General features: G+C 33.7%; 7 protein-coding genes across 8 annotated transcripts in view; 5 read left to right on the forward strand and 2 right to left on the reverse strand.

Annotated features, from left to right (window-relative positions):
• The window catches only part of LOC114727156 (dCTP pyrophosphatase 1-like), a 1741-nt gene extending 410 nt beyond the window's left edge, over positions 1-1331 (forward strand). The window contains exon 2 of the mRNA XM_028913876.1: positions 668-1331. Coding sequence (XP_028769709.1) covers positions 668-982 — 315 coding nt within the window. The 3' untranslated portion in view covers positions 983-1331. The remainder of the gene's footprint in view (positions 1-667) is intronic.
• An 11587-nt stretch (positions 1332-12918) lies between these two features.
• On the forward strand, positions 12919-13200 carry LOC114727134 (uncharacterized). The gene has a single exon (XM_028913858.1). The coding sequence runs from the start codon at positions 12940-12942 to the stop codon at positions 13198-13200; it is 261 nt and encodes an 86-aa protein (XP_028769691.1). The 5' UTR covers positions 12919-12939.
• A 1055-nt stretch (positions 13201-14255) lies between these two features.
• Positions 14256-24846, reverse strand: LOC114727133 (putative SOS response-associated peptidase YoqW). The gene is made up of 8 exons (XM_028913857.1): positions 24643-24846; positions 24214-24370; positions 23616-23701; positions 17872-17984; positions 17698-17763; positions 16811-16914; positions 16532-16597; positions 14256-14763 (listed from the first exon to the last, which is right to left on the reverse strand). Exons 1-8 carry the CDS (start codon positions 24732-24734, stop codon positions 14392-14394), a joined length of 1056 nt encoding a protein of 351 aa, XP_028769690.1. The 5' UTR covers positions 24735-24846; the 3' UTR covers positions 14256-14391.
• Positions 24847-27841: 2995 nt separating this feature from the next.
• Positions 27842-31472, forward strand: LOC114727132 (uncharacterized). Of its 2 annotated transcripts, none has more exons than XM_028913855.1 (5): positions 27842-28323; positions 29053-29213; positions 29550-29580; positions 30270-30375; positions 30910-31472. In XM_028913855.1, the coding sequence occupies exons 1-5, from the start codon at positions 28027-28029 to the stop codon at positions 31014-31016; spliced, it is 702 nt and encodes a 233-aa protein (XP_028769688.1). In that variant the 5' UTR covers positions 27842-28026; the 3' UTR covers positions 31017-31472. The 2 variants fall into 2 exon arrangements, with proteins under 2 accessions (XP_028769688.1, XP_028769689.1); XM_028913856.1 differs by having other exon boundaries at positions 27846-28323; positions 30273-30375.
• Positions 31473-34408: 2936 nt separating this feature from the next.
• On the forward strand, positions 34409-45348 carry LOC114727143 (AUGMIN subunit 3). The gene is made up of 18 exons (XM_028913866.1): positions 34409-34714; positions 35264-35300; positions 35555-35658; positions 37044-37239; positions 37419-37485; positions 38036-38139; positions 38875-38959; positions 39277-39331; positions 39966-40097; positions 40654-40723; positions 41331-41388; positions 41474-41529; positions 42139-42291; positions 42739-42847; positions 42958-43099; positions 43550-43625; positions 44250-44345; positions 44950-45348. Exons 1-18 carry the CDS (start codon positions 34539-34541, stop codon positions 45079-45081), a joined length of 1848 nt encoding a protein of 615 aa, XP_028769699.1. The 5' UTR covers positions 34409-34538; the 3' UTR covers positions 45082-45348.
• A 3712-nt stretch (positions 45349-49060) lies between these two features.
• On the forward strand, positions 49061-51700 carry LOC114727157 (laccase-4-like). Its single transcript, XM_028913877.1, has 6 exons — positions 49061-49198; positions 49307-49458; positions 49545-49789; positions 49885-50013; positions 50144-51118; positions 51570-51700. Exons 1-6 carry the CDS (start codon positions 49061-49063, stop codon positions 51698-51700), a joined length of 1770 nt encoding a protein of 589 aa, XP_028769710.1.
• A 1616-nt stretch (positions 51701-53316) lies between these two features.
• On the reverse strand, positions 53317-53855 carry LOC114727146 (putative lipid-transfer protein DIR1). Its single transcript, XM_028913869.1, has one exon. It carries the CDS (start codon positions 53781-53783, stop codon positions 53460-53462), a length of 324 nt encoding a protein of 107 aa, XP_028769702.1. The 5' UTR covers positions 53784-53855; the 3' UTR covers positions 53317-53459.
• Between the last annotated feature and the right edge of the window lie 7708 nt (positions 53856-61563).

The following is a 61563-nucleotide window of genomic DNA, read 5'->3' on the forward strand; positions in this document are numbered from 1 at the left end:
TTGCACGTTGATTTTATGCGCTTTATTTGTTTGTTTTACTTCTATTGAGAGTTCCCCATTTTAGTTTCTTGTGTTTCTGGCCGATTTCTGGTGAAACAAAGGGAGGAGACCTTCTTCTTGTTACTGATATATTGTTTTTTTTTACCACTTTTTCCACCTGGTGGTGTTTTACCATTGACCTGACCTAACTGATTCTTATCTGATATGAGTGAGATGGTAAGTGATTTTGAAGTTTTCTTGTGTATGGCTCATTGTAATATTTATTTTATTTAGGCCAGTGGACTTTTCCTCGCAAGTTGTTTCATTTTTAATATATATTTGAGAAACAGTGCTTAGTACTTTCTTAATTCCCAAGGTTTTTCTTATTCCCCTTGTTCTGAAAATCGAAAGTTGCCAAACCCATAGTCAAAATCAACTTTGCGAACAGATTCCTTTTTGTTTGTTATCACTTATCACAAGTCACCCAGAACCTCTGTTCCCTAGCTTTTCCTATTTCACTTTTGCTCCTCCATCATTTATTATGTTCTTCTTGCCTTGTGCTTTCTTCTTTTCCTGGCCCCAGGAAAATTCTACAAGGTGGGTCTCTCTCTCTGTCTCTCGTTCTCTCTCTCCCTCAATGCATCAAAGATTTGGGTACTATGAAAAGATTCTGGATTTGATTGTGCAGGTGGGTGAAGTGGGCGAACTTTCTGAGATATTCCAGTGGAAAGGCGAGGTTCCAAAGGGTCTGCCAGACTGGAAAGAAGAAGAGAAAGTTCATCTTGGTGAAGAGCTATCCGATGTGTTGCTTTATCTTGTGAGGCTCTCTGACATCTGTGGGGTTGATCTTGGCCAAGCTGCTCTGAGAAAAGTTGAACTTAATGCTGTCAAATACCCAGCCACAGGATGCAAAGAAACCTCAAGCAAGCAGAACCAGAAAACCAGCAATTTCACTGATGATACTGATACTAATAATAATAATAATAATACCGCCGATATATAATGATCTTCCATGTGTTCATCTCCAAAGTCTTTCAGTAAAAAGACTGACATGTGAAGATTTCTTTTTTCTTCTCTGTCATCTGATATTGGAGGGTTTTGGGGTGGTTGAGGATAATCCTAAGGTTAATGTTACTGTAGGGGCATAGATAATAGATTAGGGGGTTGTGTCGACAAGATGGTAGGGTTTTGTGACATTGCATGGAGACTTAGTTTGGTTTGGTTGGCTGGTGAAATGCTACTTTTTCCTGAGGTACAATTATTCTCACAAATTTTGATCTTGTCACTGTTTTAGCAGACTGAATAGAATCCTCTCTTTGACAGATATATATGTTGAAATCATTGCTTGTTTTTGGGTTTCTTAGCATGTGGCCTTTTGACATTTTACTTCGTCTAGTCAATATCCAAGGCATGGTTTTGGTTTTATCCATTTTAAAAGGGTGTCTGGGAATTAAGAAAAGTAATTTTTAGAAATATTTTTTTATATATTAAGATAAATTTTTTTTATATATTTATATATTGTAAAATTATCTTTAAAATCATAGTTTTGATTTTATTCTAACACTTTTTTAGGATATGTATGATTTTACATTGGTGCTGGGAAGAAAAGAAAAATTTTTACATTGGAAAATACTTCCTCCGCTTCTTATCATTAGCAACCATTACGTAAATAAAAGGGTTAGTTAAAAACAACAAATAGATAAAAATTAAAAGTTTTCTAAAAATATTCTTATTTATTTATGAGGGAGAGAGATTATAAAAAAGAAATAAAAAAATTATTATAATAAAAAGGATCATGAAAGAGGGAGAATGTGTCATGATAAGAGAAGATGATTTGAAAAATGAGATATTAAAATATATTGAATATTAAAATAAGTAATTAATGGGGATAAAATAAAAAGTTTGTTATAAAAATTTAAGATATCTTATAAATATTGTTTATATTTAAGAAAATAGATAGAGGAAGTATTAAAATCATATCTTTTAATTATTTACTTTTGTCACCATCAAATGGGCCGGGCTTGGCCCCTATATCAGATCGGGGCTGTTAATTCCTTGTTTCGTCTAATGAGGAAATGCAAGCATGGGCTGAGAAGTTGAACTTCGAAAATGGAGGACTTACCTTTTTTTTTTTTTTTATTGACCAGCAAAATAGGGGACTTAATTGTTTTATTACTTTTAGTCACTTGTAAATGTTAATTGCCATATCCATATTGTAATTATTTTTTAGATGCTTATATTAATTTAGGTAATAAATTCGCAGAAGTTTTTGATAAAAATGTGCCGAGGTCGAGGGAAAGCGATGTAAAATACTCTTCTAATCTTATTTATAAGGTATTTCAAACATATTTCACACAAACTAAAAAAAAATTTAAAATGCATTAACTCTCTATTAAAATAAAATATTTTTTTAATTTTGCCCATATCTAATATATACATCTTTCAAAAAAGATAACTACCTATACTATAATAAATGAAGGATAAAATAGTATATTCACGCTGAAAATTTAATAAAATAACTTATAAATAGGACAAAAAACCTTATCTCTCTACCTTATAAATAGGATTAGAGAGTACTCCTCTGATCCTATTTATATGGTAGAGATAAAAGACATTTTTTTGTCTTATTTATAAGACATTGAGAAATTTTTTTTATATAGATGTACAATTTTACTTTTATTTATTATTATGTTGATTTTGTTTACATGATGTATAATGTATATTAAAAGGATAAATTTGAAAATTTATTAAATTTTAAATAAAAATAAATAAAATTTAAAATTTTTCTTAACTGGTTTGAAATATATTAAAAGTGATTTATGAATAGTATGAGAAAAGTATATTGAAATGGAATTAAATTTCTTGAATGTAATATTGGTGTCGGAGAAAATAGGAACGGAAGATTGGGGGGCCCACACCACACGTGCCTTGAATGAAGTGGGGGTGGGGGGGAGGGGGAAAATGGCGCGAGTGAAGAAAAGAATCATAATGATCCCAAGTTTCAGTAGCTTGTTACCCACGCCTGTATTTCTCCCCCCTCCGGTATATTCCTTCGCCACTTTCACAAGATTATACTCGCCTGATCTTATTTATAAGATAGAGTGAAAATTTTTTTTGCTTTTTATTTATTTATTATTTATAGGATACTGAGAAATTTTTTTTTATATAGATATACAATTTTATTTTTATTTATTATTATGTTGATTTTATTTATATGGGATATAAATATAATGCATATAAAATAAGGATAAAGTTGAAAAATTGTTAAATTTTAAATGAGAGTTAATGAAGTTTAAGGCTTTCTTTGGTATATGTAAAACATGTTGGAAATGACTTATAAATAGGATCAGAGGAATATTTAGGAGTGACTGAATATTAAATAAGAAAAGCTGGAGATAAATTCCTATTTGAAAAGTTAATTGAAGAATGGGACTTGACCTTAAATGACAATAGGCTTGAGGAGTAAAAAGACCAAATAGTTTGAGTTGCATATCCTTGATCTCGAGTTATATATACTTGATTCTAATTACATATGGAGGATGTCTAGTTACATATAGAACCTAATTACATATCCTTAATCCCAAATCCCATGTGCTTGATCCTAATTATATATTTAAGATGCTTAATTGTATATATGACCTAATGACATATCACTGATTCTAATTATATGCATTTGATTTCCAGTTATATATGTTTGATCCTAATTGCATATTGCAAATGTTTAGTTGCATATAGAACCTAATTGTATATTGCTAATCCTAATTACATACCTTTAATCTCTACTTGCATATACCTGATTCAAATTACATTTTATTAAGGGTATTATAGTAATTTTCTTTACTTTTTAGTTCTTTAAAAGGACCTCAAAAATTCAGATCTCATTTTACAATTAACTTTTGAATGGGGATTTGTCCCCGGTTTTTCCTATTAAATATGTTTTAACTAAATTATATAGATAACAAAGTTGACTAAAATAAATTAAAACAATAAATGTGTGAAGAAGGCAATTTTTATTTTCTAAATGTATCCTTACTTGTGAAGATAGTTGTAGGGGGTGTTTGGATAGAAACCAAACCATGGTTTCAGAAGTGCTTTTACGGATTACGAAGTAAATATGTGGAGGAGGTTACCTCGTTTTGCGGAAAAGTGATTTTGAAACCTAGGTTTTGGTTTTGCCAAACACCCCTGTAGCATACTATCTTTAAAAAATTATAATTAAAAAAATAACTATATAATAATATTTATTATTATTTTTACAAAAGAAAAAAAAGAGGTCATCTTTTCCACCGAATTCGGTGGAAATGATGGGGAGGGGGAAGTTGTATTGAATGAAAGAAGGGGAGACACAATAAATGAAGAATGAAGAAAATGGAAGGAGAGAGAATTGAAAGATGGAAGAATAAGTTTAAAAGAGACAACAAGAGGTGGAAGAAAACGAGAGTGAGAGAACAGGAAGAGATAGTGAGAGGCAGAAACCAAGAGAGAGTGAAAATATATACGGTCTAAAGGCTAAAATTTGAAATTCATTTAGGCACCCAAAAATATTTTTTTAATCATATTTTTTATAAATATTTTTTTTATATATTTAGAGTTTTATGTTATTAGTATCATTATAATATTTAGAGAAAATTTTACCATTTGGGTATGGAGTAAATATAGAGTTTTGACAATATATGACAATCAAAATTTAAAGATACATTGTTAAGGAATTTTAATTAGTTTATATTTTTTTAATGATCGTTTTGATAATTTTAAATTAATATTTTAGTTGAAAAATTTATCATTCAAAACATATAAAATGTTTTTACCAATTAAATTTAAATTAAATAATTTATTTGGGTTATTTAATATATTAATGAGATTTTAATCTGTTTGAATATTAAATAAGTTAAAGATATATTTTTAAAATAATTTCTGAAGGCTTGAAAAATTGTAAATTAAGAATTTATGAAATTAGATAAAGTTATAGTTTATTTATAATCCAAAAGAGCTGTTTGATTTGAGAAAAATTTACAATGAGACTATAATAAATAATCGAGATTTTAATATGAAATATTTAGATTTTGGATAATAAAAAATATTGACTTTAGTTATTAAATTTAAATAGTCTTATGTAAATTATATTTTCAAAATAATATTATATCAATTATCAGAGTTAATATACTTTTGTAATTTTAGTGTAGAGGGTAGTTTTAAAATTTTAGAGTAGTTTTAAAATAGTTTTGGGTTTTGTATTAATAAATATTTATATGCAATTTTTATAGACTTTTGAGAATTTTGGAGTAATCATTATGTGATTATTTGTAAGGTAAAGAGTAATAAGTAACTATGAAAATTCTTTTATGTAAATGTCAATTGTGTATGATTATATTATGGATTTATTAATTTTTGTATCATACTGAAATATAATATTATGATTTTTCAAATAAATGTTTTGATATGGTACTTGATTTTGTTAATATTTATTGCTATTAATTATGATTAATATTTAAATATATTGATAGCTATGGAATTATCATGGTTTGCTGTTAAATAGTACAGAAATTTTATTACTCGCTTATTTTTAATGATATATTTGAGGATGTATTTTTAATATAACATTATCTGTATATGACATATGCACTGTTAGGCTAAAGATAGAAGGATATTTGTATGGATATAAAATTACCACGTGGTACGTCATCACTTGGTACACAGTGGATGAAATTTGTCAAGGCCCCTTTTTTCATGTTTTCCTTTGGTCAGAAATTTATTGGAGTTATGGGACATGTGACACTTCCTTATTTTATTTGCAAAGGAGGGGAGTTATAGTCCGAAATTGAGCTCTATATTTTTGACCGGATATACTTCTAGTGTCGTTGAGCTTGGAATACTTTAGTAAAATGGATTAGTTCCTATTGAACTATGTATTAGCCTATGGCTCTAATCAGAGGTATAAGGATGAACGGTGATACAAGGGAGGTCGCATATTATATTATTTTGGATATATTAGAAAGATGGTGTTGGTATATTGTTAAATTTAAAAAAAAAATTGAGTTGAATGTATAAATCCATGATTTTCATACATAAATATAAATATACACATATAAACGGATTTTTGTTTGTCATATATAGTTTGCGTGTGTAGGTTAGAATTTCTATAGTTATTGAAAAGTTAAGTCTCATCCCTTATATTAACATTTTCAAGCGAAGAATCTAATAGAAATTAAGGAAAGGCACCAATAGAGTAAGTCATGAAGACTTCTGTACTTCTCAAACACATGTTATGTTATATTTTTATTTGTCATAACTATAAGATTTTGATCGTTTATCATGTTATGTTAGAAAAATACTTTGAAATTATGACCTGTTTAAAGTATTAGAAATACATATGAACTTTTAAATAAAATATTTTGTCACATATGTGGATATCAAGGTGTTACAATAATAAGTAAGAAAAGGAGTAAGTGAGAATGGAGCCGAAATATATGAAAAAAGTAATTAATTATGATAAAAATAAAAAATGCATTAAGGGGGTGTTTGGCTTTTTTGCCAAACACCCCCCATTTTTTTTAAAACCAAGGTTTTGGGCAAAACCTTGGTTCCAGATAAACAGGCGGGGCGTAGCTTCTGAGGAGGGACAATTATTGGCTTCAACGGTCAGCTCACAGAGGGAACAAGCACGCGGGGGGAGGGGGGTACTCATTCAGCACGCGGGGGGGTACTCATTCAGCTCAAGGGGTACAATTATTTGACAAAATAAATCATTTTTCTAAAAACATATTTATTTATTTTATTAATATATACACACACTAATTTCTTATTATTTATATTATTTATGCCATATTTATTATGTTGCCAAAATATATATTATTAATAAATTTATTACTTCAAATAAACATATATTATGAAATATATATTATATGTAATTATCATTTAAACTTATGTCCTTTTTAATAATTTCTACATATCAAAAAACACTTCTGACAATAATTATTCAAACACTCTCACTTTATCAGAATCACTTTTCCAGAAAATCTATTCTTTCAAAATCTATTCTCTCCAGAATCTATTCTCTAGAAGCTATTTTGCAAACCATGGTTTTGCCTCATCCAAACACCCCCTAAATTGTTAGACAAATGCAAAATGTTACCATCCTATTTAAGAGAACGAACCTATATTTGTCATTACAATGTACAACTAATCAGGTCGTGTCTAGCGAAATGAGTTAATCTTTTATAATGTAACAAATTAAGATTTAAATTTTTATTAGGAGAGTTACTCATATTTAATATCCGATAATATTGTCTCTAATAGGAAAATAATTTATCCTCTCATGCCAACAAAGAAAGAAAAGGTCAAAGTTGTTTAGAGGCGTCAGACATTCACATCCTTCGCACTGAATCAAATTCTCTATTGCATAAACTGTTAGTACTGAATTACAATCAATCGTTCGTCATTATTTTTAGTCTGTTACCGTTAACAAATTCACAAAAATAGAATTACATTAAATTCTCATGGAAGTAGGTTTAGAATAAAAATTCATTTATTTTTTTTAAAGTAAAACCGCGTAACTTGAGGTTAGAAATTCTTCGAAGTTGCCTTGGGGTAATTTCAGTCGTTGAGCAATTTGGGCTATTAATGATTTTCAATTAAATATTTCAAAATATTATATTCATAATAAACTTGTAAGCATGCTTGATCGTGCCAAATTTTACTTCTTAAAAACTGTTAACTTGGATTTATTAATTTAAATTTTTTTTACTCATCTAGCTTTATTTGTAAGTCTAACATATTTGAAAAATCTTAAATTTTATTAATTCTGCCTTAAAATTTGACAAATTTTCACTTTTACAGTCATTCCAATAGGTTTTACTTGTCAATTTGAAAATGTCATTTGTTAACATGTTTGAATGTGCAGATGTTGGACTTGTTATTATTAAACCATAAACTGGTCAATTTAATAATTTTTTTCACTTAACATGTCAAGTTAGTTGTAAAATGAGAGGTTTAAAAATATGTGAAACCATTCGTAACAAGGTCAAGGTGTAAATTTGTCCAAAATTTTTTTGTTAGTGATTGGTACCCGAGTTTTTTTTTTGGGTACAAATTTATCTCAAAGTTTTAAAATTGCAAAGATTTTGTTCTATACTATTAAAAATATTAGCGGTCAGTGTCACTATTTTAATGGTTATCGTTAGTTTTTTAACGATAAGAGGCAAAATTATTGTAATTTTAAACTTTTAAGGAAAAATTTGCTCTCAAATTTTTTTTAGATATCTAATGCTTTCAAGTAAAAACTTTTAGAACAAATTTGTATTTTAACTTTTTTTTTAGTAGAAAATGGGCTTTCACTGAAAGTTAATAATTCTCACAAAAAATGTTAAAAAATGTTTCATATGTGGGTCTTATATATAAAATAAGATTTGTTAAAATTTTTGTTTTCCCCTCTGCATTTGGACCTTCTTATATCTGGAGACCGGAGAGAATGCTTTCCGCAAGCTGCGTAAATAAAAGAAGAGCCGAATGGCTTGGCCCGGCCCGCCCCCCACAGCCTTCTTTCCAATGAACGCAAAAGTGCTTTTGGACTTTTGGTTTGAGGCTTGTATACAAATTAGGAGGTGTTTGGATATCCTAAAAAGTACTTTTCAGAAATATTTTTTCACAAATCGAGATAAATTTCTCTACATATTTATCTCGTAAATCGTAAAATCACTTTTGAAACCATAGTTTGGTTTCTATCCAAACACCCCTTTAGAGTCCCTTTGAGATATCAATTAAAGCAGAACAATTATGCTCTCTCTGATGTCTGTGTCTGTATCTCTGTCTATTGTCTGAACGAAGCAAATCCATTAGAAATTGCATAAATAAACCTCACCTTCACAGTCACACTTATTTTTATACTCCTCTAATTCTTAATATAAAATCTAATTATTAAATTAATTTTAGTCGTAAATATAAGACCTATTTCTCATATTTATAAGTTTTTTTTTCTAAATTACTCTTATTAAAACTCCCTCAAGTATAATCAAGTAAAAAAGGAAGAGATGGATGAGAATATTAAGAAAGATAATTATAGTATTTTAGGAAAAACATTTCATATTTTTTATAATTAACTAACTTTTCTAACTTCCTCAATCTAATTAAATTAGTTAAATAGGTCTTATATTAAGGATCGGAGGAGTATTATCTTCACTCCAACTAAGCTTCTATCAATTATTAGCCATTCAAGTGCTTCCCTAATTAGAGGGGTTTAATTTGGTATGGTTTTCTAGGAACCAGCATTCATTTCCTACTTCTGTTTGGATATTACAGAAGCAACAAGCTTTATGCTTGAAGCAGCTAAAGCAAAGTGGAACCTGCAATTTGGCACCATGATATGGCCTTGTCCTGGTTGAAACTGATAGTGGCAACACTGTTATAGTCAATATGTATATCATGAAGGCCCTCTCATGAGGTACTTATTCACTTATTATTCTATGAGGTACTTAATATACATACATATTTACACACAAACATACATGTACTGTAATTTGTAAGACAAACCACTTCATTGGGCGATTGAAAAAAGGACAAAGGACCTTTTTGCAGAGCTTGTTTTTTGGGCCACTGACTCACTAACTAATTCTGCCCATTGGCGTGAGAATCAGGCTGGCCCATCCTCGCTGCTCTGGATAGCCAGCTAACACGTCTTCACACTGCGACCCCGCGGGGCTGATATTAGATCATTATGGGCCGTTTGGAATAGATTTTAAATAGTTTTTTTTAATTATAATTTACAACCCATCGTCCGTGGGTTCAGTGGCGAGGGGGTTGAACTTAGTGCCTGGTTGTCCGCTTTGGCACGGGTTCGATTCTTGGGAGTGGCACTTTGTTGTGCCTCCATCGCGGCGCTTGGGGAGGCATCTTTGCAGCCTTGTGAAGCATGTGTACTCTCCTACCTGGTCCGTGGGCCCGTGGAGCGGGGTTAGTTGCCCTGCCCTTGGATTGGGTTGAGCCCAAACCCCTTCCTAAAATTTTCTTACAAAAAAAAAAAAATAATTTACAGAATATAAAGTAAATATAAAAAAAATTTTATAATCGTGATAATAAACAGGACCTGTATATAGTGTATTTGTTTTCATAATACACATGCGGGATTCTTAGTTTGAGTCTCCACTTTTATTTTGTCCTCGTGTATATCTATATATCTCCACAGCCACCATTCAATGTATATTGCTCACTCTTTTCTTTCCTGGTCCCCATGTTCAAGTCCTTCTCTTTTCTTTTACTCTTTTTTTTTTTGGTTCCCACGGGCATTTTTTTTCTCTTTTTTAGAGACAATTTTATTTAAAATACTGTTCATTATTAAATGTGATATCTCTTTTGGAAAATAAGTTTCAGTACTAAGGGGACTGAAGAGTACCAAGAAGTCATCTGTACCACATGCGGTCTTTTTTTTTTTTTTGGCCAGCACCCGCAATCTATATTTAATTTGGATAATTTAGGTTTAATTTTATATTTTTTTACTTCTATTTTTTAAAAAAGTTATTTTAATGTGTACAAAATTTAAAATAAAAATACTCTCTTAACTATCTATTTTTCAATTTTTTTAAATTTGAAAATTATTAATTGAAAATTCTGTGTTTGGACTGTTGAAATTATATTTGAACAAGTACAAATCTCATCATTACGATAAGCATTGAAACTAATTCCCCACTCAAAAGATATTTGAATATTGGTTTCTCATGTTATTTTTTCCCCTCAGTTTCCCTCTTGTTTTGCACTTTCGCTTCTGGGTTTCGGCTTTTCTTTCTCTTTATCGCCAAAAATTTGCAATATTTTTGGTGCTCCCGACGGAGGGTCGGAATCAGTACCCCTTGATCCGCTTAGGCGGAAAATTGATCGATAGAACTTTTCACCAAAAACAAAAGGCCTTCAGAGGAGAGGGGGAAAAAAAAAAAAACAATGTTTAAACATGCCTGAAATCGGGCTCCACCTAAGTTGGGCTCCAGTTCACCCGAAATGGAACATCTCAAGATAGAAATCTGGCTCAGTTCTACCAAAAAAAAAACAAGATTGAAATATGGCCCAACCATGATAAACTAATAAGTATACACCTTTTAATTGAATTAATTCCCTCAATGACTCCTCGTCTGTTGGTTCAGCTGGTGAAAGGGTCAGACTCTCTTACTAAAAAGAAGGGGTTCGATTTTAAGAAGTGTCATTTTGTTATGACTCTAATCGTAGCTCTGGGAAATGCATCACCACAGTATAGTGAAGTTGGGAAATTCCCACCTCTTGAACTAGAAAAAAAAAGGTTTGCTTGTCATGTTTTTGTACCTGTAGGGACAAATCTCAGTGGATCAAGTGTTAGATGCCTTATCCTGTCCTGTTCTTGGATCATGGATGAGCCCAACCCTTTTCCTAAAATTTATGTACCAAAAAAAAAATCTCAATATGTACAAAAAAAAAAAAAAAAACTTCTCTCAGTATAAGATTTTTAGACAACGAACCATTAAATACATATCATATCGTCTAGGCCAATCCATAATTATAGTCTATAAGTCATGTCATATGATTAGTATCTGTATTTTAATTATTATAACTCAAAAGCACTATCATATATCACATGAACTTACACCTATATATTTTTTAAACCGTCACTGGCATCATCACTTTTTAAAAGAAAGTAAAGATCCTCAAGTGGCTTCTTCTAGAATGCAAGCAACGTTAATTTATTTATTCATTGATTAAAAAATAATCTGCATTTAAAATTTGGAATGACAATTATTAGTTGTAGCTACCTAGGCTCAACCTACTTGGCTGAAGAATCTATACAAAAATTTTAACAGCACCTAAGTCAACAAAATCTACAGTGATGTAATAGTAGTCAATGATGTTTTGCTTTAAGATACTGGCATATACGAGTTGATTAAAAAATTAATTTTGATTCTTTATATAAAATTTTAATTTATTTTATTTTTTATATTTATTATTTTTTAAATTAATTTATTTACATTATAAATTAATATATAATTTAATGTTACATATGAGCATTTTATAAAGGTTATGTCATATTTAATAAAATTAAGTAATTTATTTACATTTCTTAATTTATCCAAATTATTTTTATAACTCTTATAAGGTTAACGTAAATCGCTTGTTTAAAAATTTATCAAAGATTTGGTCATTAACAGTATATAGTATTATTGTGCGATTCATGTAACCAGCTTGATTTAGGAGAATAAAGTTTGTTGCATGTATAAAGCTAGCCAAAACCGATGTTCATAAAGAACCATCAACCAGCTTCTGAAATAAGACTAATATACTACTTCCGATACTAATTACTACCTCTGATCCTAATTATAAGAACCAGTTGATTAATTTGAGGAGATTAAAGAAGTAAGTTGAGTTAGTTATTTGTCCTAAATAGGTATTGCCTTTCCTAAAATATCTTTACTAATCAAGTGTATTGACTAGAACTATAATTAGTAGAAAGACTATTTTGGAAAAAAATTGAGTAAATATGAGATACAAAGTGGATTGGGGTTTTATATTTAAAATATAAGATCTTGTTTGTATATAAATGAGATCTTATAATTATAACTGAAAGTAATATTATTGATATGATATCGATGATAACAATGCACAGTAAGTGTTAAAATAATAGAGACTGAGGCATATACAATCTGCGATCGAACCTCTTTTTAGCTCGAAAACGATTTAAAAAGACCTTGAGCCTACTCTTCACAATGATGACTACCATAGCCCTATACCAGTAGAGAAAAATAAGAGTTTCTTTGAGGGCCTTACTTTAATATTTTGCACACCAGGATTATTCCTAAAGCATTACGATTGTTATAATTGCTTCCATTATGATCTTCATCATCATTATCAACAGAACTATCCTTTTCACGTTATATATACATTACTTACCCACGATTCTGTATCGGCTAAATCATATCAAATATGCTTAAGAGAGGCAGTAGAGCCATATCAATGATTTCAAGCTCTGCGTTGTTGGCTGGGTGGTGTCTTCCTCGGAGGCGGCTCCGGCGACGGCGAGGCTGCACTATACGGCTGGGGAATCGACGGCGGGGGTTCTGCCTTGGATCACGGCCGGTGGTTCAGTGGGGGGTCATGGGGCCTCTGAGGATGTTGAAGAAGATGATAATGGAGATTGCTCCAAAGGGACAGTTCATTGAGGTATATTGTAGGTATCTGCCATTACTGCGTCCCCAGCTCTTTCCCCTTTGTTGATCACAAGAAAGGGTTCATTATGGAGGAAGAAAAAAGAGGAGAAACCCAGAAATTTCATTTTAACTGCTGTCGCTCATGTAAAATGTTATAATATCTATATATTGATCATCTTCTTTTTCTTTTAATTTTTACCCTCCGTGCGTTTTCCAGGGCCATTAAAACTTATGGAGAAAAAAAAAAAGGGTGAGGTACAAATTTATCGCAAAAATTTTCACTTAAGAATACTAGCCACCTAAAAGTTTTTTTAGGTGTAAATTTATTCTAAAAATTTAATATTACAACAATGTTACTTTTGCTGTTAAAAATTTTAACAGTTAACATTATTATTTTAATGATCCGTATTAGTTTTTTTTTTAATAATAAGAGGTAATATTATTATAATTTTAAATCTTTGAAACAAATTTGTATCTTAAAAAAATTTCCAGGTACTGATCATTCTCGAGTGAAAAAAATTTACATTTTAACCCAAAAAAATGCATATAAATATAATACACAAGTTAATTTGACTAGGTTAGACTTTCAAAAAGTGTTTTAATGAACCCAAATATCAATTTACATATGCAAATAATAATCTATACGCGTGTTTTTCAGAAACACTTTTTTGTAAAACGAAACAAACTCTTCTATATATTTATTTCGTACACCGTAAAAGTATTTTTAAAACTATACTTTGATTTCTATTCAAATACCCTCTTATTAGATATGAATAAAGCACTTCAAATTAACTTCAAATTACATATAAATTGTTGCGTTGTCATATAATTGCATTTGTGCTCTGGTACGCATGCCTTAGCGCGCGCGCTAGCATCTTAACGAATCTTTACACACTTCCGGGTAATTAGTTAAAGAAGTTGACGGAAAGTTACTCGCAAGCAAGGGCGGTTTGCGACAGATAATAATCTACCTGTCGTTGGGAGTAATACTTTCAGGGATGCATCATTTACAGACTTCAAAATTATGAGAAAGAACTTGGAAAATTCATTGAACCCACGAGGGGGGGGGGGGGAGCTGTTCTGTCAGATCTCGAATGTTAACCACAGATTAGAGGCCCCACATTAAGATTAGAGGAATATTATAGTAAGAAGCGTTCCTGAATGTGCCTACACCAACCAAAATAAAGCGACATTTCATGATTCACATCATTGATAAAACAAAACAAACATAGAAATCTTAACACAACAGCAAGCTAGATTAGCATTTTCCGAAGTATGAAAATAAGGATGATTGTTTATCATCCGCAGCATTCTTCACTTCCTTTTTCTTCACAGGACTTGTGCTCTCCTGAGCAGTTTCATGAGAAGCTGGCTCTGAATCTGCCTTAAAAGCCTCATAATCACGCTTGATGTGGTGCTTTGCTGCATCATCTTTATCATAGTTACATTCTCCGGTTTTTTTGTCATCATCTCCCTCCCCAGTTTCAGGCTCCTCCTTCTGGGTTTTTGGCAGCTTTTCAGTTTTGACAGGTTCATCACTTGGTACTCTCTGCTCTGGCTTTGAGTCTTCAGCTCCTTTTTTTGTGAAGAACTTAGAAATCGAAGCATTCCTTTCTGTCTTTAGCTGAATCTGAGAAACAAGGGACTATGAGAAGTTTGAACATCCTACATATCATTATGATCAATCAACTACGTTTTCTTGTTTTTTGGGGGGGGGGGGGACTACACATAAATCCCCCAACAATAATTGCCCAAGCATTACCGAAGAAAAAAATGATGGTCTTAGATATAACTTAAGATTAGCTTCTGAAGTCATGCCATTTTACATGATAATACTTCTATTCTATGTCTCCATCATCTTCCTTTTTTTTTTTGTACCTTGCATGACAAGTGACATGCTAATTACGTGGCTTTTAGATGTTAATTTTGACTTGTATGTAACAATTAACATTTTTACTTCCCGTGATTGCTTTGGAAGATAGTGCTAAATTTTTTCATATTAATACTATATACACCCTGGTGGTACCTCCAGTTTTTAATATAATTTGATAACTAATTTGGAGATATTAAGAAAATTAGTTAAGTTGGTTATTTGCAATAAATATGTGTTGGTTTTCCTAAATTACCTTTTTTAATTATATGCATCGGAAGTACTCTTTGATGGAAACTCTTTACAATTAATAGATACTTTAAGAAAGAAATTATAAATTTAGGAAACAAATGGATTGATATATTATATTTATAAATAAATCCAACTCTTAATTAGCTCTTATATTAAGAACAGGAATGTAATAAAATAATAGTCAAGTTGATTTTGATATTTAAATATGGATAATTGATTGTAATTAAATTATGCAGAATTGTATGTCGCCCCTTCAACAATGCATGGGATGTTTTTTAGTTTAACACAAGAAGAAAGAAAATAGTCAAACTTGTAACACTATCCAAATCCCTACTTAACTTACCTAACTACTTAAGCTTAACTCCGAACTATAACATGGGTCCCATACACATCATTGACAATAAATAATTCCACAAAGAAAAAGGGGAGCATATTTTATTTTAGTTAAACAACAAGAACATTGTTATCAAGGCTTTCTGGATGACCTGTATGCATCCAACTACTGGCCAAAACTTTGCCTCTCAGCAAATTTCTACTTTACGGAACAAAAGAGCGCAATATTTGGCAATTCTATGCATTTTATTTTCCAGTCTACAAAGGAGAAATTAAAAGCACTACAAATAAAAAAAATACGCAAACTAATGCAATAGCAGGCTTGGATTCAATTCTAGGTGCCTTGTTTACCAAACTAAAGGTTTGAATCCAATGCTATCAACCATATTTGAGATATCCAATTCTAGGAGTTTTCTCTAACTAGTAATGATAGGAACTAGCACCCTTCACTATTATTATGTTTTATGTTTTATGTCTATTATGTGATTTTGTATTAACCATCATAAGTGTCTTATGTCAGTTATTTTAAGTTAGTGTCAGTTTTACAAATGTCCTATGTCAGTTATTTTAAGATAATGTCAGTTAATGTCAGTTTTACATGTTTAGAAAAGAGCAGTTATTTGCAGTTACTGTATTAGGCTGTAAATATTAGACATGTATTCTATCAATGACGTGGATAAATGAATGATTATACAGTTTCCTAACTTTCTCCTCTGTTTCCCTAGAATTAGATTCTGGTTCTAGTCTCTCCCTCTTCCTTTCTTCTTTTCTCTCTATTTCTTTCATTCTTGTTCTCTCTTTTCTAGAATTACAGATTCTGGCTCTAGAGTTCTTCTTCTCTCCTCTTTCTCTTCTCTCTCTTCCCCCTTTTCCCTATTTCTACTTCTATTTTCCATATTCTAACAAGTAATCTCCATATCAAACGAAATTTAACAGGACGCACCTCTTTTATGCACTCAGGTCCATCAAAAGATGGCTTGCCCATTGCAGGTGTGACTGGATACCAAGCCTGCAGATTAAAGAATTTGGAATACCAACAATAGCAGCAGCAGCAGTTGTAATAATTAAATAACTATATTTTATAGCTTTCATGTCAAGAAAGGAAAAAAATTTCCTTTCACAAAGACAACAACTACAACTCTCATCCCGAGAAAAGAGAGAAAAAGAGAGAAACATGGAAAAGTCATTTATTGCCTCAAATTCTCATTGCAAAAGTTCATACCAAATCAGATTCCTCATATGGCTTGAGCAATGCCTTGTAATTGGAAGAATTGTTTAGCCAGGAATCAGCAGAACACTTGTCACCTAAAATAACAGGCATTCTATCTACAAAGGCACATAAAAATATAGTCAACGTATGTAAGACATAGTCATTAAGGTAATGATTCTCTAGCAAAAGATGAAATTTCCCTACGACAGTGGTATGAGTAAATCAATATATCTAAAGATATGCCAACTGCCAAGCAATTCGAACTCATGAGAACCAAAGGATTAAGTGACATCCGTTGGTTCAATGTACATTGGACTTCGTATTACTGTGTTCTTTAGATAAGCAAAGTGTTTCATTTTACAAAACATAAAAAGAGCACACAAAGTACACGGAATTTTTCCAAGACCAAGAAAGCAAAATAAGCTAATAAGCTGCAAAAGAGATGTATCAATAGAATCCTCCAAAGATCTTGTATAACTTATGAAAGTTATAGTTCCTTCTCTAAGAACAGAGATAGAGATCCGAATTTCTAGCAAAGTAATTACAGGAGAAAAATAATGTAGATTTTCTTTTTTGGGTCTGACCAAAATGTCCAAGAAGAATGGACTTGTTACATATAGAATAAGATGATAGCACAGGAAAACGCCACTGGGGAACACGGCATGGAAAAAATCACTAGGGAGAAATAGAATAATATGCAAGAGAATTAACCTCCAATATTTGCTGATAAAATTTCATGCAAGGACAACTTGCAGACTATCTTAAAGTCATAGGCTTACAATCATAATAAGGGGTTGCTATTGATTTCTTATATCATTTGAACATACATAGTGTTTTCAAAGCCAAGGAAATAAAATTTTATGCCATGTCAACGCGCAGGAGTGGAGTGCACCACTTACCATGCAGCCACTGCAGGGATGAAGATGACGAGGTTGTGAGAATAGTGAATGTATAAAGCATCTCACCTGCAGAAAAGAATATTGCTATCTTTATCCAAAAGTAAGCAATATATATATTGTCGCTCCTGAGATAAAATGCAAATCTCATTCTTCATCTTTCTTCAGGACTCTTACCTTCAGAATTTTGCCAAGAATCATAAAGAGCAGCAAAGACAAGAGGGCGTCCATCTTTGAAGTGAACGCAGTAGGGCTGTTTTCCTGATCCACCTTTCTTCCATTCATAAAATCTTAAATATATGCATATATAAGTCTCGGTCGAGAGAATGGAACCATCAGAAACACAATAGACTACAATGATAAGTAAGTAGAAAATGCATATAATATACCTACCTACACGACACATTTAGTTTTATACGTGTAAACTATGTTTTTATTTCTGTTTTCTGGTTATATTTACTATCAGGCTATTACTTCTACTAACAGACTATATGACGTATGCATTCAGGAATAAAAGGTTGCAGTATGAAATTTTCCTCTCAATCATTCTTCGTAAAGATTCATCCTTGATATCGTTTTGTTGCCAGCTCAAAAATGGACAAAAAGACAAACCAAACATGGAAATGCATTCCGATACCTATAACTCAGTGCAGCTGCTCAGGGACTATAAGGATGAATATCAAAATTAACCACCAGACCAGCCAGCTATGACTTCAACTATGATGAAACTTATTAATTCAAAATCGACTTGAAAGGCAATTAATAAAGCAAGATCTTATCTATACCTCAAAATTTGAAATGCATACCACAATATCAAAGCCTTAGAGGAGACATCAACAGGATTTTGAAAGAATTATTCAATAAATAGGAAGTATTTCTAGTTCATGCAAAAGCCGACAATAATAAAATATTGTGATTTCATAATGTGGTAATTCAGAATCTCATGTTATTGGCATTAGGGTAAGCCCAAATATAAAGGTAAACAAGGTGGAGGATCCACAAAATCAGGAAATTCAAAAAATCATAAATGCTATGATATCCTAATCCCAAATCATAAATGCTACGATTTCCTAATCCCTTATAATCTGGGTTACAAATAAAACAGAATCATTTAAGTAAACTAGGTCTAGATTAAAGCTTCTTGGGCTTAGGATTGAGGCCCAATACGCTAGCCAACACTCCCCCTCAAGCTGGTGAGTAGATATCCAGCATCGCCAGCTTGTCTACTAGCTCATCAAATCGCTTTCTGTCAAGTGGTTTGGTGAGAAGATCAGCCACTTGTTGCTCTGTCTTTACATAAGTGAGGTTGACAATGCCTCCTTGAATTTTTTCCCTGATGAAATGCCTATCGATTTCAATGTGTTTTGTCCTATCATGCTGAACAGGATTAGTTGCAATTTCCATTGCTGATTGACTATCACACCATGCTTGAATTGGGGTTTGCAACTTCAATTTAAGCTCCTTTAAGAGCAATATCAGCCAAATTCCTTCACATATACCAAGTGCCAAGGCCCTGTACTCAGATTCAGCACTACTACGGGAGACTACTGGTTGTTTTTTGCTCTTCCAAGTGACCAAATTACCCCATAGGAAGGTGAAATACCCTGTAGTGGACCTTCGTTCATTCACAGATCGACCCCAATCTGCATCAGTATATAATTCCAATCCTCTTGAACTATGTTTCTCAAAAAATATCCCTTTTCCAGGATTCATCTTCAAGTACCTTAGAATTCCATATACAGCTTCCATGTGTTCCTCTTGTGGGTTGCTTGAAAACTGACTTACAACCCCAACTGGATATGCAATGTCAGGCCTTGTGTGGGTGAGGTAAATTAATTTTCCCACAAGTCGCTGGTACCTTTCTTTGTTCACAGAGACACCATCCTTCTTGAATTCTAAGTTTGTTGCTGTATCCATAGGTGTTCCGGATGGGCTTGCACCTAGCATACCTGTCTCCCTTAGAAGATCTAAGGTATATTTGCGTTGTGAGACAGCAATACCTTTCTTGGATCTAGCCACTTCCATTCCAAGAAAGTATCTTAGACTTCCCAAATCCTTTACCTCAAATTCTTGTGCTAGAGACTTCTTTAGGTCTGATATTCCTTCATAATCATTGCCTGTCACAATTATATCATCCACATACACAATCAAGACTGTCATTTTCCTACCAGCATGTTTAACAAATAATGTATGATCAGTTTGACATTGTGTAAAACCATATTTCACCACACAATTTGTGAACCTGTCAAACCAGGCCCTTGGAGATTGTTTTAAGCCATATAATGACTTATAAAGTCTACACACGACATTAGGCACATTTGGCTTTCTCACTCCTTCTGGAACAGTCATATATACTTCTTCCTTTAGATCACCATTGAGGAAAGCGTTTTTAACATCTAATTGATGTAATGGCCAATCTAGATTTGCTGCAATAGAGAGTAGTACCTTGATGGTATTTAGTTTTGCAACCGGTGAGAATGTCTCTTCATAATCTATACCTTGAGTTTGGGTGAATCCCCTAGCTACCAACCTGGCTTTATATTTGTTTATGCTTCCATCTGGATTGTACTTTATAGTAAACACCCATTTTGAGCTAACCACAGACTTTCCCTCAGGTAACTTGGTCAGCTTCCAGGTTCTGTTTTTCTCTATTGCTTGGAGTTCATCATTTATGGCTTCCTCCCATCTAGGTTGCACAATGGCTTCTTTATAGGTGGCTGGCAGTTTTTCACTATCTACACTAGCCACAAAAGCTTTATAAGTAGATGACAAGTTGCTATAGGAGACAAACCTCTGAATGGGATGTTGAGTACATGATCGTACTCCTTTCCTGATTGCAATTGGCCAGCTTAGATCATCAGAAACTGGTTCAGATTCAGACTCTTGGTTTTGCTCTTGATTGTTAGGGGTTATATTATCTTCTCCTTGCTGCTGGTGTATTTCTGCATCTTGTGAATCTGCTTCTGGTTCCCTTACCTCACCATTATTAACAGCTTCTGTCATTATATTATCTGTTTCAGCATCAATTGTACTGACTTCAGGTCTGATTTCAGATTCAGATTGCATCCCAGGGTGCGTTTCAGCTTCAGGTTGATTGTGTGTCACAGGTTCTGGTTCAAGTAAGGTTGGTATGTGTGTTTGAGACAGAGGTTTGTGAGATTGGGCTCCTAAAAGGTCCAGTTCCCCTAGATGCTCCCCCTGAATTGGACTTTTAGGGTAGTAAGAGGTATCTTCAGCGAAGGTTACATCCATAGAGACAAACAGTTTCTTGAGTGTGGGTGAGTAACATTTATAGCCTTTTTGGGTTGAGGAGTAACCAAGGAAAATGCATTTAAAGGACTGAGGATCAAGTTTGCCTCCATGATAGTTGTGAACATAGGCCACGCAACCAAAAACTTTTTGAGGGATAGTGGATAGCAGGTGGGTGTTTGGATAGGTTTGAGATAGGATGTGAATTGGAGAGTGGAATTTTAGGGTCTTAGAAGGCAGTCTATTTGCAAGGTAGGTGGCTGTGAGAATAGCTTCTCCCCAAAAAATGTGTGGGACACTGTGAGTGATCATAAGGGCTCTAGCAATCTCAAGTAGTTGTCGATTTTTGCGTTCTGCAGTGCCATTCTGTTGTGGTGTGTAGACACAACTAGTTTGATGTATAATCCCTGTTCATTTAAGTATTGCATGAATTGAGAACTAAGATACTCTCTCCCATTGTCACTCCGAAGGATTTTGATAGATGTGTTGAATTGGGTCTTAACCATTTGGTGAAATTGTTTAAAGGTGGTAAACAGATCAGATTTTTCCTTTAATAGATACACCCAGGTTGTGCGTGTGTGGTCATCTATGAATGTGACAAACCATTTTGCCCTAGAAGGTGTTAAAACTTTTGAAGGTCCCCAAATATCACTGTGTATCAAGGAGAAGGGATGTGAGGGTTTATATGGTTGAGGTGAGTAGGAGTTCCTTGTGTGTTTAGCAATCTGACAAGTGTCACAATGAAGGAGTACATCCTTTTTATTCAGAATATTTGGAAACAACTTCAACATATAATCAAGACTTGGATGTCCTAATCTACAATGCAGTAACATCAAATCTTTATTAGAAATAGAACTACTTGCAGAAAGCATGATCCTCCTCTTGCACTCTGGTTGTCCATCAAGATAATATAACCCTTCACTCTCCAAAGCATTGCCAATCATCCTCCTTGATCCCAGTTCCTGAAAAGTACAATCAGTGGCAGACATGTTAACAGTGCAGATTCTAGTCTTAGTAACCTTTGTCACAGATAATAGATTGCATTTAAGGCCAGGTGCATAAAGAACATCATAGAGAGTTATTTCAGGGGTAACATGTACTGTTCCAATTCCAAGAGCCTTGGTATGATTCCCATCTGCAATTTTAATGTTTATTCCAGTACAGGGTTTAATTTCACTGAATAGGGATAAATTGTCTGTCATGTGGTCTGTAGCTCCTGAATCCACAATCCAGGAGTTAGGTTTTGATGCTGTAACCTTCATTGCTTGGACATATTTACCTGCTTGGGCCAAATTACCCATAGTTACTGTGCGTTCAGGCAAAATGCTACCTTGGCTGCATTTTTCAAGCACCTTCCTTAAGTGATCAACCTCTGCAGCACTCAGGAAACTTGATTCTTTATCATTACGATCATCTGGGTTTGTAGCATAGCCCTTTGCATCTGGTCGTGAGTTTCCCCTACCATTTGGAGGCTTCCCATGCAATTTCCAGCATATTTCTCGTGTATGACCACTCCTGTTACAGTGATCACACCATCCTTTGCTTGACCGCTTACCACGACCTCCTGTATTCGAGTTCTTTGCAACCAAAGCAGAAGATTCAGGGTTAGAAAAAACTCCTTGGGTTAGGGATTTTCTACTTTCCTCGAATTTCACCATGTTTAGGGCTTCACGTAGTGATGGTAGAGGGCGAGTTCCCATGACTCTCCCACGGACGTCCTCGAATTTTGGATGCAGACCAAGTAGGAACTCGTATGTGCGCTCTCTGTCCAGCAACTTTTTGTACAGCATTCGATCAGCTGCACATGACCACTCCTGAGTGTCATACAGATCGATTTGCTGCCAGATTTTCTGTAATGTTGAGTAGTATACCACCACCTTTTGATCACCCTGCTTCAAGTCTTTGATCATGCCTTTCAATTGGAATAAGGCTGCAGTGTTTTCTATTGAAGAATAGGTCTCCCTGGCTGAGTCCCATATCTCCTTTGCTGTAGTTGCCAGCAAATATTCTTCGCTAATATCCAGATTCATTGAATTGATGAGCCAAGCCATTACCATGGAGTTTTCTGCGTACCAGGTTTCAAACTTGGGGTCATTTGCAGCAGGTTGAACAGCAGCTCCAGTCAGATACTTTTCCTTCCTTTTTCCTCTAATGAACATTAATACGCTTTGAGACCACTGTAAGTAGTTATCTCCATTTAGTTTATGCCCTACAATTGAAGTAGGAGTAGCATCGACAGGAGCTCCAAGGTTTGAGCTGCCATTGGTTCTGCTCAAAGATGCATCAAGTTGTTCTGTTTCATGCGATTCTAGATTAGTGGTTTCACTGCCACCATGGTGGGCACCATATGTGCCAAACTGAAGTGTATTTCGAGCCATAGCTCTGATACCATGTGGTAATTCAGAATCTCATGTTATTGGCATTAGGGTAAGCCCAAATATAAAGGTAAACAAGGTGGAGGATCCACAAAATCAGGAAATTCAAAAAATCATAAATGCTATGATATCCTAATCCCAAATCATAAATGCTACGATTTCCTAATCCCTTATAATCTGGGTTACAAATAAAACAGAATCATTTAAGTAAACTAGGTCTAGATTAAAGCTTCTTGGGCTTAGGATTGAGGCCCAATACGCTAGCCAACACATAAAATGGTTATAATTGAAACATACCCTTCTACTGCCACAAGGCACCTGCATTTGGGAAGAAGACGGCGAAATGAAGCTTTTTCACCAACGGATTCAGATCGAGCATTGAACTGAAATACATACACACAGTAATATAAATACATGCGACTCAAGGGGTATGATTTATTGCTGTCTTTTCTTGAAGTTAAAGAACTCTAGGGATTATTCAAGAACACCCTGATACATATACCATCGTACATTTTTTGTACTAAACTGATATTACCAAGCCATGGAGTATCAAACTACGAAGATATGTCATTTTCCCAACAAAAAATATCAGAAAGGACAAAACAGCAAATTGCTCATAGCTTGCAGGAAAAGAAAAGGGGGAAAAATAAAAACATATTTTTAAAAATATAAACAAGGAAGCTAATGAGAAATGATTAGAACGTTTATTCACCAAAAAAAAAAAAAAAGAAGAAATGATTAGAACGATATTATACATAGACATGACAGGAAGGTTTCAGATTGAACTACTTCAACTATTACGAGGAAGACTCATCTTCAAATCCCCTTCCATATGAAATAAATAAAGAAATTATTACTGCCCGTAATTAACCAGATTAAAGAGATATTAACTTACCATCTTGTAGTGATCAGGTTTCTCTGTTTTCTTGGTGAAACTGGGAACTAAACCCCACTTCATGCAATGAAGAACACATCCTTCGCTATCAGATGCATCGTCTCTACGAACTACTGGCAAGTTATATCCCGGAGATACATTATATGATGGTCTATACCTGATCATGCGTCCAAATTCAATATCACAAGTTCGCTCGATAGCTTGCGAGTTCGAAATCAAATTCAGAATCCATACGAAGTGAATACAAAAGTGGCAGCAAACATAAAATCCCCAACTTCATTTCTCTTTCACTGGCTGCTCGACCGTTGACAAAATAGTCACGACTAAAAACAATAAGAATTTTCTTTTTGGAAGAACAAAGCGAGAATAACCGATTATTTATAGTTTCAAAAGCAAAGTAAGATCCGGAAACAAAAAGAGAAAGCTAACCGGTCCATGTTGACGGAACGAACGGCACCACTGCGATGACAAGCCCGAGGGAAGTCATCGTTTCTCAGAGTACAACGAGCTCTCCCACACATCGCTCTGCCTCAGAAAATGATTTGGATTCCCCAAGAATGTCCGAAGTGTCCCTATGGGCAACTGAATAAAGGCGGGAAGGGAGGGAAGACTAGTGCTCCGCCATTTTTCCGGTGCTTACAGGCACTCCATAGAAGCCGCTTGGAGACCGTCAGATGAAAATCCCCTGTGGATTCGAGCTCTTGTGGACCCTACTGCCACGTGTCCAAGCTGCAAGACCAAAACGTTGTCGTTGCTCTTGGATTCTCCGAGCAATTGACCCATGGGGCTTTTGACTTTTGACCTTTGACCTTGAGAGTACTCCATCTCAAAATTGCTGGAAAAAGAAAAAGATGTACACCAATTTCTATTCTTAATACAAAAACTAATTAAAAATTTAAATAAATTAAAAATATTTATGAAGTTAGTTATTTTTAAAATGTTTTACTAATTATATATATTAGGTAAAATTTTTAATATGTACAAGTATTATAATAATTATTTTGTAAAAATAGATAAATATGAGAGATAAAGTAAGATAGAGTTTTATATTACCTCCGGTCTTAACTATAAGATTCAGTTGACTAATTTGAGGAGATTAAAAAAAGAAATTAAATTAGTTATTTGTAATAAATATGTGTTATCTTTCCTAAAATATCCTTACTAATAAACTATATTGGCTACAACTACAATTATTAGAAGAACTACCTTAAAAAAATACATAAATTATGAGAGACAAAGTGATTGGGGTCTTATATTTAGGACAAAAATAAAAATCAAATAGGATCTTATATTAAGGACTGGAGGTAGTACATAAATATGAGAGACAAAGTGGATTGGAACTTATATTTAGGATCAAAATAAAAGTCAAACATGATCTTATATTAAGGACCGGGGGTAGTATTTAAGAATAAATTGAATATTAAATTAGTTTTTATATTAAAGACCTGACTTAGTATTAAAAAAAACCACAATTAAAACAAAATAATTTTGAGGAGAATGAAATAGGGAGAATCACAAATAAAGACCCTCGAATTAGCAAAATCACTCTATGGTCACCTGAATATGCCAAATTACCATGAGGGACCCGGTCTCAAATTGTAATTATGAAATCATGGCCAAATTACCAAAATACCCCTCTTTAATTTTTTTTTTTAAAAAGAAAGCCACTGCCTCACAAGAATCCAGCGCCGGTGGTCCCTTCCGGCGGCCTTCCTTTGTTTTTTTTTTGCAACTTTTTTTTTTAAATAGTGGGGGAAGTGAGGTTGGGGGGATTTGATTCCCCAACCTAATGCTTCCCAAAATAAGGAATGACTATTGAGCCAACAAATTTTTGTTAACATTATGATGCAAAAAAAAAAAAATAAGTTAACTCATTTACTCTTGTTCCAGGTGATAACAACAATACATTTAAAAATAACAAGTTATGATTATAAAATAACAAGTTTGGGATTAAATTTTAACAACACGTTTTTTTTATAACAAAACACTTTGTTTCAAGTGATAACAACAATATATTTAAAAATAACAAGTTCTGATTATAAAATAACAAGTTTGGGATTAAAATTTAACAACACGTTTTTTTTATAACAACACACTTTGTTTCAAGTGATAACAACAATACATTTAAAAATAACAAGTTCTGATTATAAGATAATAAGTCTGAGATTAAAATTTAACAACATGTTTTTTTATAATATAAAATTTATACTATGATTAATAGATTAAAAATGCCTTATTATAAATACTTTATAATTTATAAGAAGTAGTTTGATTTATATTGAGTTGTATAGATATACAGATTAAAAAGTATTTTTTAGAGAAATAAATATATTAAAAATATTTTTTATAAGTTATAAATAATTTATTTTTTAAAAGTATAAAATAATTAATTGTTATAAAAAAACGTGTTGTTAAATTTTAATCTCAAACTTATTATCTTATAATCAGAACTTGTTATTTTTAAATGTATTGTTGTTATCACTTGAAACAAAGTGTTTTGTTATAAAAAAAAGTGTTGTTAAATTTTAATCCCAAACTTGTTATTTTATAATCAGAACTTGTTATTTTTAAATGTATTGTTGTTATCACTTGAAACAAAGTGTTTTGTTATAAAAAAAACGTGTTGTTAAATTTTAATCCCAAACTTGTTATTTTATAATCAGAACTTGTTATTTTTAAATGTATTGTTGTTATCATTTGAAACAAAGTGCTTTATTATAAAAAAAAACGTGTTGTTAAAATTTAATCCCAAACTTGTTATTTTATAATCAGAACTTGTTATTTTTAAATGTATTGTTGTTATCACCTGGAACAAGAGTAAATGAGTTAACTTATTTTTTTTTTTGCATCATAATGTTAACAAAATTTGTTGGCTCAATGGTCATTCCTTATTTTGGGAAGCATTAGGTTGGGGGATCAAATCCCCCCAACCTCACTTCCCCCACTATTTAAAAAAAAAAAGTTGCAAAAAAAAAAAACAAAGGAAGGCCGCCGGAAGCGGCTGCCGGAGCTCGGCGTCCGGCCGTCAACAGTGGCCGAAAGCGGCCGCCGGAGCTCCGGCGCCGGTGGCCGGATTCCGGTGAGGCAGTGGCTTTCTTTTTTTAAAAAAAAATTAAAGAGGGGTATTTTGGTAATTTGATCATGATTTCATAATTACAATTTGAGACCGGGTCCCTCATGGTAATTTGACATATTCAGATGACCATAGAGTGATTTTGCTAATTCGAGGGTCTTTATTTGTGATTTCCCCAATGAAATATGATATACACGAAGCAAAAGACATCTAACTTCTATCCAACGTTTAAAAATACTAGTAGAGTCACTTTTTCTGCTCACTTCATTTGCTTCTCATTCTAGGAATTTTAAGATATTAAGCTAAAGAATTTTAAAAATAAAGAATTACACAGTAAAGGTTTAAATTTTAATGGTACTAAAAAAGGAAGATTTTTTGGCCAACAAAAGAATTACCCTTTAATACCATAATTCGTGAATAATAAAACTTAGAACAATTGGCTATATGTATTACCTCCAGTTTTATTTGTAACATGTTATTTATAGACTACAAACTTAAATTTATAAAACGACATCTTGTAAACATGGGAGCGAGGTAGCACTATACATACACCGAGCAACCCATCCACGCAGGCACAGGGGCTCGGAGGCCAGGGCTGTAGAATTTTCCTCCAAGAACGAGGTCGGGTCCATACAAATCTGAGCTCGACCCATTCCGGTGGTGGAAGGTATTGAATTATTCATACTCAATCCGACCCGAATGCGGCGCTGAAACGATTGTTACTGCCTTTCCCTCCGGTGATGCTTTCACTCACGAAACGACTTCAAGCCGTGGTGCCTTGCCTTGGCCGCGATGGTTATCAATTCCAGTCTGCTCGACCCTACGCTAGATGGCGGCCCAAGTCTCCGCCCCTTCCGTTACAGAAGGCGGAGGCGAAGTCTGAGTGGTGGATAGTCGATGGCGAAATGCACGAGATAGGCGATAACGTGCCCTTGCGCGAGCGCTTTGTTATTCCCAGAGATAATATCCCAAATAAGCGTCGGAAGCAGCTGAGGGAGCAGTTCATGCGTAGGACTCGCCTGGTTCTCAAGGAGTCGGTTAGCCCCTGCTACTTCAAAATCAAACCAAAGAGAATGTTGTTGTAGAATTCTTACTCTTGTGATTTTCCTTCTGTTTAAGCATGTCTTTAGTTTCTTTGGAAAAGAAAAAACCACTCCAAAGAAATAAATAACGCTTGACTGGTGGTGGAGTAATACTGACTGATGATGGTTCTGGATCTGATTTTTCTTTTCTTCAGTACTGTAAGCTAAGAAATTTGACATGCTATAAACACAAATCAAATTGTCTGGGTATATTCGGGGACGGATGGGAACATGCTAAAACTTTTCTCCTGTCATTGCCCTTCCTTTGTGTGCTCTGTTTCATTTTACATGGTCATCATCTTTCTTGGTACAAGAAATTTGATGGGCGAGCATATCATGCTCATGAGTTATTGGCTTTGTAGAATTGTTATTACTTTTGTGTGTAGGTTATGATTTATAGGGCAAAATTTAGGTAATTCTTTCTTTTTCTAGGTGTTAGCTGCCATATTTTCTAATGGCAATGCAACCCATGCATAATTTTTTTTTTTTAAAAATGAATCAATCATTTACTGTGCTTCTTCTTCTTCTTCTTCTTCTTTTTTTGCCCGGGGGGGGGTTGGTGGAGGGAATAATGAAAAAGCTTAAAGCAAACATTTTAAAATTCACCTACGCTTTGTCTATGTATGTTTATAAAATTCAAAACTTCCTTGATTTTGTTTTACAATGCTTCCATTTTATTGAAAGGAGCATGAGCCTTGGTGCAAAAAGTACATGGAGCTGTATAATGAACTAAGAGAAAATTGGGAGAGACTTTATTGGGATGAGGGATACTCTAAAAAAATTGCTCAAGATCATGCAAACTATGAGTCTGCTGAAGATGATGATGAGGATTTCTCCCCTTACAGGTGTGTTTACCTTCAACATTTCTGCTTCTCCTGCTGAAGGTCAAAGCTGAATTCTTCTGAGATAATACGGTTTGAATTTTGCATGCATGAATTTGAGAAGACATATGTGGTTTGAAATAGATTGCCGAAGAAAGGGTCGCAACTTATTTTCAAACTTTTGCTGATCAATATTTATCAGACTAAGGGCTCTAATGTTTTAATGTAACAGTATTATTATATTTTTCTTGGTTAATTGGATCAATGGTTTAAACTCTAAAGTCTAAAGTCAATCTTGTGAATTTCATGGAATCAATGAGATGGTGTCTGATTGTAGTGTTTTCTTCTATGTCATTTCAGGAATAGGAGGCCTTATGTGCAGCATAGTCAGGTACAGTTGAATGTTTTTACTTTTAAATATACCACATAGAATGATTTTTGCCTGTAATTTTTTTGTCATGTCTCGCCCTTGTAGAGTCTTGCAAAGTGGATTTGTGATTATGAGGAGTTTTGGCCTGATTAGTGAGGCAACGTAGAAAGTGCCATGAAAATTACTTGAATTTTGGGTTTCATTAAGTTTTATGTATAAATATGGCGTTACTTTTGGGTTTTGTTTTGTTTTTTCCTTCCAAAACTTGTATTGACCCTATGTCTTTATTCATGATGGCGCTCTCTAAACCCCATCTTGAACGGGCGAGAAGTGGTGTCTGTTGTTGTTACGGCTATCTCTGTTTCTAAGATCAATTGAGGAATGTTCGATTGATTTACCTTAATAGATATATTTTGAGCAATTTCTAAGCATAAGAAGTGTGGATGTGGTTCCATTGTTATTGTGTCATTGAAACATCTCTCTCTTGAGTCTTGAATCCGGCCTTTGTTTCAGAGCCCTAGGCCATAGTCATATTAACCTTCATATCTTTACTAGCCCCCTTCAATACCTGGTTGAACCAAGGATCGGAGGCAAAAGTAAGATGCGATTTCGGTTCAGTTTTTGATTCTCTAATTCTTCCTGGTTGCAGAGATGTTTCACTATATTTGCATGTGATGTGATCTATTATGTCTGATGACTGATTTCTAAAGCAGGACCAGAGTTTTGGAAGAAATAGGCAAGGTGATACCTGGGAAAAAGTTAACTTTATTCGGGATAAATTTGAGTACGACAGGGAGAGAAGAATGAGAGAGAAAGGTTAGTCAAATTTTCTAGTTTATTACTTCATGCGTCGTCATTTATAAAGAAGCTCAAGCTTATATACACCTGTATTCGGTTGGCATTGCCTGCGGCAGTCTTAAGAATTTTATTGCGGGTACTTACTGTTTAGGCTTATCTTCCAAAGCTCACTTGCCCGCTGAAATGTGCATATTGTTGAATGCAATTTCCCAGCACTAGCTCGATGAGGAGCTCTCAATAGCTGACTTGGTTTGATGTGTCTGGGTTATTCTTTAATAATTTTGTTTATTACTTTTTGTCTACATAATTCATATAGCAATCTAATGACAAACATGTTGGGAGCTTTTTAAATTTTAGAATGATGCTGTCATCAAGTCGGGTGGAACTATGGAAATGTTACTTCATAATAATCCTAATTGATAATTACATGTTATTTTTTTTCCATTTCCACGTGAGTCTGGAAACTCTGAAATGAATTTTCATTTTCCTGTTTACAGTTTCAAGTTCTAGATTGGGTTTAGTGCTCTTTATCTTTTGTATATTTCAATGCAGCATTTGCACCCATGCATGGTGGAGCTAGGGCTGATATGCGTGATGCAGAGTCCCGGAATCAGCCACTAAATGCTGATCGATATTTTAGCCACAATGAAAGGAGTTGAGAGGAGTCATATCATATTCTGCCTGTAAGAGCAAAAAAGCGGCTTGCAATCCTTCCTGCTTCTTCACTGATCAACCCGACAATCAATACTTATTGCTGGTCTGCTGCCAAAGTGACTTCTACAAGTTTCTGATGATTTGTTCGAAGGGCAAGATGGAGAGATTCCAAGGCCTTCCTCAAAAGGAGGAAAAACCATGATCTGAAAGGAAATATGATAAAGACACCAATCTTCTAATTTAACTCCTTTATTGTCATTATTCTTGCGGTTAGAGAGAATAACGCAATAGAATGTAATATAAGATCTACTTTATTTATTTACTCATACGCTTTCTTTCCCTTCTACTTTTTTTCTAAATGCATTATACGCACTAATTTTTATGCTTGTAAGGGTCTATTGCCATAATTGATAATATGAATTTCTCGGCGTAATTCTAATGTTGATATATTCCATGCGGAAGTATTGGATTTTCTAAATTGGGATTTGATGTCTTCAATTTCTTTGTGTAATTCAAGGCAACATTTGCACAGATCCGTGCATGCATAGGGGCCTAGCTGTGTTTGATAATTAAGTAGTATTCACTGAATGCTGATCGATATTTTAGCCACAATGAGAAGAGTTGAGAGGAGGCATATCAGATTCTGTAAAATGGAAAAACTATAACATGATCGATTATTAATACTATCTTTGATTATTAATATAAGATTGATTGACGAATTTGGAAAGATTGAAATGGCTAAGTAAAGTACTCACTTATAACATATATGATATGATTTTTTTGAAATATTTATGTGTATTATTAAATTATACATCAAGAAAATTAGTTTTTTTTAAAAATAAATATAAATATTTTAAAATAATTTATTTAGTTTTATTAATTTTTTTAAATTAATCAAGTAGATTTTATATTAAGAATCGGAGTAGTGGTATATTAATAATTTAAATCCTTCATTCTTGTACATATTACGTTTTGAGAGAATAAGAAACCTTTGTACGAGACCTACTTGACATGAAAGAATATCACTACTTACATGATCTCTACTTTATTTTTTAAAACGTATTAATATTGTTTCTTCTCTCTGCATATGGCTGTGACTAGTAAGGAATCCGAAATGATCAGTACTCCAACATACTTGCCGTCTGTTTCCGCCTGTCCCCAGGTTTTCCCTGGGAAAAATTGAAGAAAAGAAAATAAGATAAAAAAAAACTGATGAAAAATACATATGGAAACTCAGACTCAAAATATTTTTCTTGCATACTCTATTTTCTGGTTTAGAGCGACTCTGAAAGAGTACATGGCTATCAATGTTTGCAGATTCGACCAAAAAAAAAAAATCCATTTGTGTGTGCCAGTAGTCATATGCTTTTTGTCTCCTAAGATGTTTAGTTTAGTTTATTTTAAATGATTTTATACTATATAAAATAAACAAGGGAGTAAAGTTGTCTTGTAATTTATAAATGATTAAAACTTACGTACATTAAATATAAGTTATATACATTTGTCGTACATTTACCTATTCCAAATGACATGTTGCTTTAGGGGGTGTTTAGATTGACTATCAACTACTGATTGGTTGAAATTGAAACCATTTAAATTGAAAGCCATAGTACTGATACCTAACGCGGTAAACCAGATACCTACTACAGGCCAAGCAGCCAGGAAGAAATGTAAAGAACGAGAATTGTTGAAACTAGCATATTGGAAGATCAATCGGCCAAAATAACCATGAGCAGCTACAATATTATAGGTTTATTCCTCTTGACCAAATCTGTAACCTTCATTAGCAGATTCATTTTCTGTGGTTTCCCTGATCAAACTAGAAGTTACCAAGGAACCGTGCATAGCACTGAATAGGGAGCCGCCGAATACACCAGCTAAATACTTCTTAGAAGCACTTTTTTATAAATAAAAACAAATTCATTTATATATTCATTTCGTACACTATAAAAATATTTTTAAAATCATTATTTTAGTTGATGTATTATATTCCAACGTTATAGAAAGAAAAAGCACATAAAATAAAGGTGCAACTAAAACCAGAAGGAAAGTTCCAACATATGGGGGGTTTTGAGAAATAAGAAGCATACCAGGGTAATAAGAAGATTCCTGAAGGCTGGAGCTGTGAAACCGTTCCCAATTTCTCTCCTTCCCAAGCTCCGCCATTATTTTAATGCTTAAGCAGATCAAGGGCTGCAGATTCAGAGCTTCAGACCCTCCTTCTGGAACATCAGCCATGTAGGGGAAAAAAATTGAAAATCTTTTGCGAGAAAGAGAAAGAAAAGTCGAGACCCAGAAACACAAGAACAAAACGAGAGAACAACGAAAGGAAAGACAAGGACTTGAGCGTGGAAACCAGAGAAGAAAAACGTAAGTAATGGAGTATATATATTGAAAGGTCGCTGCACAAGTGGAGACAGAGTCCCACATCATATATTATGAATAGAATGCAATGTATATAAGACCCTAGCGTTACCACCTCCCCTTTGCTACCGAGCCAAGTAGCCATGGCTTGTGACGCATTAAGGCACTGGAACGTAGGCATTAGCTTGACCCCGATGATGACTGATTGTGTTAGCTGCTTCATGCCGGTTGATTGAACTCCTCTTGAGGAGGGGGCGCGATCATTTAGCAGTGAGGATCCGGCGCAGCCGTCTTCTCTCAACGATGGCTCACTCTCCAAGTAGGCTTACCGTAAAGAACCTTTGTCTTCTACAAACACTCTTTCAATCTTCTCCCCACCCTCCACACATGTAGTTTTTGTTTCAACAACCAGAGAAGAGAAGTAATAATGTAAGAAATTTGGATCTTCGTCTCAACATTTTTCTCCTTTTCCTTCTCTTCATGTCTCATCCTTAAAATTGGATCAACAAATGATTAGTTGATATATATATATAAATATATATTAATTTATAAAATCATTGTTTTTATTTTAATTAGTTATTTTTATGTAATATTATAATTGTAATTTTAAAATTATTAAATCTCTATTATTTACTTGTTAGTCTAATGGTGGTAGGAATGGGAAAACAATAAAAAAAAACAGAAAAAAAATTAAGAGAGTGTCCAAATCCTAGTTAGAAACAATTTTAAAAAAAAAGTCCAAACCATATGTTGTTAAATAATTCAATAATAAATATAAAATTAATTTTTTTGCCATCATACATAAAATTGAATTAAATATTAATTTTACAAGAAAGATGAGAAAATTACTTATTTTACCGTTTACACCAAATTAAATTATGGACTTGTATTCATATGGGATATGAAATAACTGTAACATAACTGGATTTTTAGCCAAAATGTTGATGCATTGAAAAGGAAGGGTGGTATTGTAATTTAAAGTTGCTTTTTAATTCAACTTCATTTTCCCGGCCCGGACCTCCGTCCTGTTCACTCATCAGAGCATCACTCTCATATTGAAATTGAAGGCCGGCACCGTATCTCCCTCTTCCGTCGTCTTCCTTTGAAATGGAGATCTGAGCGAGCCGAAGTGAACGAATCCCGAAGCAGCTATCGTCATCGAAATGAGTGGGGCAAGACTGTGCTCCTTGTTAGCTGAATTGGGGTTCGAAGATGCCGAAGGATTGGACCCTGATAGCTTCGAATGGCCCTTTCAGTACGAAGACGCACGCCCCATACTGGATTGGATCTGCACCAGCCTCCGCCCCTCCAACGTCCTCTCTCTCTCGGAGCTTTCCCAGTTACGCTTTCCTTTCTCTCTCTCTCTCTCTCCTCCTTACTCTAAAGACCCGTACTTATCTATTGTTTCTTAGTGGGATAAAATGGCATTTAACTATGCAAATGCTTCTCCTTTAGTCTGATAATATGTGGTGGGAATATGTTGCATTAGCACCGAAGATTATACTGAGAGGAATTCCACACGGTAAGGCGAGGAGGAGGCCCATTTTTTAGACTGCTAGAAAGTTGTTGAGCGTTGGGATTGAGCAGCAACAATTTGCAAGAGATATGACCAAAGATAAATAGGGAACGGTATTGCAGATTGGGAATGGAAGAAGTTATACGTTTTTCTTATATTCTCTCTTAGCTGTTTTGACGTCAGTTTCCCCTATAACATCATGCTTATCTCTCTGTTTTCTTGTGTTCCCTTGTATGGTTGTATCCCGTTTGGTCATCTTTGGTAGGCAGTTTATTGCAATTCTGCACCTGCATTTGAAAAATCGCACAAACATTGTTGTTAGAAAAACAAAAGGTTTTTTTGGCTGGGCTAATTCTTTGTCTTGTGGTTCAGGTATGAGCAATTTAAGCAGGAAGGCAAGCTCTTGGAGGTAGCTCACTGATGCCTATTTCTAAGAAACGTGCTTATAAAATTATTGACATAAATATTTTGTGCATCTCTTTCAAAATATGCTCTCTTTTGGTTCCTTTATGGGGTCTGCTGGTAAAATGGATGGTTCAAACCTTTTTAATCTGGTCAAGTGTGCATTCCCATACTTGATAATATGACTTTATAGACAAAATTCTAACGTTCATTCCATGCTGAAGTTGGAGAAACGGGCACTAAAATTTTTTATCTGAACAGGGGGAAGATTTGGACTCTGCTTTTGATAGCATTTCAGCTTTTTCTGCCAGGAGAGACAACCAGGAGGCTGTTTTTGGCACTGAAGAAGGACTAAAGGATATAAGGTTGACATTTATTTGTGCTGTGTGTAATTCGTTAACTAATGAGATGGCAAATGGAAATGTAATGATATTTATAATTTTTGGGGGCACAGAAAAAATGAAAATTGTAAGTGGGTGTTGTCAACAAAAAAAAAAAAAAACTGTAAGGGACATTTGAGAATCACAGGTAATCAAGGTGTTCTTTGCCTAAGGTTACTATAGTCCATGACCAATCTTGGGATTATTTATGGTTTAAAAACCACCAGCAAAAGTTGCCTCTGGAAAGCAAAAAAACTACTGTAAATATAATGTTTGGTAAGATATGATCAATAAATTTAAGATCCTAAAACTTATGACAGAAAACGATTGAAAATATATGTAATTATCTAGATTTCAGAAGTAAGGATAGTTCTATCAACATATCATCATACATTACTGTCACAAGTTAAAAGCCTAAAAACTCACATGCCATGGAACAAGTCACAGGTTTCAAAATTAACAACCCACACGATTAAAATACATAATAATCCACTAATAGAATATCACCTATCATCATCATTAATTATGGGTTGGATTCATACCATCCTCATTATTCATTATTTCATTGTCATTGAATTTAGGGTTGTCAGTGTCAATAGCAGCATCAATTGGATCATTGAATTACTCATCATCTTATGACTGGTTTTGATTAAATTGGAAAACTGTCAAGTGGCTGGTCTTTTATTCATCATTGAAAAAGATAATGCAATGCAATGCAATGATCATAATGATCTGCATAACACACATTCACAATACTAGTTTAGAGAAATGGAGGAGAACTACAATGAATCATCAATCTTGTGACCTCTCTAGTGGATGCTGTGAGCAACCCTGATTAACTTTGAACACCCCAGGAGTCTAGAGAAGCCAAAGAAATTTGCTATTTCCTGATGAAACGGCTGATTTACTTGGAAATGCTGGTTGGTTGCTTCAAGTGGGTATTTTGGATGGGCATGCAGTTTTCAAATGGAAGAATGGGATGTGGCTGTTTTTGTGAGTTCAAGGAAAGGGGCAATTTGACCTCCCCCCCCCCCCCCCAACCGCCAAGTTGCTAGAATGGGGTTCGTTTTGGCTATAGGAAATAAATGCCACGTCTTTTGGAATTACGCAATGATTCCTATTGATTTCTTTGGGTGTGAAAAAAGATATAGATCCTAAAAGCTCCGTCAGTATGGACCTTATGTACAATAATTTCTTTTTTACTTTCTGACTAATTGATGACTAGTACTGTATATGTCGATCTAAGAAGTCAAAAATTTAATTCATATTATACACCTGAACTAACTTGTCTAGATCTTTTCTGGATATAATGTCTTAGCAAGATTTTGGATTTTTACTTCTGTTCCTTATGGATGTCTTGTTATCATCAGGGAGGCAACTTTGGCATATAAAGCTGAAGCTTCAGACCTGCAAAGACAGCTAAAGCACCTGCAATGTCAGTTTGACATGCTTACTGGCCAGGCTTCAACTTTGATACAAGGGAGGCGTGCGCGCGTTGCTGCAACATCTGTTGTGAATGGACACCTCACTACAATTGATGATAGCCTATCAGCAAGAAACTTACAGGTGCTTCGCCAAAGTCCTTCACATTTTTGTCTTGTGTGGGAATTTAGCTGTGATATATCTTTTGATGGTGGGATCACTTGATTCTTCGCTCTAGGAAGCCCCATTTGTTGTAAGCTCATAAGATGTATGCTTCAAGATACTTTTAAATCGTTGTGTATTCAATTTCTTTTATTTTTCAGATGAATGCAGTTCTTGGAAGAATTGCTTCGACAGTGCAGGAGCTGGCTCATTATCATTCTGGAGAAGGTAGCAATCCTTTTCTTTTTCAAGCAAAATTTTCTGTCCCTTATAAACTGTATGCTGATTTGAAATTCTGATGCATTTTGTTCTATGCCTTTTGTTTTTAAATGTTTTACAATCCTCAATTGACAACTCGATAACTATAGCTTGAGCTTTCTCTGTTAAAGAATCAATATTGAATCACACTAAGGAAAGATGAAACGACAAGATTCTTTGTTCAAGTTTTGGTCCTGGGTTTTCTAATTCCTTATATGGAAAATCTTTGAAATGAACATCCTCCCCGGAGATCTAAGAGAAAGCAAAGGAGAAAAATGGAAGTCTATCTAAATTTTACATGTAGATCATATAAAAATCCAAGATCCTTTCTTTCTTTTTTTTTTCTTTTTTTTTTTTCGCTGGTCATCACGTTTGACCCATCTGATTGTCAGGACATGTTGACATACTTTTAATGATTCCTGCTTTGCTTGCAATCTTCTGCTTTTAGCTTGTTCCTTTTTATTTTTTTGTTAAATTCATACCCCTGAGATTTGATAAATTAACTTGCTCCCTAATGCAGAAGATGGTATTTATTTGGCATATTCTGACTTTCATCCATACTTGCTTGGAGATTCATCTTGTCTAAAAGAGTTAAACCAGTGGTTTTCTAAGCAACTAGACACAGTAAGTTGGCAGAATACCATATTTCTTTCTTGCTTCTCACTGTTTATTGTTTATCCTTAAAAATGATCAATTTTTAAGTATGCCATTTACCTTAAAAAATGATATTCATTTCAACTGCATGTGCAATACAATTGATGGCACTAAATAAGTGGGTAATGTACTTATGGTCTTGTCCTCCTTGATGGTATATGAGTATACGTAGGTCCGTTAATTAGAATTTTCTTAGTCCAGTACTCCAGTTATACTTAGTTCTGGTGAGGTGTGAATATATATGAAGTCATCACAGTGAATGTTCTTCAGATTGATCAATACAATCGGTTTGTTCTTCTAGAGCATTGACCCTCCTCTGGATTGAGTAGTTTTAGTTAGATTTCTTGTCTATGTTCTCAAAACATTGTCTTGACCTTTTCATCTTCTCAAAAGTAGGATTTTATCAATTAAATAATGTAAATGAATCAAAGCTTGATAGTTATAATTTGTGGTAAACATTTCACCTAAGTTTCTATAGTCTTTGTTTAATCTTTACCCGGAATGAAGTCCTAGGTTGGTGGTCTTTACCAATTTTGTGTGGTTGGTTTTTTGTGGCATTTTGACTGGCTTACCTATCAATTTGGTTATAATCCGTCTGTTGTGTCCGGTTTCTGTGGACCCTGGATGATTTTTTTTTTTTTTTGGTGTGAGGTGAAATATTGTCCGTTATGCGTCAGCATTTATCTGATATTTATTTGAGAACAGGGTCCATTCCGGCTTGTAGTTGAGGAGGGAAAATCTAAATGCTCCTGGGTCAGCCTTGATGACATCTCAAATATTTATGTTAGAGGTATATTGCACTAATTCTCATGATTTACTATGACTTACTTCCCATCCGCTTTGTATGGGAGGGATAGGCTATATGCCTTCAATACCTCAAGGGAGATTAGTATTAAGTGTCAGTGAAATATACCCCCAGTATCCCACAAAAAAGTGGTTCAATCTCTTTGTATATCATAAACCATGACCAATATTGGACCTCATCGAGCTATATGTATGTTTATGCGCTTGTGCATGTGTTTGGATTAGCATATTTTTCATCAGAAATATTCTTATTTATCTGTAATTTTGATTAATAATATTGAGTTTTTTTTTGTGGTTGAGCAGATTTAGAAAAATCACATCATCAACGTGTGTCTGAGCTGCAACGGCTTCGCTCGATGTATATACTTCTTTCCCATACTGTTTGCATTTAAATTGCTGCTGTAATTTTGTGAATAATTAATATGAACTATGTTGTGCTGTTGGAAATATTTGCGACATGGTTCCAACAACCTTCTTGTATAAAATATGAATATGATTATATGAATTGCTCATCATGTATCCGCTTTTTACTGTTGAAGTTGTAAAGATAAGCTTTTTGCACACCATATGATTTGCTGTAAAAAGATTATGTTGCTTGTTTGAGTAGCACGTTTCTTTTGTTATCTGAATCTTGGGTAAAGTAGCTTTTGGGTTTATTTTCTTTAATCCTTCTCTAACTCATGTCACCTTAAAGGCTTCAACTACCTTTTCGTATGCACATTTCCCTGGCATCAAAAGATCATATTTCTGTTAAAATGAAGTTTTTTGGTGTATTAAGTGGAGGGATTAACGTGAAGTCAATGGTGTTTGATCCTAGTACACTCATTTGCTAACATTCAATAACAAATTTGGCGTAGCTTCTGATGGCATAATAGCCTCCATTAAAAGAATCTGCTTTTGGGGCGGCCTGATTCATTCAGACGGATTAACTCTTATTTTTCTAAACTTATATGCAACTTTAAGTGATAATGGCCTGTTCAAAATTTTGACAGATTTGGAACAAGTGAAAGACAATGGGTGGAGGCTCAGGTTGAGAATGCCAAGCAACAAGCTATTTTAGTGACACTTAAATCACAGGTCTCATTAGATGAAGCTCATATTCATCTTGATCTTCATTCCCTTAGGTACTTGCCCCAAATTGTAGCTTTCATATTAATATTAGTAATTTTGTATATTGCTTTGTGCTTTCTGTGTGCAAGATTCTTTCTGTAGCATGCATCTAAAATGTTAATGGCACTCTCTATTTACTGAATAAATAGTTAATAATGAGTGTCACAAAGAGATCAATAAAATTTGAGAAGGGGGGATGAGCTTGAGAAGCTCTGAAGATAGCCAGGTGAGAAGAAATTTGTTTCTGAATGAACATCGTACACACCTATTTACAGATTGAAGGTAATTTACAATTATCTCATTACTAAAGATTGTTTAAAATAATACCAATGAGAATGAAATAAATATAAAAAGAGAATCAAGAATACATCACTCCCCCCAAACTAGGATGTATAAGTTAATCATGCCTAGATTAGATCAATGAACATCAAACTGGGCACTACTTTTGTCAATATATGAGCTGCTTAGTGAGGGTCATTGAAAAAAATTATTTTCCTCAGCCAGATGTTGCCAGATCCTATAATATCCTGTAATTGCATGTCTTTGTATCATTTGGGGCATATTGTGCAGGAGAAAGCATTCTGAATTGGATATTGAACTCTCAAATCTTCGTCACAGAGAAGAGAAGCTTCTTTCTGAGGTTTGTGACCACGTAGCTTGTGTCCATGACTTGTACCTTCTGGTAGCTATATCTGATTGTTTTTAACAGTAGTGATTTGACTTGTATGGCTGTTAAGCTAAACATTTTGCCATGCGTTCTAGCACTGTGTGGATATTTTAAGCATTGACTGCCTGCAGTCTTTCACATCTGGAAGCTATTTTTTTATTTTTGAGCTGTTTTGGAAGTATCGTTTAACCTTATTGCAGGTTAATTGACATAAATGCTGGTCCATTATCAAGTTTATACCTGTTTCAAGCATGAGACTGTTAAATATAGTGGCGTCATACACTAGGATATCCAGGGCACTGGGGACTGTAATATCATGTACCATTGTACAATGTGGTTGGTGGCTACTATCCAAGCACTATCTGAAGTTAATGAGAAAAAGTGGTGGAGAATATGCGTTCACTTGAATTCTGATGGTGGATGATTCAAACACTGATAATGTGATATTGATGAATTGTGCCCCAGCTGACTGACTTCTGCCTCTTTGATTTTATGATCTCTTCTTGCTATTGTATTTGTTGCTTATGTTTCTGGTCATAAATACACTCATTGATGTGGTCTTGTATACTTTCTTCTTTAGACCATTCCAGATTTGTGTTGGGAGCTAGCTCAACTCCAAGACACATACATTTTGCAAGGTATTTTCTAAACCACTCAATGAGTGGGAAGAATGACAATTTTTAATATTTTCTTTGTGTATGGTTCAATTTTCTTTTGCTGCAGGTGATTATGATTTAAAGGTCATGCGTCAAGAGTACTATATTAATCGGCAGAAAGCAGTAAGCTTAACTTGTTAATTATGATTATGAGGGCTTTTTGTAATTAGATTATTTTCATTATGTTCACGCATACATCCTCAAAGTTGAAATTGTTACCCAGTTTATTGGCAATTACTTGACATTTACCTATCTGTTAGATTGGATTCTTAAACTCGGTCGAATAACCTATTTCCTGATTCCTGAACACAGCATTCTCCTTCCAAGAGTTGTATAAGAGTCGTATATAGTTTGGGCTTGGGGATGCTTGGAAAGTCATTCATTCTAGCATTAATACAATTACTGATATTGTTTTGTTCTGTTGAGTTCTGCATTTGTTTCTTTCTTGAGAAGGATACCTAAATGTTCTTATACTTTCATTGCTTGATCTATTTATTTTTTTCCTGATATATTCTATAATATTAGCTCAATTTTATCTCCACTTTACTAAAATATCTTGATTCTTAATCACCATCACCACCATCCCTTTTTTTGGGAAATCACCTGATGAAGATGATACATACACATAGTTGATTTGATTTCATTAGTCAAGTACCTTGAACAAGCTGTGACATTTTAATTTCTATATATGTGTTTCGTTAAGGTAATGAGCTTCCCCTATTCTTTTGGCAGTTCATAAACCATCTTATCAATCAGCTCGCTAGGCATCAGTTCTTAAAGATAGCCTGTCAATTGGAAAAGAAGAACATGCTTGGAGCATTTACATTGCTTAAAGTTGTTGAGTCTGAGCTGCAAGCATACTTGTCTGCAACCGAGGGACGGGTGGTGCGTTTTCCTATATTTTTCTATTTTACCATTTCTGTCATAATTTTTGTTTGGGGCTTATCTCAAACATGCTATATGTATGCGATCATGTGAGCTCAACAAAGATGTATGTACGGAAATTTATGTGGCAGGGATGACATGCTAAAATTTGTTGTATTATTAGCTAATGATTTGTCCACAAATTGCTGGTTGCGGTCACACTTAACTGTGGAAATCCTGATCATTAATATATGATTATATGATTTTATTAGGTTGTAAATAGCCATATTTATAGGAGTTAATTGAGGATCTGAGTCTTTAAACATGAAACGAATTGGGAAACGAGTTTGGCTATCTTCGTATTTTATTCTTTCATCACCTATCTGTGGTTTTAGAATTAGCATGCACTCCTCGATTATTATTTAATTCTCCTTATATTGATAACTCTTGTCTTTGTAATTACTGCAGTGCTGTTGCCTGGCATTGATTCAAGCTGCGTCTGATCAAGAACAAGGGGGAGTACATGACAGTGATCATTTTCTACATGCTATTAGAGATCTTCTAAAAGTTTATTCAAGTGAGGAACTACGTGAATCATAATGACATAATTAGTTTAGTTACTGCATTATTGTTAGCATACTAATGTACCTAGAATCTATATTCATTTTTTTCTATCATGTTTCTTAGATGCTCAAGCTGCAATATCAACATATGTATCAGCACCAGGCATTGTCCAGCAGATATCAGCTCTCCACTCAGATTTGATGTCCCTTCAATCAGATCTAGAGAATTCCCTTCCAGAAGATAGAAATAGGTGTATTAATGAATTGTAAGTTTCCATCTAAAAGTACATCATCTTCAACGTCATAACTGTTAGTCTTGTACTAGGCAGATTAAGGCGAAAGTGGCCCTTAAGATGGTGGACTTCCTTAGCACCCTGAAGCGAGATGTGCTTAGAAATTGCTTGGCCAAGTGAGGGCTAAAATTAAGAAGAAAAAGGAAGTGATATATGATATAATGAGCAAGAAAACTGTAAACATTATAATATACAATTACCACATAACTGCTCCAGCATAATGTGCATATAAAGTGGGATATATTCAAGGTGGAGTGCTATAATTATTCTTGTTTCTGCTGATTTTAATTGTTGTATCATGCCCTGTTTAATACTCTGTTGCATTTAATTGTGTTTTGCATGTTATTTCTTCGGGTTTCTGACCCCTTCTTTTCACCAAAATAAATAGACTTTTGTATTTACATTTTTTAAATAACTCTGCAGGTGTACGCTTATACAAAGTCTTCAACAACTGCTCTTTGCATCTTCAACAACAGCACAGCCGATACTGACACCTCGGGTATCACATTCTGAATCTGTTCTGTCTTTTAAGTTTTTGCTATTAGTGTTCTATTTCTTCTTCCATATTATAGATTGTGTAATTTGCTTTTTAAGCGAAAAGGTCAGTAAAGTCTTGTTACATATAATATTTTAAACGCGTCAAGGGAGGAACACTGTACTGTATATCCAGGCATTGGTCAATTTAGAGTGGTTTTTCCTGTCGATTTTGGATGTCTACAGTTTTGAGATCTCAATTTATAAATGATGCGAAATGAGTAACATATTCTTAATTCAAATGTGGAAGTATATCGGTGCTTCTGGACCTTTTTTGGAAAAAAATTGGATGCAATTATTTTTGTCGATTCCATCATAAGGAGAGGGATTCCTGGCAATACAATATATCAGTCAGCAAGAGTAGTATTGTGAGTTGAGGTCGTTGAAGTGATTTTGACATTGTAATACAGTTTATTGCCTGAACATTTATGGAATCTGGATCAAAGTTGTAAATAAATGGGCATATTAGCCTTTTTTTTTTAATTTCCTTTTCTTGTTCATTCTCAATTAGATTTCTTTGCTTAAGACACACTTGGTATTTAGCCTTTATTGTGATTGATGTTGGGACTGTTCCATCAAACCTCTTTAGCCATTAATGAAAGAGCTCGATGATATGGAAAAGATCAATGCAAAGCTCTCAGCTGCTGTGGAAGAGGTGACATTAGAGCACGTAAAAAAGAATGAGGTAATTTTGCTTTATAGCCTTAGAATGCTCTCACATTGGTTGTCTTACTTCCTCTGTCCTAATTTGCTTGTCAAGATTTAGATTTCCATTTTGTACCTAAATATATATACTTGTTTCCAATAATACCCTTTATAGATGGAGGGTATTAAATAGAGGCAGTTAAGATTTTAAATAGTGTGCGGTTAAGTGGAGGGCAAAAAGAAAAAAAATAATTCTTACATAGCGCATGGATGTTGCTTTCTCGTTGGTGTGTTCTTCCCCCCCCCCCCTCCTATGAAGAGTGAAGACCAGTAAATGGGGATGAAGGAAATATTTACAAATGGATGCTTTGTTTTAGCTGGGATGGCAGTTAACAAGTCATTATAGCCACAGCATTCATTCGTCCACCTTATCAATTATTTCAGAGTCCATGATTCTAGGACCTAATCTAGGTTATTGAATTTAATCTCATTTTTTGGCATTAAGTGGTATCCTCATATGGGTAAATCTTTCATGAGTTTTGAATGTGAAGGACAATCCTAGAAACTTCTTGATTATTAACACTCCTAAGATTGTGAATCATGTTTGTTTTTAACTGAAAATTCTTTTGCACTGTGGCACGCAGATTGTGAAACATCATGCACAAGAGATTGCACTTCAAAGACGAGTGTTTGTTGATTTCTTTTGCAATCCGGAGCGTTTGAGGAGCCAGGTTAGGGAACTGACTGCTCGTGTCAGGGCCTTGCAAGTTTCGTAACAATCATATGTTGTATTATATATTTTCCATTCATACGTTTTTTTTTCTCCCCCTTTTTGGTTCCTTTAGGGTTTGATTTTTCTTGTCTAAATTAGATTCTCTCTTTAAAGTTTTATGTAATAGTGAGTAGATGCCCTTGTGGCGGTCTTATCCAAATGGGGAATGAGCTATGGTCCATACCTGTGTTGTAAGTTGTGAGCTTTGCGTACTTGCTGGTGAGTTTGTGTATATAAAGTTATGTTTTATTGACTGTTCAGAGAGAAAGCCTTTTGGGTGTGAATCAATGAATTAAAAACCGAACTGGCTGGTTCAGGTCGGAAACCGGCCAACCCACCAGTTTTTCGTTTGGTTTATCACCTAAATGGGAAAAAAATTAAACCGGTACAAACTAGACTTACCTAGTATGAACCTGAAATAACTCGGGAAAACCGCTGGTCTGAGTGGATCATCTGATTCAATATTTTTTTCTTACTCAGAACATTCAAGAGTCATCAGAAATAAGAAGAAAGTTCATCTGAAAAATAGAGTAAGAGGGAGAGAAAGAAGAGAAGGAAAATAAGAAGAGATACAAAAAATAACTTACTGGAAGAGAAAATTTCTGAAAAATCATGATGAAAAATGAAGTGAAAAACTTCTTTTAAAAGGTTGAGAGAATAGAAGAGGGAAGAAAATATGTTTCAGGAGGTGAGCACTTGAGTTTTTTTATGTGAGATGAAGATCGGAAAATAAAGAAAGGAGTTCCGATGAGGCCACAATCCCAGTATTCAAAATGAAAATGAAAAGATGGAAAAGGCACTAATGACAGTTGACATGTTGCAGGCAGTATTAGTACTCTTTCTTCATTTTTCGTTTTCCAAAGCCAAGTCACCCATTTTCTACGCAAACATATGTTTATTTGATGAGATATTTTTAAATATTGTTTCTATTAAAATATATTTTTATAATAAAAAATGAATATTTTTTAAATTTTGTTTAAATTATTTTTTTTAAAATAATCACCGGTTTAATCCCGACTTGACTCACTGATCTTTAACTCATTATCTTGACTAGTTTAGTGCTTGGTCCGGTGTCTTGTTTTTGGTGTGAATTGAGCAGTAAGGATATAGCCTTTCTATTCAAGCTTGATATGTTCAAATAACTATATATTAATTCATGCATGTCTGAGTTCTTTTAGTGTGCTTAATAGCTATAAATTACATTATTGGTGAATAAATATTTATTAAGAATTAATGCATGAATTAATAAGAAAATAGGTAAAAATGTCACTATTTTGATAATTATTTAGATATATGGTATTGCATTTTAAAAAAAAAAAAAGAAAAAAAAATTAAAGCTCTTTCTTCTTTCTTACTTCTCTTTAATGGGCAGTAAAGTTTGGAGAAAACTGATAGGATCCTTGGATGTTATTTGGTTATATGATGAGCAGAATTTTTTTTTTTTGTAACGTTATATAATTAGGTGGCTAACATAGTTCGACATATTTTTATAGAGAGAACTGAGGTGAACAACCCAGAAATTTGTGAGACATTTTTATTTGGATTGAAGTTTATTGTGTACCGCCGGGGGTAAAAATGGAAAAAGCATTCATATAGATTCTTATAAGTGTATCCAAATGAAAATTTAATGATTTTAGTAGATGCTTGCTTTTGCATTTGAATCAAAAAAGTCTTATTATCATGATAAACGTGTTTCATGTCTTGAACAGGATTTGAGAAATAAATTGTACGAGTAGTATTTATGATTTATATATTAAAATTTTTATATTTTACATTAATTATTATGTGGTTATAATAAGTGCAAAGATCCAGAAACAACGCTTAAATAGGCCAGACAAATTCATGGCCACCAGCAAAACGATAATTCAAAAAGGGGATCATCATATGAAAAATACATCAAAGATGATCTTTAGCTTTAATTTAATTAATAACTAATATTCAATATTTGATTTTTGGCCAAAGTTTCATGATGTCTAAAGCTTTTATTATTTGTAGAATTTTAGAATGATGTTTAACGAACATGATGATTATCACCTACACTTAATAATTAAGGGGGCAGACCAATGAGGCATACTTTTGAGTTGAAGTTGGATTTTAGAAAACTAGTAGTATTAGACAATCTTATAATAATTAGAATTATGAAAATAATTAAGTGCACTTTTTAATTTGTTTGACGCATTTAGGGTAATATTTACATCAAATTCATTATATCAATTATGTCAACTGTTAAATTTTTCAATCACACATGATATATATTTTATTTTTGAAATGCTAGTATTTATTATAAATCTATGTGAAAATAGAGGTCACATCACCATATGTGATTAGAGAATTTGATATAATAGATATAAGAAATTTGACCTAGATTTTTTCTGTCAGTTTATAATATTTTGAAGGAAAAATGACAAATAAAGACCCCATAATATATGAAATTGTGATTTGGGACCCTCAATTTAGAAAATGACAAATAAAAACCTGGTCTCATATTGTTAACATGAAATTTTGGTGAAATGTTTGAAATGCCTCTCAGCCAAATGATAAGTTGATTATGGGAAATGACAAGTTCACTTTAGCAAATAACAACTTCAGTAGACCAAATCACAATTTGGCTGAGGGGCTTTTCAGACATTTACCAAGATTTCATATTTATAATGAGACCGGGTCTTTACCTATCATTTTCTAAATTGAGAGTTTCAAATCGCAATTTAACATATTGGGGGTTTTTATTTGCAATTTTTTCTATTTTAAACTGAATGTAAATTGATCTCATATTTTAATTTTATTTACTCATCATAAACTAGAAGTTGTGTCCCAACTTTTCTAGAAGGTAGTCCTCCAAAATTAATTTCCAGACAATTATTGAAGTGCTAAATTAATTATCCTATTTATTACAACACTCTACCAATATATACTCTTAAAAATCAAAAACCAATATGAATATCTTTTTGTCCAAAAGGCAATGCTTCATTAAGATGGAGACTAATGGCTGTAACATCAAAAGCAGTTTGAGTTGTGGAGATTATATATATGTATGGATAAAATATCAACCACCCACACTATTTGCATCTAATCTTATTTGCCTTAATTAGCAAGTCTTAACCGTGGGAGGTTGAAGCCTTCTTGACTACCAGCTACAAGGTTGCTTCATTTAGTATGTTATATTTCTAATTATAAGATTGCAAGGGATGAATTTCTAAACCAAGTATTTGTTTCATGTTTTTCAAACTCCTCATTATAAAACGGATCAAATTGATTTTTTTTTTTAAAAAAATGAAACTTTATTGGAAGGTTATTGTTTTATACATTTGGTAAAAGGTTAAATATGATCTCTCCAAAATAAACTGAATCAATTACATGGGACAAGATATCACATCCGGGAATAAGCACCTTTTATAGCTAAATATATTTATTTATGATTGTAAAGAATTCAACTTCCCAACAAAACTAGCTGCCAAGGTTCATTGAAAAAGATGTAAAATCAGTTTTGATCCTTTTAAATAATTGGTAACATACCTAACCTAACCCCTCTTTTAATTTTGAAAATAAAATAGCTACCTCCTTAATAGTTATGGTCCTAAAAATCTTCGTCTTTTAGCATCATTGTCTGTGAATATAGCAATCGTAAAGATGTTGAACAATGACACAATCTAGTTAACCGTTAGAATGTATTGTTGGACCAAATTGAACAAGCAAGAGTCATTTTCTAAAACAACCTACATACATTATATGATTAACGTAACTTAGCTTGAACCTCACTCTACGATTCAAAACATGTCAGATTAATTAAGCCAGCAAGTAGATGGATCCAACATAGATCAATTCTTGAAACCAATTCATGTCTGTCTGCAACATATCATTTTCAATCACCAAATTATATATCCAAACCCTTTCATCAATTCCCACTATATAAGCTCCCTCACTTCCCCTTTTTCTCTTCATCCAAACAGGTTCTAGTACTTCATATAGAGACATTATCAGCATCAATGGCAGCTTCTGGCTTTATTTTGTCACCTACCTTGTCGAGAGCTGCATATAATTGTCTTCTACTTTGTGCTCTTCTGTTCTTGCCAGACCTGACACTTGCGAAGCATGCACAAGTCACAAGGCAACACAATTTTGAAGTACGTCCTGTTCATTTCAATTCATTAATTCATATGAACCATTCTGATGCAATGCAAAAAGGTAATTAAGGATTAATTTGTGATTATTTTTGTTTTTGTTTTGTGCAGATCAAATTACAGAAGTTGACAAGGTTGTGTCAGACAAAGAGCATTGTGACTGTAAATGGGCAGTTTCCAGGGCCAAGAATCATAGCAAGAGAAGGAGATAGGCTTGTGATCAAAGTGACTAACCATGTTCAGAACAACATCACCATCCACTGGTATGTACTATGGACAACAAGAAAATGAAACTTCATTCTATCTGAGACAAGTGATAATTGTTTTGATCATAATAATTTGGTTGCAGGCATGGTGTGAGGCAATTGAGAAGTGGTTGGGCAGATGGACCTGCTTATATCACACAATGCCCAATTCAAAGTGGCCAATCTTACACTTATAACTTCACTGTTACTGGTCAAAGAGGCACATTGTGGTGGCATGCTCACATCTCATGGCTCAGAGCTACTCTTTATGGTCCCATCATCATTTTCCCTAAGAAACATGTCCCTTATCCATTCCCCCAACCCTTCAAAGAAGAAACCCTCACATTTGGTAACTATTATACATATACATTGGTCAGTTTAAGTTACCTCAGTAATCATATCAGTTATTTTGACATGGATATGGATATTATCTGAAAATTGCAGGAGAATGGTGGAAAGCAGATACAGAAACTGTTATTAATCAGGCAATGCAAACTGGATCAGCACCCAATCTCTCTGATGCTTACACCATTAATGGCCTTCCTGGTCCTCTCTACAATTGTTCCTCTAAAAGTATATATCATGTTCTTACTTAGATGATAAAACTCTTAATACTAAATTGCTTTGATTTTCTCGGAATGTACATATATATCTATATATCAAACTTGCCTTTTGATATAAATTATTGTTCTCCTTCATGCAGATACCTTCAAGCTTAACGTGGAACCAGGAAAAACCTATCTGCTTCGTTTGATTAATGCTGCACTGAATGACGAGCTTTTCTTTAGCATTGCCAATCACACACTCACTGTCGTAGAAACCGACGCTGTCTACGTAAAACCTTTCAAAACAAACGTTGTCCTCATCACACCAGGTCAAACTATGAACGTCCTTCTCAAAACAAACCCTAACCCACCAAACGCCACCTTCCTCATCGCTGCCAGACCCTATGCAACCGGTCCGGCCACCTTCGACAACACCACCACCGCCGGGGTTCTACATTACGAGAATAAGTCACCGCCAACACTAAACCCTAACCAAAAGAACCACAAACTTCCTCTCTTTAAACCATCTCTTCCAAAGTTCAATGACACAACATTTTCAATGAACTTCAACAAGAAGATTCGAAGCTTAGCCAACGCAAAATTCCCAGCAGAAGTTCCAAAAACTGTTGATAAACGCTTCTTCTTCACCGTAGGGTTAGGAACTCTCCGGTGCCCACCAAACCAAAAGTGCCAAGGACCTAACAACACAAGAGTCGCAGCTTCCATTAACAATGTCTCTTTCGTGCAGCCAAACGTAGCTTTACTTCAAGCCCACTTCTTCAACAAATCCAAAGGAGTATATACCACTGATTTTCCTATAAACCCACCTTTCAAATTCAACTACACTGGGACCCCACCAAGCAATATTGTGATGAACACTGGGACTAAGGTGGTGTTGTTGCCTTATAACACTAGTGTGGAGCTTGTTCTTCAGGACACAAGTATTATCGGTGCAGAGAGCCACCCACTTCACATTCATGGATTTAACTTCTTCGTTGTGGGTCAAGGTATTGGAAACTTTGACCCTAAAAAAGACCCTTTGAAATTCAATCTGGTTGATCCCGCTGAGAGGAACACTGTTGGTGTACCATCTGGTGGCTGGGTCGCTCTTCGTTTCCTTGCAGACAACCCAGGTTAGTGCAATAACTCAAAAAGATACAGGAAAAAAAAAACTTTGAATTTCAAAATTCTAAATTAGAAATTACTACATTTTGAGTATAGTCAATTTTTTTACGAATATAATAACAAATACTGATTTGGTATTTTGAAATTCAACAATCATTTTCTTAAATTTTTCTAAAGATATAATATACATTTATATATGTAGAGGAGGCCCAGTGCACAGCTCCTACTAAATACAAAGAATAGATGGACACGACCTTTATCCGTAAGGAGAGAGAGGCTGTTTTTAAGATTTGAACTCTCACAACTTTACTATTACACTGAGACTCTTCCTCTTATATATAAATATATATATATATATAATGTAATTGGTACGTATGGTTAATTATAAGTTATCATAAAATTAATATATATATATAAATATTGTTTGATTGAGGGGTGTTGTTTGGGCTTGTAATGTAGGGGTGTGGTTCATGCACTGCCACCTTGAGGTGCATACAAGTTGGGGCTTGAAGATGGCTTGGATTGTTCAAGATGGAAAGGGACATCATCAGAAGCTGCCACCTCCACCATCTGATCTTCCCAAATGTTAATCAAACTATTGATGTGTCTTTTTGGAGCTAGGGTTAATCACTTATTCTTTTGTTCACTGTTATTTGAAGTTAGTTTTAGGCAATTGATGAATTGTGAAAGACTTCTGCCTTTTTTTTCACCAAGGAATGAAAGATGATCCAAGAATTTGTTGAAGTTGAACATTGTGGGTTGTTTCCGTTGAAAATTATATTTCACCAACTCATAGACATAATGAAACAACTAGTGTGGACCCTGAAAATCATATATTGCTTGAGTTAACATATAGACTACTTTCGGTCAAAATAGCTCAGGGAAAACTATATTGGAGGTACCTATACTTTTCTTCAATTTTCAATTTGGTACCTATGTGTTTTTTGTTCTTAACTAAATCTTTATTTTTCCTCTATTAACATCATTAATCCTTATGTAGAGACTAAAAATATCAATAGAACAAAGTTATAAGAGCTAATGTTGCTAAAAAGATAAAATTAAATGTTTAATTAAAGGGAAAAAAACACATAGGTACCAAATTAAAAATGAAGAGAAAGTATAGGTACCTTCAATATGGTTTTCCCAAATAGCTCATATCATCCGTACAACACAGGGAAATTTTTTTGAAGAAATGACTAAATAACCAAGGTTCAAGAGAAATTTAAATTTACAAAAAAAATCAATTATTCGAGGGCCGATAAAACAAAAACGTACGTCTAGAAACGCTTTTATTTTTATATGATGTCCCATGGAATTTGACAGCATAAATGATGAATGTTCTCATGATTTGCAAAGCGCACTAACTCGTATCTTGTTATTTACCCTGCGATGGTAATGTCCATAGTCAAAAGGGAAATGATCTTTATTAAAGGTATGCAATTAATCATCAGCTCAGTTGCCCAGTTTATCCTTAAATTAAGGGTTCGTTTGGCGCATATTAAAAGCCATAAGGTAATTATACACACATTATTGGTTTATCAGTTATTCGGATTGTGGAGCATATGATATATCTTGTTGACTTCTAATACAACATAGTACCCCCGTGCTAAATATAAGAACTAGTTGACTAATTTGAATAGATTAAGAAAATAAATTAAGTTAGTTATTTGTAATAAATATGTGTTAGTTTTTTTAAAATATTCTTACTAACCAAGTGTATTGATTAAAACCATTATTATTAGAAAGACTACTTTTTTAAAAAAAATAGATAAATATGAGAAAAAAGTAGATTGAGGATTTTATATTTAAGACTAAAATAAAAATCAAACAGAGTCTTACATTAAAGAACGGAGGTAGTAACTTTTTTTGTACATCAAACCAATGCATATAATCTTAATCATGCCAAAGTAATGAGATTGGGCATGTTAAAATTCTTAATATGTTACTCAAATTTCCTATTTTCTCTTACAATGCAAACCCTCAAGTCTTGGGATCTCCCACAGGCTTCCCCCAACCTTGGCCTTATGTTACAAAGGGTATTGCCAATAGGATATGTAGTATATACTTTTCTGTTTTGTAGTAAATTTTAATTTTATACACACGCGCACAAATAAATATATGTAATTCTACTATATAATCCCTATTCTGCACTGAGGCATGTAGTAAAAGCTTGTCCGTATTGTAATTGCAGCACTAGAAAATCTCATACCTCACAAAACTCTATGCATTATTGAGCAATCCATAAGCGGACACACTGGCAACTAATAATGATGTTTACATAAATCTTTAGAAACAGAATAGTATCATCACACACAGTATCACAAGTACAATCACAAACACTGATCAGACTCAGCAATTGGAAGGAAGAGTGAGATTGCACTTAGCAGGAAGAGAGAGGGCGAGATTAGGATCAATCCCAAAAAGAGGTAACTCAGGTGAGTTCTTGTAAGAGCAAAGGCATTGCAAATCAGCCCCAGAAATTGCCTTACAACACTCAGCGGATGGATCCACTGGGTTTGGTTCAATCACTGATGGCTTGCAAGCTTCTATTCCTTCATCATTCATGTTACACAGACTCAACCCTCTTGATCCTCCCACAAATAAAACAGCCACCGCCACCGCCACCACCAACGCCGCCGTATTAATCTTCATCCTCTTCACCGTCGCCTCCATCTTGCTGAGATATTTATTACAAGAGGAATATATGATGATGATGATGACGACGACGACGATACTTCTTTAGTGGCTCCAACAATGTTGTTGTGCGGATATTTAAAAGAGGAAGGTATCAAGTGAAGAAGAAAGCAGAACCACAAGTTATGAACCCGTGAATGGCGAGACATGAGATCACGAGGGACTTTCGCGACAGTGTAAAGTGGTAAAGTGGTCATTGGATTCCCTCCTTATCTTATAATTAAAATATCTATCGGAAATAATGGGATTTTTTTAAGGAAAAATTAATCACCATGAGAACTAAAACTCTAAAAGAAGAACTATAAACACAACAAGGTCATAGCATATAACAACAGGTTTTGGATTTCTTCTTTAGGACTTCATAATAATTCTTTTTTTAAAAATAATTTTTATACTTCATTAGGATGTTGTAACTAAAATTACTTAAATAAAAGGTTGGAAATAAATTTTTATTTTAATATTGTTCGTTGTATAAATTGAATTTTTGAAATTTGATTTAGATTCAGATATTTTAATAAATTAAACATGCAGTCGTGTGTTTTAATTTTAAGAAATGTGGGGAAAAAGAAATCCAGAGCAGAGTTAAGTGTAAACGTGGATGTCAAGTGACAGATGAGGACAACTATGGGGCCAAAAGGCAGAAGAAATGGTTGAAAGTTTGCTCGTGAAAGGATTTGGAGGAATATTTCTTGTTGGAATTTGGCATCTAGCGGCCTTTTGAATGCTTCTTTTTTCAGGTTTAATCATGCATGTCTCCATATATTTTTCATTCTTTAAAACTGCAAAAATCGGATTTATCCGTCACCTTTCAGGCTTTCAGAGATTCTTATCCATATCCCCATATGAAATGTCACTGTGTAATCGACATCATCAATACAATGTGACTTATTTCAAATGTAACCTTTTTTATGTTTCAGTTTCTGGATCATGCATCATTATATTTAGTTATATTTGAGTATTGTTAGGTCTAGTTATAAATATTTTTTTAAACATAACTTTTTTCTATTCATACTGTTTCAAATCCTCAATATTGGCTCGAAGGAAAGGGAGTGGTCATTTTCCTTCGTCACAAGAATTTCTTTTTTCTTTTTTAATAAATTCTGATTCTATATATTTGTGAGATAAATGATCACACTTATTAGCAAGAAAAGATAAAAATAGACCCTTAAAGGCTCTAAGTCCTATCTCTCAGTAAAATATTGAGCTACAAGATTCCCACTGAACTTACTCTCCAACAGACCAACATCATCCAAGGTTGTATGAATCATCTGATTGGTGATAATAATCCATGCAGCTTCATATAGAGAAGGCAAAGTAATTAATGACAATTTTATTATTGCTTATACACTAAGAGGTTATCCACTCTATGATAACCAAAACTGGAAGAAAAGGCTTCGTAGCTTTTAAAGGGGATCTCGAGAAGGCTTTCAATAGACTTTCGTGAGATTCCATTGAGGAGACTCTTCAAATTATTATTAGTATCAATGATCAGTTTAAGAAGATCATCGTGGTTGGGTTATATCAGATGTTGATGGTTCAATTAACCATAATGGAGCTGCGTCATGTGGAGGGGCTATCCCATACATGATGATCAAGTGCAACTACTAAGCTTTTAGGAATCCTTAAAGACCTTAACCTTTGCTAGAATTATAAATACATACCCTCAAGTCATCGTGAACTCTAATTTGTTAACTCTAGTTTTCATAAGGTTCCTACATTCATACAAAATGAGTTTCGTCCTTAGAATTAGGAAGATTAGGGAACTTCTTACACGAAATTGGATGGTCACTTTTGATCATGTCTATTCGATGTAGGAAAACAAATAATTGTATACAATTTGCACGCCGAAATATTAAAGAACGTAATCTACACAACTTGTGGTAATGAAAGCAGACGTTAGATTATCAAAACCAACCTTGAAGGTTTTAAAAGCCATATATATATATATATGTATATATATATGTTTGATGCATGTCGTTAGGTACAAGAGAAATGAATAGGAGAGAAAAGGACGGGAGGGATATGGAGGGGACAGCTTTTCTTTCTCCTAACTAATATATCCACAATTCATTTGAATGCTTTTAAACTACCTCCTTTATTGAACGGTAAAAATACAAAGTAAAGGCATATATGTCTATGTACAATTATTTTGCCTTATCTCCTCTGCTTGAATCAAGCAGGTAAAAATGAAAGGTGAAGGATATCATAATCATGTTTAATATTCTTTCAGTCTTTTTTTTTTATGCTTCATTTTCTGGATCATGTATCGTTATATTTAGTTATATTTGAGTATTGTTAGGTCTAATTATAAATATTTTTTTAAACATAACTTTTTTTCTATTCATATTGTTTCAAATCCTCAGTATTTGCTCGAAGGAAATGGAGTAGTTCTTTTCAGTTGAACCAGATGCCATTTCATTTGTGTGCTTAAAGCTTTGCTTTTTATGCTTACAATTATATATGTAGAAATAATTTTTTTGTGTTGACTTTTATTTTATGTGATAAGCAATTTCAAAGTTTTTTGTTCGCCTGTCAATTACATGGATCGTAATTCCTTCTGTTTATTAATTTCTTTCAAACTTTATTGCTCGACCTGCTGGGACACATAATATTTTACGAGGGTTAAAACACACTTTCTCCTAACACCAATTCATCACAAGAATTTCTTTACACACACACACACACACACACACACATATTTGTGAGATAAATGATCACACTTAATAGCAACAAAGAAAACCATATATCCATGAAGGATCTAAGTCCTATCTCTCTGTAAAATGAGCTACAAGGTTCTCGCTAAACTTCTCTCCAACAGACCAACATCATCAAAGCTTGTATGAATCATCTGAGTGGTGAAAATAATCCATGCAGCTTCATATAGAGAAGGCAAAGTAATTAGCGACAATTTTATTATTGCTTATACATTAAGAGGTTACCCACTCTATGAGAACCAAAACTGGAAGAAAAGGCTTCACAGCTTTTAAAGTGGATCTTAAGAAGGCTTTCAATGGACTTTCGTGAGATTCCATTGAGGAGACTCTTCAAATTATTATTAGTATGAATGATCAGTTCAAGAAGATCATCGTGGTTGGGTTATATCAGATGTTGATGGCTCAATTAACCATAATGGAGCTGCGTCATGTGGAGGGGCTATCCCATACATGATGATCAAGTGCAACTACTAAGCTTTTAGGAATCCTTAAAGACCTTAACCTTTGCTAGAATTATAAATACATACCCTCAAGTCATCGTGAACTCTAATTTGTTAACTCTAGTTTTCATAAGGTTCCTACATTCATACAAAATGAATTTCGTCCTTGGAATTAGAAAGATTAGGGAACTTCTTAAGCAAAATTGGATGGCCACTTTTGATCATGTCTATTTTATGTAGGAAAACAAACAATTGTATACAATTTGCACACCTAAATTAAAATATTAAAGAACGTTATCTACGCAACATGTGGTAATGAAAGCAGACGTTAGATTATCAAAACCAACCTTGAAGGTTTTAAACGCTATATAAATTTATACATGTGTGTGTGTGTGTTTGATGCATATCGTTAGGTACATAAGAAATGAATAGGAGAGAAAAGGACGGGAGGGATATGGAGGGGACAGCTTTTTTGTTTTCCCTTCCCCCCACCAATTACAACCTAACTATATCCACAATTTATTTGAGTGTTTTAAAACTACCTTCTTTATTGAACGGTAAAAATGCAAGGTAAGGTAAAATATGTCTATGCACAATTATTTTTCCTTATCTCCTCTGCTTGAAGCAAGCAGGTAAAATGAAAAGTGGAGGATATCATAATCATGTTTAATACTCTTTCAGTTATTAATATAATATCTATTTTATATTACAATTTACACTATAAAATAGGTTTTATATTTAAAACCGGAATAATATTTTAATACTGTAATATTTCGGAAGAAAGGAGGCTCCACCCTTCTTTTTTCTAATACAAGGGGTTCATCGATAAGCAGCCATTTAAAGATGTTGCAGATGATGCTAGATTTGTTCTTCATATATATTATTTAGCCAAGATGTTTCACAATTTGGACAGTAACTACTGTACTTTTGATCAATCTCTAACTTTTTATTAGGTTTAGTAGGCGTAAGATGATGAAAGAAGCAGGGTTTCCGTTTTTTTTTTTTTTTCAGGACTTGTGTAAATCTCTCTTGTTTTAATGGATTTCATTTCAGTTTATATTTAAAGAAAAACCTTATTGAAAGAGGGGAAAAGAGGACTAATCAACCTTTCTTTCGTTAACATCTCAAATTTTTATTGCACCAAACATAAGCCTAATATTAGCTGATATTCGTATTATTAGTTTGCGTATGTTTCCTTTCAGGCTATTGAATTTAGCTTCCTACTTTGTAGTGAGTCCGTAGATGATGACAAAGAGATTATAGAGTAGATTCAACGTTGAAGACTCTTAGACTCGCAGCCAACCTACTAAAAATTTTCTTCAGTCAAGTCAGCTGATACTCCATTTTATTGTTTTTCTATAAACCATTGATAAGATATGTGTATATATACTATAGCCCCAAGGAAGGGGAAAAAGGGCTATTGATTTCCAACATTCTGATTCTCTGATCACTGTGGAATTCCGCAGTCAAAAACAAAACCCAGGCAGAGGGGTAACCTTTGCTGCTGGCCAACTAAACAGCTAATAACCACCATACTTTCATAGGCCACCCTACGATACATCACATTTCTTCTTTTCTTGTCCATCTTTTCCTTAGCTTTGGTTTTTTTCCTAGTAAAAAAAAGAAATATAATTTTAAACAGCTGACGTGGAGGACGGATGTGCCTTATGTTTCAATGACAAGGAAGACATTACAGTATCACACGATGGATGCCACATCCATAGCCAAGTAATGAAAACCAATCTAAATCTAAAGTACTACAAAATTAAATAGAAAATGATTCAAAGATAAGTGATTTAATTATGTTAAAGAGTCAACACAACTATATTAATATAATATACTCTATATAATTAAAATATTCAAAATACTCATATATATAACGCTAGAGCATAATATTTAGAAAAAAAAATGTATTCATTCACATTTATATGTGATATTTATTTATAAACCTCACATAACTCAAAAAATAGAATTCAACATACAAATATGGTATGTTAGTATCTTTTCATCTCAAAACATTTCATATCTAATAAGAATTGTAACGGCTAATATAGATTCTAATTCAATTGATCCTTTTTAAACCCTTCATCAAACTGATTAAGAGTGTGATTCATTAGTTCACTGATCATGCAGTAAAACCAATTGGATCACGTCATACTAGGTATTGAGATGAAAAGCTTTTAGAGTATGAGAACTAATTTGAAAAATAGGTTAAAGCATGGGGGGCACGTAATTCAATTTTTGGCTATTGATACAGATATCGATGACAAGAAAAAGCAAGGCCTTTCTAAATTCTACTTGCAACCTAAGCAATATGAAGATGAAAGAAAGCCGTTAGATGGAATTTGATGTTTGAATTCAGCAGAAGGAGTCAAGCTTGGTCTGCAAGTTTTGAATAAACATAAAAGCTTGAATTCTGAAGAGCATTAAATGCGATGTTATGTGTTGACTTAGTGAGGACTGACCTGTTGAATTTATAATTAATTATATATGAAATAATATTTAATTATACGTCACAGGTACAGAGACAGCACAATGCACAAAGCACTAAGGTCAGAGAGGGGGGGAGAGAGAAGCGTATGGGTGGTGCCACTAGTAGCTGAACCCTTCAATCACTCAACTCTGCACACTGTTCAATTCATCGCACCTCGATTTGTGGAGTCTTCCCTTCACACGACAGTCAATGCCTTCGTTTTCCCTTACATTCATTCATTATTCGTATCATCGTCAATAATTATACTCCACCCATGTGAAGCAAGTTTTGAAGTTTGAATTTATATAAAATTTTGTACCTGTAATGTTGAAAGCAATGAATGTGTTTGTTTTAAAATGACTTCAATAATAAAAATTGCTTAACCCTTCGCTAAGACAGTGAGCAGTTTTATCCTATAAAAAGGAGAATACATATTTAAATATAAAAAAAAAATGGACTTGTTAAAAGTCCCAACTTGACATATATTAATATCAAAAAATTACTTAACCCTGTTAATTTCATTCAATATCCATTAAGGAGGTCAGATGCATTTGATAAAAATTACTCCTGTGTTTAAAAAGATTTAAATGTGTTAGGGACATTTAACTAATTGTATTGCTAGGTGTAAGTTAGTTAAAATGAGTGAAAAAATTAACTAATAACATGATATGTGGGCGAAAATGAGTGAAAAAATAAATGAAAGAAACTCGTACTTAAGATGCACCCGAGGAAAATTTCATCTATAGAGGGAAAATAAAACATACATTAAATTTTTAGACAAATATCAAGTGTTGCCTATATGCATATGTATATATGTGTGTGTCCAGCATCAGAGCTCATATGAGAAAATGTTGCTTATATGTAAAATAAGAGGAAGTATTAGATTGTAACTTTTGCATGTTAAAGGAGAAAACCTGCGTATCATATCATGAACCAGTTATAAAATAAGAATAAGCTTAACCACAAAATTCAACTAATAAGAAAATGCACTAACTTAATCACTAATGATTTTGGGTTTTCACTTTCAGATACAATTGAATTAAATACTTAGTTGAGAGAGCTTAATTCGACACAATTATAATATTACCTGGCTTGACTTCAGTAAATGGGGTCAAATGTGATTTTTGTATATCTAATTGATTTGGTTAAAAAATATTAAAACCTTGGTGGGTTGAAGATCTCTCTTGTCATTTTTTAAAACTGATTATTAACATGATTGGTGATTTGCATGGTACTAAGTTTAGATCGCATAATTCTCCACATGATTGATCCATTAATTGTGGTAAATATTAAAGTTTTGTTCGTGGAATTCATCACAGGAATACCATGGAATTTAGTGGCTCCAAAAATCTATACAAAAAATTAATTAATTCAAGGCATCGGATCAAGTCCAGTGACCAATCAGACATCGGATTGAGTATAAATTGATTACTCTCCTTCGCTCCTAACTATGAAGCTTCTTATTATTTTGAGAGTTTTTGATTTGATTTGAAGGAGTATGATATGAAGTTTAATTTCATCTTATTCTTACGTGAAAAAGTCACACATTTTCTACATATTAACTAAAAATAACTATTTTACTATTTTTTATCACAATCTATAAATCTACAAATTAATTAAAAGGACAATATTTTTTTTTTGCCAACAATTAAAAGGACAATATATCTATGACATAAGAGAATATTAGTTATATTCATTTCACGTCCTCTTATACTTTGCTTCATCACTTAGCAATTCAAAATTTTCTTTTTTCAATTGAATAGGGGGATCATGCTTAGGTACACATTAATCGTATAATATAAGCCAGCTTGCTATTCACTTGGGAATAATACAAATTTTTAACCCTATTGACCTATATTTTTACTTTTACCTTTGCAGAGAACTGACACCCACAAATTCTTATCCATATTTATTAGGAAAAATTATTATAAATTCTTAAGTAAAAGTCTTATTGATAACATGAGCAATATGTGGTGATAAGTTTTTGAATAATGAATAATATCTGCTCATTTGTCATTAAGATTTGTTGGTAATTATTTTTTTCTTGAGATTTTATTGTAATTCTCCCTATTTATTAAACTCACATTAACCAATATGCGGTTAAAATAAAAAAATTTCTTAAAATTACCGCA

This window comes from Neltuma alba, unplaced genomic scaffold (genome assembly GCF_004799145.2).
Source record: "Neltuma alba isolate B1F8T4 unplaced genomic scaffold, ASM479914v2 tig00012451_pilon, whole genome shotgun sequence".
Classification (NCBI taxonomy): domain Eukaryota; kingdom Viridiplantae; phylum Streptophyta; class Magnoliopsida; order Fabales; family Fabaceae; genus Neltuma; species Neltuma alba.

Bases quoted from the DNA above. Each gene is read 5' to 3' on its own strand.
- LOC114727157 (XM_028913877.1), top strand. From the start codon at position 49,061: ATGGCAGCTTCTGGCTTTATTTTGTCACCTACCTTGTCGAGAGCTGCA. The intron at 49,199-49,306 runs GTACGTCCTGTT...TGTTTTGTGCAG, and splicing joins CAAGGCAACACAATTTTGAA to ATCAAATTACAGAAGTTGAC. The intron at 51,119-51,569 runs GTTAGTGCAATA...CTTGTAATGTAG, and splicing joins TTTCCTTGCAGACAACCCAG to GGGTGTGGTTCATGCACTGC.
- LOC114727143 (XM_028913866.1), top strand. From the start codon at position 34,539: ATGAGTGGGGCAAGACTGTGCTCCTTGTTAGCTGAATTGGGGTTCGAA. The intron at 37,240-37,418 runs GTGCTTCGCCAA...TTTATTTTTCAG, and splicing joins TATCAGCAAGAAACTTACAG to ATGAATGCAGTTCTTGGAAG. The intron at 43,626-44,249 runs GTATCACATTCT...AAACCTCTTTAG, and splicing joins AGCCGATACTGACACCTCGG to CCATTAATGAAAGAGCTCGA.
- LOC114727133 (XM_028913857.1), bottom strand. From the start codon at position 24,734: ATGTGTGGGAGAGCTCGTTGTACTCTGAGAAACGATGACTTCCCTCGG. The intron at 23,702-24,213 runs GTAAGTTAATAT...TATGTATTTCAG, and splicing joins AACCTGATCACTACAAGATG to TTCAATGCTCGATCTGAATC. The intron at 17,985-23,615 runs GTATGTTTCAAT...CATATATTTAAG, and splicing joins TGCCTTGTGGCAGTAGAAGG to ATTTTATGAATGGAAGAAAG.
- LOC114727132 (XM_028913855.1), top strand. From the start codon at position 28,027: ATGCTTTCACTCACGAAACGACTTCAAGCCGTGGTGCCTTGCCTTGGC. The intron at 29,214-29,549 runs GTGTGTTTACCT...ATGTCATTTCAG, and splicing joins GAGGATTTCTCCCCTTACAG to GAATAGGAGGCCTTATGTGC. The intron at 30,376-30,909 runs GTTAGTCAAATT...ATTTCAATGCAG, and splicing joins GAGAAGAATGAGAGAGAAAG to CATTTGCACCCATGCATGGT.
- LOC114727134 (XM_028913858.1), top strand. From the start codon at position 12,940: ATGATTTCAAGCTCTGCGTTGTTGGCTGGGTGGTGTCTTCCTCGGAGG.
- LOC114727146 (XM_028913869.1), bottom strand. From the start codon at position 53,783: ATGGAGGCGACGGTGAAGAGGATGAAGATTAATACGGCGGCGTTGGTG.